Below are 62,382 nucleotides of genomic sequence, written 5' to 3' on the forward strand. Positions count from 1 at the left end.
ACCAGTTCACAGTTGTTGAAAATACTTTCCTCGGGGGTTATATATTATGCTATTTACATTGTTTGAGTTTTTGTAACAGTATTTTTTTAAGGCATCCTTTTTAGGCATTACGGTCAGTTCATGGTTGGACAGAAGTCTCAGCATGTCTATTCATTTGGCTCAAGCTGGAAGGAGAAAGGAAGAAAGCCAACAAGTTTTCTTGTTTTTCTTGTTTGTTTTTTTGTAGCACTCTGACAGCAGCACAGGATAAGATTCCCTAGATTGTCTCTTTGGATCACATCTGCTTTGTAGATAGAACAGATAGAATAAGAAGGCAGCAGAGAAAGAAGAGAGAGGTCACACGGAGAAGCTTTGTGCCTATGTGTGTGTTCATTTCCATTAAGTAAACTAATATGCAACCAACAGCAACAACCTTAATACAGGCCCAAGAGGAAATGTCTAGACGGCGTATGCACATTGGAAGAACTGCTGCACACTGAAGGAGGGCGTCTAGTCCAAAATGAATATGTAGACAGTGTATGGCTTAGAATTTAAAAACTCACTGACTGATGTATGTATGGAGGTAGGTCTATATGAACGGAGCAATTAGTTTTGTTAAACTGACAAGGAGAAAGAAATCAATTTTAATGATGATTCTGAAATATATTGATTTCTGCGGAAATGAGTGCTACTCTGTGTGGTCACTTTTAGACAGGGTTGATGGATGGCTGTTTAAGTAAGATGGAGATAGTTGATCTTTCAGCGTATGGATGACAATATCTTTTCATCATCATATCAGACAAATATCTACACGAAGACACAGGGGACATGGCCGGTTGCAGCTGCACACACACATGTGAATACATAGATCTGTGTATATATGGAGTACTAAACACAAGACAGAAGTGTCTCCAATCAATACACTGATAAAATATAACATGCCTCTGATCAGATTTTGGTGTTCATATATAAATTATTAGTGAAACAGTTCCAAGTGAACTGAATACATCTGACAATAGCTCCCATGGCTCCGCACACTTGCAGCTAAAATCACATTATCCTTCAATACTACTCGTGATCACCACAGTGACATTTCAACGGCAGTCGAGAAAATGTGCAGCATATCACGCAAGAGGGAAAATCGTGAAGCCTTCGTCGCTGATCACACGTGACTCGAGGGAAATAAATCGCCTTGTCCCCTTTAATTTCAATTTCCGTGCGTGATATATATTGTGATCACCTGTCAGATGCGGCGCATGCGCACTAGAGCGGGAGGCGGAGTGATGCTGATCGCTCTCAGTCTGCTGCCCTGTGCCCTCCATCCCTCGGCGAACAGACAGACACGGATAGAGGATATCCGAGGAGGTTTGGACGAAGACAAGAGACACAGATCTGCTGCTGATGGAGGTACAACGTCCCTCCGGTTTCACTGGAATACCGCGCTTCAGTGTTTGACATTGTGACCGTGGAGGGTGAAGGATGCTCGGCTGCAGGATGGGAGGAGATGAGTGAGGGGGACACGGAGCGGATAACAGATGGTATTTCGAGAGATGACAGGGCTTTTGCTGGGTTTCCTCGCAGATTTAGGATGGTTTCAAATAATTCATCATTGCAATAAAACATTTAGACTTTATAAAATCTGAACAGGCTTATGGTCAAGGGCACACAAATAGGTGATAATGTGTTTTTTTTGTTGGTTTGTTGGGTTTAAATCCCCGCTCAGTCGTACGCACGGGGCTGTCATCACCTCTTCTGCAGACTAACATTTTATCGGGTTTAGAGTGTAGTACATACTGCTTTTTCATTACGATTAAACGATGTGCCTACATCAGATCCACTTAAGCGCCTCTGGGTGAACCATTGCTGTTAGTGGGCTGAGCGTAGTAATGTGGATGTGACAAATGCTCGTGGCAGACCTGTCCTGCCCTTGGTGATGGTTTTCGTATAGGAGTTGTATTAGAGATCAGTATTCACTTCCCATGCATGATTTGACTGGCCCTTACCCGGATGTGCCTGCAGTTTCTCCAGAGAGAGCGCTAGATGTCCTGTGTTTACTCGTCTCGCTGCTGTATAACATGTCCTGCATGAGATTTATCAATTACTCGGTGCCGTTTGTGTGATGCAGGAGTGAAGGATGAAGATTTCTTTGACGGTGACAGAAAAAAATAAAATAAAATAGTAATCTGGACCTGTGAGTCCACCTGGAATTTTCATTTGAAATGTGTTTGTAGTAGCCGGGTATATTGCGAGCGGTGGTCTGTATTGTGCAGCTGCCCGAGAGGGATCTCTGAGGTTTGTATAGGCTGTGATCAACAGAGCGACTCCGACCCTGTCCATGGTGCTGAAAGCAACAGTGGGCGCGGAGTAAATCAAAGTGAGGTTGAATCATTAATGGCTTTCTCTATATAGAGAGGCGACGATTGCTATGCAAATGATAATCATTTCAGCCGCGATGGAAGTCAATTTTATTTGTCAAGCACTGTGGTGTGTCACAGCCCGCAGCTTCTTCACAATTACAGTGTATTCAAATGTAAATCCCTCTTCTTGGAAGATGTGCAGTTTACGGATTTAGATAAAGATGCACCCTGTAAACGGGAGAGTCAACCACATGGTATTATGTAACACATGGAAGCTCTTCGAAGAGGAGTTATTAGAGATAACTTGATTACAAATCTGTCTCGGTATGTAAAAAGCAGATCAAAAAAACACCTTAGACAACGATTCAATGGATGAATCATATTAGGTTTGTATGTTTGTTGTTGCAGCAGGTTTTGTTTACCAGACAACATATTGCCTCAGACAATACTGTGAAGGTGGTTTCGCACATTCTCACACTCTTTCATTATCCCTCCCTCCTGTCTTGTTTCCTGTCATCTCACACTTCCTTTCTGTCTGTTTATTATGCATTTAGGAAGTCGGATTCTGATGCAGAGCCAGAGGAGAGCCCAGGGAGCAGCAGCAGCAGCAGCAGCAGCAGCAGTGGGGCTGTAGATGCCCTCTCCACAGCTCCAGCCCCAGCCCCCCCTCAGGCCTCTGCAGGAGAGCCAGGACAGAGAGGAGACAGCTCCTGCACTGACTCCGACAGTCCTGTAGATTCCAGCTCCAGCGAGGAGGAGGAGGAGGACGAGGACGAGGAAGAGGAGGGGGAGGAGGAAGACCCCGCTATGTTCTCCTCCAAATTCCTTAGTGGGGCCAACCCCCTCAATGCTGTGTCCTCTGCTGTGAATAAGTTTGGCCTATTCGGTGATGATGGGGAGGGGAATAAAAATCAAAAAGCACCTTCACAGGAGGTGAAGCCACCTGGAGAGTCAGGAGCTGGTCCTCGAAAGGGCCCTCAACAGCAGCAGGGACCCCAAAAATCAGACCAGGCCCCCCCTATGCAAAAAAGTAAGCCTCAGTCTAAACAAGGATCACCACAGCTGCATGGGAATGGGAAGACTGGACCCCCAAACAAGCCTGGTGGGCAACAAGCTGCTCTGAAGGCAGGGACTCAACCTGAAGACCTTAAAGGAGAACCACAAAAAAGTCAACCTCATGGTTCACCTAAGCCTGGAGCTCAACAACAGATTCCACCAAAGACAGGGATGCAAAAACAAGAACCTGCAAAGACTGGGGTACAAGAGTCTACAAAAGCTGGATCACAAAAAACTGTCTCGCAGCAAGGGTCACCTAAAGTAGGACAACAACAGCAGGGGTCACCAAGAATTGGACAGCAACAGCAGGGGTCACCAAGAATTGGACAGCAACAACAGGGTTCGCCTAAACTTTCACAGCAACAACAACAAGGCTCCAGGACTACACCCCAGCAGCAGTCCTCTGATAAGCCTGGCCTTCAGCAACAAGGCCCAAAGGGACTTGGTTCACCTAGTCTGTCCCAGGCAGGGTCTTCATCACCGAGAGCAACCAAAGCTGGACCTCAGTCAAAAGCAGTAGCTAAGTCCCTTTGCCCAGTGTGTAAAACAACAGAACTTAATATCAACAGCAAGGAACCACCTAACCATAAAACCTGTACACAGTGTAAAACTGAGGTATGCAGCTTGTGTGGATTCAGCCCTCCAGACTCTGATGTAAGTAGTGGATCACTGAAGCTTGCCATATATGATTTTGTATTTACGACTGAACCAATATCTAAACTATAATACAAATTATTATACAACATTTTTAAAACTTTTCATTTGAATTTAGATCAAATTAATGAGGAATTAATTTATTTTGAGAGTTTGTTTAGTTATAAAAGTTATTTGTGATGCCATTTAACTACTACTACTACTACTGTATTTATATTATAGAAATATTTACGGTGTGTTTTCCTTGTACCTTGTGTGCTTTAATATTCCATCATTGTTAAAAGCTATGTATATTTTTTATATGTTGTATAGGGGCGTGAGTGGCTTTGTCTTACCTGCCAAGTACAGAGAGCTCAAGGAAGTTCTGAACAACCGGGACCGCCCATGAAAAAACCCACACCCACCAAAGTCTCTGCTACTCAAAACCAGACACCGCCTCCTGCTGCAGCTGTCAAAAAAGAGATGTCAGCACCAGGTTCACCTCAGAAAATGCAGACTACATCAGCAAAAGTGCCAGTCAAGGGCGAAACTGCTAAAGGACCAGAAAGTCAAAAACAGGCAAGCCCAGCGTCTGTTCATAAAATGACACCTGAGACCCAGAGAACAGGGTCTCAAAAACCGGACCAGACTAGTCAAATTGCACACAAGCAAAGCAGTGCCACCCCAGCTCCCCAGCAGGAGTCAGGAGGTTTATTTGGCTTTGGTAGTGCAAAAACTGAAGCTGCAAAGCCTGAAGACTCAGTGAAAGGGAAGATGTTTGGTTTTGGTTCCTCCATTTTCAGTTCTGCATCTACTTTGATAGCCTCAGCTGTTCAAGATGAGCCTAAAACACCACCAGTTTCTCCTAAAATGCAGTCTACAAAGGCTCATCCAGCAGGCCAGGCCAAAGTGGACAAAGCAGACAGTCCAAAGGCAGCAGCACCCTCCCACAATGTTCCTAAAGCAGGCCAATCCACGTGTCCAATCTGTAAGATGGTGCTCAACATGGGCTCGAAGAATCCTCCCAACTACAGTACCTGCACTGAATGCAAAAGCACTGTGTGCAACCAATGTGGATTTAACCCCATGCCAAATGTTAAAGAGGTAAGATACATACTGTTTACACTAACGAATGAATGAACAAATTAAAGAAAGATTAATTTCTAAATTTTTATCTCAAAAACAGTTTTCATATAGAAATTTAGAATTTATCAGGCAAACTCTTTCTGTTTCCTGCATGGTCTGATTGGTCTTACAGAATGTGTCTGCTGGTTCAATCCAAGAGATCCAATCCAGTTACATTAGTGCCTAATCTCTTAACATGTTCGTTCCTTAGATTGTGAATTAAGCTTTTTTAAGATGTTAACTTCCCAATCCTTGGGCTGAAGTTGCAAAGTTTTTCATTTTCATTCCACCCTCACACCCAAGAGCAAGTCCATACACCCCTGGTGTTACTGTCTTTCTCATTTAACTTACAGCTCTTTGAAGTAAAAGCTGATTATTGCATGTTTACATATATACTTTTTATATATAATATAATTGATCCATAATTATTTTATTACTTGTTGATTGTTCACACTGTTAACTAATGTTGTTGTTGTTGGAGTTTAGTCAAAGACATTTTAAAAGCGATATGCAAAAATGCAAACACACACTCTCACACACTGCTCATAGGGTTCATTTTATGTAGGGAATACCACATACAGGGTAAATAGGCATGGCGTCTTCCAGACTATCTAAAGCACAAAGGACTTGACACTTGACTCTGTAATTCAATGCACAATTAGTAGGCTACCTTGCCAAGGACAGTCCAAGGCTACATGATCTTGTGATACTGCTGGGATACTAATGGCTAAAACAGCGGTAAACCAAAATCAGGATGAAGAAAGTGCATTTTGTGAAAGTGGATCACTGAAAACAATACAATCATTTTAACACTCTCACTTGGCTCACAACTTTATACACTTTTGTACTTTTATGATGATAGAATTAGTTGATTAAAAAGCTTAATTAAATACAAGTAAATTCCAATTAAACTAAATACAAACATCTGAATTGTATTAAATATGGTGATAAATAGTGGCTGTTAACAAAACTACAAATAAGAACTAATCTGGTTTGTGTGTCTCTCATCATAGTCCTGTCTCCAACTCCATTGATGTAGCCATCTAGAAAGACTCTTTACTGTATTCTATTGGTTCTTTGTATGTGTGTCTGTTGGTGTGTTTTTAACTTTAAAGCTTTCATTATGATCTGTTTTGGTTAAAACATGTACATGTTATTTGTTTTGATTTTAAGGAAAAGGAGTGGCTCTGTCTAAATTGCCAGGTGAAACGAGCTGCTGGTGGAATTGAACCTCAAAAAGACACATTGAGTAATTCATCATTTAAAAAAAATACTACAGACCCCGCACTCCAAAAGACCTCTGCACCAGGCTCTCCACAACAAAAAGTATCCACACCAGCAGCACAACCAGCCAAGGGTGAAGCTGCTAAAGGACCAGACAGTTCTAAACAGGCCAGCCCAGCCCGGGGTCAGAAAACACCTCAGGAGAGTCGAAAGACAGGGCCCCAGAAACAACCGGACCAGACAAGCCAAACTGTACAAAAACAGGGAAATGCCACAGCAGCTACACAGCAAGAATCCGGAGGATTCTTTGGTTTTGGTGGTCCCAAAAGTCAGACTGATGCTGCAAAGCCTGCAGAGTCAGTGACTGGGAAGATGTTTGGTTTTGGTTCCTCCATCTTCAGTTCTGCATCCACCTTGATTTCCTCTGTTCAAGATGAGCCCAAATCTACACCACCAGTTTCTCCCAAAATGCCCGCTGCAAAGGACTCCAAATCTCCCACTGCCAAAAAAAGAGAACAGGAGAAGAAACCAGAACAACTCCAGCAGACCAAGGGTCCTCCATCTGAACACCCGAAAGAAGACAAAGTTTCATCAGAGCTTCTAAAAAAAGCATCAGCTCTCCCAGTCATATCCAAAGCTGACCAATCTACTTGTCCTCTCTGCAAACTGGAACTCAATAAGGGCTCTAAAGATCCTCCCAACTACAACACCTGTACAATGTGCAAAAACACTGTCTGTAACCAATGTGGATTTAATCCCATGCCAAATGTTACGGAGGTAAGATAATTAGACTGCTGTAGATTACAAAGTTACTTGAACAATGATAAGTAAATGATGTCTTTTTTTTAATTCATAATGCTATATATGTATTGTTAAGGGGAAGATGCATTCCACTGATCTACATTTTACTCATTAACTGTTTGCTGTATTATAGGTGAAGGAGTGGTTATGCCTCAATTGCCAGATGCAGAGAGCATTAGGAGCAGCTGAGCCTCCAGGAACTCCCATGATGAAACTCCAGGCCTCACCAAATAAAGTCCCTGCACCTGCCAACACCATAAATAAGGAAACTTCTCTACTAGATAAACTTCAAAAGAAAGACATTCCACCACCCACTGAATCTGAAATAAAGAAGACCTCTGCACCGGGGTCACCTCAGAGGAAACCACCAACAACAGCAGAACAGTCAGAAAATGCTGAAGTTGTGAAAAGACCAGAAAATGAAAAGCTAGTCAGCTCAGCCACTGGTCAGAAAACTCCACAGGAGAGCCGGAAGACAGGCCCTCAAAAACCACCAGACCAGACAAGTCAAAATGGACATAAGCAGAGTAATACTACCTCAACTACACAAGAAAAATCTGGAGGGTTCTTTGGATTTGGCAGCCCTAAACCTGAAGCGGATTCTGCAAAGCCTACAGAATCACTTGGTGGAAAAATGTTTGGATTTGGTTCCTCCATCTTCAGTTCTGCATCCACTATGATAAACTCGGAACTCAAAACAACACCACCAGTTTCTCCCAAGATGTCTGCCACAAAGGCAACCAAATCACCTCCTGCTCAGAAAGTAGAGCAGGAGAAGAAACCAGTGCAAGTACAACAGCCCAAGACCTCTCCATTGCTACAAGCCAAAGCAGAAAAAACTACACCAGAGCCTCTAAAGGATGCAGCTGCTTCCCCAGCTGTTCCCAAGGCAGGCCAATCTACCTGTCCGCTCTGTAAGGTGGGACTCAACGTTGGCTCCAAGGAACCTCCCAACTACAGCAACTGCACTGAATGCAAGAATACTGTCTGCAACCAATGTGGATTTAATCCAATGCCAAATGTATCAGAGGTAATAAAAACTAAGGTTACAAAATTCTTAAATTTACAATACAAAAATACAAGCGTAAAGGTAACATATGATGGCACATAATTGAACAGGAATACATTATGAATTCTATGAAGTACCCATTTTGACATTGTAAAATAATTACATAGAGATGATGTAAATGTTTCATATTTTAATTTGACATTTTTCCTTTTTCAGAAAAAAGAATGGTTATGCCTGAACTGTCAGATGCAGAGAGCTCTTAGCGCATCTGAACTCATTGCACCTCCTATGAAACCTCACAATGAAGCAAACAAAATGGACACTCCAGTGGCTCACACCCTTCAAAAGAAGGACATTTCAACACCAGCTTCTCCTCAGAAGACACTTACTACAGCAGCAACTGTGGCAACTAAGACAGCTAAAGGACCACAAAGTGACACACAGGCTAGCCCAACTCCTGGTCAGAAAACTCCTCTGGATAAAACTGGAGCACCAGCTTCTCAGAAATCAGCTGTGGAGGCAAGTCAGCCTGGTCCTAAAATTAAGCCTGATGCTTCAAAAACAACAGAGTCTGTGACTGGGAAGATGTTTGGCTTTGGTTCATCCATGTTCAGCTCTGCATCCACCTTGATATCATCTGCTGTTCAGGAAGAATCCCGTACTACACCACCAGGCTCTCGTAAGATGTCTGCACCAGCACAAGTCTCTCCTAAGATGTCTGCTGTGCCCAAGATTTCTCCAAAAAGTACACCGACAGTTTCTCCCAAAATGTCACCAGCAAGGGAGCCAAAAACTATTTCTCAAAAGCCAGAGCAGGAGAAGAAACCAGAAGAATCCCACAAGAACAAAGACGAAAAGGCTCCATCACAGGCGCCAAAGGAAGCAACAGTATCCAATGATGCAGGCAAGGCCAATTGTCCACTGTGTAAGGTTGAGCTGAACATTGGTTCCAAGGACCCTCCGAACTACAATGCCTGCACTGAGTGCAAGACCACTGTCTGTAACCAGTGTGGATTCAACTCAATGCCTATAGGAGAGGTAAGTGAAGGGATACACGCAATTCTGCTCTAAAAAACATTTCTTTCTTTATATACTGTATGCATTTAGACTATATTTGCTCATTGATCTATCTATCTATAACTTGTGATCCTTTTATTGCATTGATCTGTAGTGCAGTTTTGAGGAGTCTGTTTTTATTCACTTCTATTCTAAATACCTTGTTGTTTTGAATCACTGCAATTCCCAACTCGATTGCAACACATAACCACATGTCTACTGTATTTTAGGTAAAAGAGTGGCTATGTCTTAACTGTCAGATGAAACGAGCAGTTGGAGCATCTGAGCCCCGAGGGCCTCCCATGATGAAGTCCCAGACATCACCCAGTAAAGTTCCTGCACCTGCTCCAGTCCAGTTGAAGGATTCTTCCAAACCAACTACACCCCAAAAGAAGGACAGTCCAGTCTCTGCTGTACAAAAGAATGAGTCTGGGCAGTCAGGCAAATCTGAAGCTCATACTGCACCATTAAAACAGGCCAGCCCTACACCTGATCATAAAGCACCACAGGAAAGACCAAACACAGTTTCAAATAAGCCACCAGATCATGCAAGCCAACCTGGATCTAAACAAAGTGATGGCACTGCAGCTACACAGCAAGAGTCAGGAGGCTTCTTTGGCTTTGGTGGTCCTAAATCTCAACCTGATGCTGCAAAGCCTGCAGTGACTGGGAAAATGTTTGGCTTTGGTTCTTCTATCTTCAGCTCTGCATCTACTTTAATAACCTCAGCTGTTCAGGACCAGCCCAAAACTCCACCAATTTCTCCCAAGATGTCTCCTGCAAAAGAGATCAAGTCCACTGGTGCCCAGAAACTGGAGCAGCAGAAGAAGACAGAGCTTCCCCACCAGACAAAGACACCGCCACCAGGACAGGTCAAAGTGGACAAAGCCCATTCGGAGCCTCCAAAGGCTACAGGAGCTTCCCAAGTAGCTGTCAAACCAGGCCAGTCTACCTGTCCACTCTGTAAGGTCAACCTTAACATTGGTTCCAAAGATCTACCCAACTACAACACTTGCACTGAATGCAAGAACACTGTTTGTAACCAGTGTGGATTTAACCCTATGCCAAATGAAACATCGGTAAGATTAATGAAAGCAAATATATGTTTTATTACAATTTTATTCTATATTTGACAGCTGGCAGATTGTAAAGAGTTAAACCACTTTTTTTAAGTGTCTTTTACTGAGTCTTGTTTGTATTAAAACCTTGCATGCCTTTTTTATTTTCTAGGTATATCAAACATTGAAATCTCCAATTATTCTATATTGCTAGATTTATATGAGGTGTTGAGATATAACAGGAAAAAAATCCTCATTGCCTTACATAAATATAAGTGAGTTGACTAATTATAATAGATTACCAATAGTTCATGATGCAACCTTTTTTCCCATTTTTTAATTTTTTTTTTAGGTGAAGGAGTGGTTGTGTCTCACCTGCCAGATGCAGCGGGCTCTTGGAGAAACAAACCCCTCTGCAGTTAAACCTCAGAAGAAAGATGTCATCAGCCCAGCTGAACCTGAAAAGAAAGAGTCATCGGCACCACACTCTCCTCAGAGGAATCTCTCTGCAACAGCACAGCCAGCTACAACCAATGCTGCTAACAAGCCAACTGGTCAAAAACAGCCCAGCCCAGTTCCTTCACAGAAAAGGCCACAGGAGTCCCAAAAACCATTGGGTCCAAACAAAACACCTGAGCAGATAAGGCAAACTGAACAGAAGCTGAGTAATGCCACTGCAGCGATACAGCAAGAGTCAGGAGGCTTCTTCGGTTTTGGCAGTGGTAAAACTCAACCTGATGTTGCAAAGCCGGCAGAGTCAGTTACTGGGAAAATGTTTGGCTTTGGGTCTTCTATCTTTGGTTCTGCGTCCACTTTGATAACTTCAGCTGTTCAGGACCAGCCCAAGACCACTCCACCAGTTTCTCCTAAAATGGCTCAAGCAAAACAGATAAAATCCCCTGCTAGCCAGAAGAAGGACCAAGAGAAGAAGCCAGAACAACCTCAGCAGATGAAGACACCTCCACTGGTACAGGCCAAAGTGGATAAAGCAGACTCCCAAGCCCCTGTAAAAACAGGCCAGTCCACCTGTCCACTCTGTAAGGTTGAACTCAACACAGGATCCAAGGATCCCCCTAATTACAATACCTGCACCGAATGCAAGAACACTGTCTGTAACCAGTGTGGATTTATCCCCATGCCTAATATGTCAGAAGTAAGTCAGATTAACTCACTGTATGTATATTGGTGATATATATTCCGTATAATATACATAATATACATAATATAATATACTCAAAATGTTTATTGCCAGCATCCTATAATGTTATTGTACAAATGTTTCCGTTTTTACTTACGTGACTCAAAATAATATGGTTTACCCCACAGATGAAGGAGTGGTTGTGTCTGACTTGTCAGATGGAAAGAGCTCTCAGAGCATCTGAATCAGTAGAGCCTCCACTGATGAAACCCCAGGCATCACCCAACAAAGTGTCCGCTGCTGCCAATCAAAAGAAAGATATTATTTCTACACAAAAAGCAGAAATGCCAGACAAAAATGAGAAGGACAGTCCAACACCAGGTGCAACACAAAAGAAAGAAGAAATTAAACCCCCATTACAAATGGATAAGACCCAGACAAAAGAGGAAAAAATTGGTTCGCCACCTACTAATAAAGTTCCAGCCTCAGCTGCATCGCTCACCAAAGAATCGACAACTGTAGTTACAGACCTCAATAAACAACTGCCTGCTCAAGTTCCTCCTGTTAACACAGACAGTGAAATCTCCCTGCAGAAGAAAAAGGATGTCATTGCACCAAGTTCTCCTGAAACTAAAGATGTTTTAGAAGATAAAGAGAAGAATGCTGGAAAAGTTCAGAAATCAAGTTCAGTCACTCCTCTACCAGCACAGCCAGCAAATCAAGATTCAGGAGATTTCCCCAGCTTTGGTAGTCCTAAATCTCAGCGTGCTGCCTCACAAACAACTGAAGTGGTGACTGGGAAGATGTTGGGATTTGGTTCATCCCTCTTTAGCTCGGCATCTAACTTGATAACATCTGCAGTTCAGGAGGCGCGCACAACACCACCAAGTTCACGCAAAATGTCTGCCCCAGCGCAAGTCTCTGACAAGATGTCAGCTACGCAGATATCTCCAAAGTCCAGCCCTCCAGTTTCTCCAAGGATAGCTTCAGCAAAGGACGCCAAACTGCCTGCTACTCAGGAAAAGATACAAGACCAACCTCAGCAGTCCAAGGCCTCTCCATCAGAACAGGCCAAAGTTGACAGTGGTCCATCAGAGCCTGTAAAGCCAGAAGCCTCAAAAGCTGCTCCCAAAGTAGGCCAGTCTACTTGTCCACTCTGTAAGGCAGAACTTAACATGGGCTCCAACGATCCTCCCAACTACAACACCTGCACTGAATGCAGAACCTGTGTCTGCAACAAATGTGGATTTAACCCTATGCCAAATGCCACAGAGGTAAATAACTAAATGCATAACTTACTGTTGAATTTATTTTCTCACTCAGCATTTTTGGTGAGCAGAGAATTTAATACGTTGTTCTGGTTTATCTCTTTATATTATATATTATATATAAGTCAGTGTTTTATTATATGAGTATACAATATGAGTTTTTGGTTGGAATTTTGAATTGGCAAGTACTGTAAAATTGATTAATGGTAAATTGATTTTCCATGTTCCAATGTCCTTTTAATCTCCAATCACTGTTGTCACATCCAGTTAAACAAAGCTTTTATTTGGACAAATATACCAAAGTACTGTTCATTATTTATGAATGCAAAGAATGTTACTCATGCTTTGTGTTTGTTTTTTAGGTAAAGGAATGGCTTTGTCTCAACTGCCAGATGCAGAGAGCACTAGGAGCTTCTGAACCCCCAGGCCTTCCCATGATAAAGCCCCAAACTTCACCAAGCAAAGAGGTCCTTGCCACCACAAAGAAGCGAGAGAGCCTAAAGTCAAGTTCTCAGGATGACATCCCTAAACCAGTCTCACCCAAAACTGAGCTTGTAGCTGATTCATTGCATGACAAAACCGTTCCATCCACTATTTCAAAGACTGATATTTCACTGGCTTCACAAAAGCTTTCTGGAGAGACACTCAAAGAACAATCTGATGCACCTAAGCAGCTGTCTCCAAAGGCTGTGACATCCACTACTATGTCTGTTCCTCCAGCAGATTCAGAGGCTGAAAAGCTGCCCCCACAAGAGCCTCCAAAAGTTATGACATCTATTGCTAGTCCATGTCCTCCATCAGATCCAGAGGTGGAAAAGCCACCCTCACAACAGCCTCCAAAAGCTGTGACTTCTATTGCTAAATCTGCTCCCCCACCAGATCAAGAAGTGAGAAAGATGCCCCCACAAGAATCTCTAAAATCCGTGACTTCTATTGCTAAGTCATCTCCTCTATCAGATCCAGAGGTGGAAAAGCCACCCTCGCAACAGCCTCCGAAAGCTGTGACTTCTATTGCTAAATCTGCTCCCCCACTAGACCAAGAAGTGGGAAAGATGCCCCCACAAGAACCTCTTAAATCTGTGACTTCTGTTGCTAGGTCATCTCCTCCATCAGGTCCAGCGGTGGAAAAGCGACCCCCACAAGAGCCTCCAAAGGCTGGTACCTCTCCAGCCAAATCTGCACCACCTCCAGCTCAGCCTGCTAAACAGGAGTCTGGAGGCTTCTTTGGCTTTGGTGCTCCAAAAACACAACCTGCAGCTGCAAAGTCTACTGAGTCAGTGACCGGGAAGATGTTTGGATTTGGGTCATCTTTTTTAAGCTCTGCATCCACTTTGATAACGTCAGCTGTCCAGGATGAATCTAAAACTACACCACCAACTCCACGTAAGATGTCCACAACAGCCCAAGTCTCTCCTAAAGCAACACCGCCAGCATCTCCTAAAATAATACCTGCAAAGGACAACAAGCAAACTGCTGTCCAGAAAACTGAGAAGAAACCAGAGAAACCACAGCCGGAAAGGACTCCTTCAACAGTACAAGACAAAGTGGACAAAGGTCCATCACAAACTCCCAAGGCACCAACAGACACCCAACATGCTCCAAAAGCAGATCTGTCCACCTGTCCTCTTTGTAAAGTCAACCTCAACATAGGCTCCAAAGATCCTCCCAACTACAGCACTTGCACAGAATGCAAGACTACTGTCTGCAACCAATGTGGATTTAATCCAATGCCAAATGTGACTGAGGTAAATCATTTCATTTTCATTAATGTATATTCACCTGAAAATAAGAAATCATATACTTTTAATTACCTTACATTAGAATGAGCCCTTTTTATCTACAAAGGGAGTGGGCCTTACACATTTTCACAAATTTTGTGGCAACCATAGATTCTCCCACATACATTGGAAGGTGATGGAGAGGCAAGTGTTGTTCAGTTAGTTGCTACCTCTACTAGGTGGCATTTCATCTTATAAACTGGACCTTTAAGAAGCAACAGATTTTATCCTTCCAGTAGGCCCAATTGTAGTGTACTGATGTATAATACAATGCAAATGTTGTTATACTTCAGCTCTGAATGATTTGTGAATAAATACATGTGACACAAGGATGCCAAATGTTGTTGAATAGCCCCTGTTTTTAAAATTTTAATTCAATATGTCCTCCTGTGTTTGTCTATCAAAACACTGTGTTGTTGGTTGTTTTTCATCAATGACTTATACATTCCATTGTACCTTTTTCAGGTAAAAGAATGGCTTTGTCTAAACTGCCAGATGCAGAGAGCCCTAGGAGCGCCTGCGCCCACTGGACCTCCCGCAGTGAAACCACAGCCCTTTGCCCCAAGCAAGGTTCCTGCCTCTGAAAAGAAGGATATACTGACAGCCCAGAAGGAGAAGTCTACAGAATCTTCAGCAGTCAAAACAGAGGTCACTCAAGTACCTCTACACAAAAAAGAACCCCCCAAAGCTGAGGCTTCATTGCCAACTGGAGTCCAAAAGACAGACACATTACAACAAGGTTCTATGCAAAAGACAGAGGTCCTTTTAAGTTCAGAAAAAGGACAAGGCCAGGGTGTCACAGGCCAGCAACAGCCTGTTGGAAAATCCCTACAAGAACAGCTTTCTCAAACTACAAAGCCAGAAGTCAAGGCAGGTGTTGCAAAACAAGCAGCCGAGAAAACACCACAACAGCCCCTAAAATCTGCAACTCCTGCTGCCAAATCTGTACCACCTCCAGCTCAGCCTGCTAAACAAGAGTCTGGTGGCTTTTTTGGCTTTGGTGGTCCTAAAACACAACCTGCAGCAGTGACCGGGAAGATGTTTGGATTTGGGTCATCTTTCTTAAGTTCTGCATCAACTTTGATAACGTCAGCTGTCCAGGATGAATCTAAAACTACACCACCAACTCCACGTAAGATGTCCACAACAGCCTCTCCTAAAGCAACACCTCCAGTTTCTCCTAAGTTATCCCCTGCAAAGGAGACCAAACCCCCTGCTGCACAGAAATCAGAGCCACCTCAACAGGCCAAGCCTGCTTTGGCAGCACAGGCCAAAGTAGAGAAAGCTCCCGAGCCTCCAAAATCCACAGAAGTGACTCATGTTGCATCTAAAACAGGTCTGTCTACCTGTCCACTGTGTAAAGTCGAACTCAACATGGGCTCCAAGGATCCTCCCAATTACAACACCTGCACTGAATGCAAAAACACTGTCTGCAATCTTTGTGGATTTAACCCCATGCCTCATTCAGCAGTGGTAAGTGCAAGTACATTACATTTCATGTCCATGTCATCTCACATTTTACTCTTATGATTACTGTTATTTGTTTTACTGGACTGTAATGGGGAACCAGTTTTTAGTATCCATGTCCAATACATGAGCAGCAAAATTCACTAAGACCACTTCAGAATGACAGAGAAGCAATACACTTTTTTAATCTATTAGAACAAGTATAACAACATTTGCACTGCATTATACATCAGTCATATGTAACAAACAAATTCACTTGACACTGCAATCAAATATATGTATATGTATAATACAAACACAGAAAGCATACAGTACTAATTTCAATGTAAAAGGTTTGAAGATTTAAAGACTGGAGACATAATACATTTACACAAATGGATTGAGAAAATACACTTTATCTATAAAGAATAAATCACATTGTCACAATCATTTCATGAGAAGAGGTAAATATATTTTATTCCAACTTTTTATGGGCAATAGTGTATTTGTTCCTGATTATTAAAACGTTTGTAAACCTTTAAGAAATTGCATTGTATGAATTTGTAAAACAGCTATAAACTTTACATAGATAGATGGACCATATATTTGTGACACTTTGTTAATGATTAATAATTAGTGTGCAAATATTTAGATGGTGATTATAAAGTAGTACCTGATGATAACCTGGTTATTTTAAGTGTTATGGTGTCACAGGAAAATCACCATTATGATCTTTAGGTTTTATAGTGTCTAATGTCTAATACGCTACTCAGTGCTTTTGTCTAGCAGTAAGTAAAACATATTATAACTAGCTGCCTTGCATATGATACATGTCAGGGCTCGCTTTGCCAGGGCTCTCTTTGTTGTCCCAATAAGCCATGCAACAAAACACCTGAGCATATAAAAGACTGTCTTTGATGTTTATTCTCAAATCTTGTGTAGTTTGTTGTAGTTGGAGTTTGCAAGTAATGCAGTTGATTTTTAGTACTTTTGTGGAATATTCTTCTACAGGGCAACCTAGGCAATAGCCTCTTAGTTCTATTGAAAATGTAGCACACGATTTTCCTCCATTGTTGATTTGATTGTCTTCATAAAGACCATGAATCTCAAATGTGGTGAAAAATATAGGTGAAGGTCCCACAGCAGAGGCAATATATAAAGAGTTACAGTGAATTGGTTTTCAGACTGACATTAAACATAGATCTGTGTGTTGTCAATTAACCTGTGAATTATTGACCTACTTTGAGAGGTCCTCGAACTAAGTTTAAAACATACTTAAATGCAGGTTACGTGTTGACCGCTATCCCTCCACTATAGAGTGACCAGAGTTATTACATAACAACTCATGAGAGGAGTGCTTCAGCAGACTGGCTCGCTAAAAATGTATCAAAGTAATTCAGGGTTGTGCAACAGCATTAGTGAGATGGGATCTGCTGCCATAGCAGACCAGGAAATCTTTATCCCCCATGAGAGATCTGAGATGGCAAAGCCCTGTGATATGCCAATAAGCAGAGGTGAAATGGATTACGTCCAACACAACACAGTGAAGTACATTAGAGTAGAAGACATTTCCTTTCAGGCCATCTGTTTACTCACAGATCAGTGCCTCCATGTAATTCAGCAATTTCCCCTGCAATTCATGTGGGTGCAGTGTTACCTGTGTGTACCTGTACATGTGCTTTATGACGTACCCACGCATGCAGGTCACTGTTAAGTCTTAGGCTGTGTACCCTCGTCTTTTCATATCCTATATGTTTGCTGCAGTAATACGTTCCTCTCTGAACAGCTCACATTTCCCTGTGGGGTTGGTCTGTTTCTGGCAAACGGCATTAACAGTTAATGCCTTAAATAATTTGTAAATGGGTTTTGTCAGACCCAACTAGAGCGATTTGGCAAGCTTTTTATTTTTCTCTCATTGTTATTCCAATGGTCAGTTTTAAAGAGTTCACATGATGAAGTGCTTAAAATGTTTAATTCAATAATGTCCCCTGTCAGTCATTTGTCACTTTACTGGAGGCTTTCAAATAAGATCACCTCTGACTCTACTACTCATAAAGTGATGTCCCATTACATTAAACAGGAGACAAAGTTGGATACATTTAAAAAATATGCAACTTTTATTCATTCATTATTCATGTTTTTTTTTCTTATTTTTTATGTCTGGCTGGCAGTTTTTATAGGATGACATTTGTATGATGATGGGGACAATGTTCTTGCATTCTACTGACTCTTAGCAAACAACAAAAGCCATAACTGGATAAATGTGAGCTTCATTTTTCCCCTTTCCTTTATTTCTGCCTTAAGTTTGGTTTGCCTGAGAGAGACACACACACCCAAATGGCACATTATTATGTAGAACTATCACTCAAAGATATGTGCCTCTTATGTAATTTACACGTCTCACGTTTCTCGTGGACACCAGAGAGGGGGAAGATCCTATGGGGAGAGATTGGATGGGGGAAGGGACAAGCATGGATGACTGCTGCTGTGTGCACAACATGGATTTATTTCTCTTAATAGCAGAGGGAAACAGAAATACATTGGCCTTAACACAGCTGAATAGGATGAGCCGTCATACTTATCGCTGTCCTATGCCCAGTTTTATCCAAAAGGGTTATGACTGCCAGTTCTCTGTCATAAATGTGACTTTTTAGTAGAAGGGCAGAAATACCTCCTTTTAAAATATGAAAAAGACCTGTGAGGTTCAAAAGAAGACGATGCCTCTTCGGGCAAAGTGAGTGCTAGTAGCGAGTCTGTCCATTTTTTCTTTTGCCTGTTCTGCCTCAGTTGATACAATCAAAAGCCTTTGAGTGACTGTTGTCTGATAAGTAGGACACACGTGTGTCGTGCTTTGCCAGTTCAAGCTTTCTCTTTGACAGATGAGAGAGTATGACTGATAGCTTCTCAGTATTGTTTTAAATGTTACCATGCCACTAATACTCTTAAAATGTGGCATATTGTTTTCTTTTTCCAGTACAAAGAAGTCTTCACTCTATATTTTGTTTTAAAATATAGCTACTGACAAATGTCTTTCCATGAGAGACTGATTCATGACTAGATGCATTATCTCTGACACACAGAGCAGCAGAGATTACCCTTAAACCTGCAATCTAACACTTTTTAAGTGTTTTCGTTTGCCACAAAGTTTGTTATATTCTTTGCACACACATACACATACACACATACACACACAAGGTCTATGTGAGATGTTTACAGACTGCTGGCCCCAAGATAAGGAGCAGCACCTAGTGACAGTGTTAAAAATAGTCACTCTGAGGAGAGACCAAGCACAGCCTACCTGCCACATCCCCGTTCACAGCCTCTTTTAGAATGTACAAAGAGGCATACAGTACTCAAACTGACTCCAGACTCTGGACATGATGCTGCATTGTAACTTTCTTGAAATAGTCCCATATCAATGTCATTGACATATCAAAATCATAGTTGTATTTATTGCCACTGCTCTTAGTTGTTTGTCAGGACAGATTCTTGTATTACTCTATTTGCTTTTGAGTGAACAAAGTATGTTATGACTTTTTATGACATTTCAAAGGCTGTGACACAATCCATCAAACTGCACTGATTTTCCTGGATGTGAGAAAAAGATGCATATTGCTATTTTAATACATGCTCTGGCTTTCTGGTGTGAGATGAAGGAACAGGACCTCATCTACTGTAAGAGGTCTGGATTTGTTAATGCAAGTCCTAGTGTTTTTGCTTGTTTATGCCACACCCTCTCAAATTCTCTTCAACCCCAATCTTCACCACATTGCACTTTGCCATCAAAGGCAGGTTTGCTGATGCACCATTTGACAGACTGCAAAAAAACAGGGGGTGTATTTCCTTGTCTTTCGAATGAAGCACTCTGCTTATTACAGATTAGTAGGTCAACATTCTCTATCATCAGAGGACTTGATTTATGTGGAGTTCTGCTCTGTGGGGGCTGCTGAAAGCCAAGTATATTAGCCAGCTACAGCTTGTGCCAAGGGCATCTGCCAGAAAATCAATAAGAAACTTACCAGCTCCAGTATCAACAGCAAGAAAGCACTGATGAGAGGCAGGGAAATAATGGTGTAGTCCACAACCCAAAGGCCATCACTTCAGTATAGCTATTATAAAATGCAAATTACATGAGCACTTTTAGGACACAGTGAATAGTGTCATATAAGAAGTTGTGTGAGTTTGTACAAATGATAGAAACTCAAATTCCTGGGTTGGTTCATCAGTGTGAAAATGGGAGTCACAGGCTTTCCCTGTACGAGCAGTTTGATAGCGGTTTGTGCATCCAAATTTTCCTTTTGATTTACGATGTCTTTGTTAAACCACACACCTGTTATACCTAATGCTGATAGTGAACAAGATTTATTTCCCCTGTCAGTTATCCATAACGCATGGTGGAATGTGCCAAATGCACAAGTAGGATATGAATACCAATTAAATATTAAGGTATTTAGGTATCTTATAGAGTCAGTATTTGAAGGTGAATTTGTGCTGAATGTGAATAGGTTTTTAACATGGTTAACATGTTACATAAATGCAGAATGTCTTTTGCTGTGAATAACGTGAACTGGGCACTTCTTTATACAGCTTTGCAGATCCAGCCTAATTCAGCACGACTGCGTGTCAAGAGCATAATTTCCTGACTGCTGTCATTGTGAAGCTCTGGTAATCCAGCTCACAGGCTAATCGTGGGGAGCAGCCTCTCCCACAGATCCCTACTTGGGGCTCCTGCTCTTTACTTATAAAACAGATTTAATTAGACAAAAGGATAATGGCAGCTTTCCAAACCCTGTGGCTATGATGCATGGCTCTGAGACTGAGGCTGTGAGGCAATGACTGGCGCTGGAGGGGAATGTGATGGGATTAGGTCTTTCTGTTGACTGAGAAGTTCTCTTTCAATCTGATTTAGAATTAGCCGGCCAAATGAGTTATCATATGCAAGGTTGGTGCAATGGTGTTGTGTAAATGTTTATCTTTGCTGATGTGTTTAGCATTAATTTGGCATTTAATACACAATTCAGAAGTGCAACCCTTCGTCTGCATACTGCAATTGCTCTGTTCATCTGTTCTTCACTTGAGTCGAAAAAGGTCAATTACCATGCTGAGACTTGGGCCTGTGTGATATCAGCACACAGGTGTGAAGAGGTGTGAGGGGCAGTGCCATATTTAGATTGCAGGAGACAGGAAGAATACAGTAGACCAGACGAAACACTCAGGAATGCGAGGCCATGGCTCAGCCATCTGTGAACAATGTTGTTTGATCCCTCTCTGTCAGTCATAGTTCATAGCTCCTTTCAAGTTTGTCCTGTTAAAGGGAGTCAGAAGCTGAATGGGGAATAGACCACAATGTCGAATTTTAATGACTTATGCAAATGTGTTTTTTTGACATTCCTATACCTTTTTAACAGCCTGCGTATTGTTAATTTGTGTTCATTTCAGTGTAATTTCTTCAGTGGCTGAAAACAAATGTATGTTACCCTGTTATGATGCAACTGATTGGTGGAATGGCAATGACACACATTAAGAATGGTAAAACCTGCTGTAAATTCGTTAATAATCTTTCCACCAAACTGGCAATTATATACAAGTATAATTCAATTCATTTTCATAGCTGTAAAGATAGCATCAGTGCACATGATCTGGCTTTCATAAAGCCATTGTGCTGGGTCTATAAGATGATCAGTATAGGAGGAAGAGCTGGAGAATTTATAACTTGAATGACCTTGGTACTGACATAATTTTGCTGATTAGCATATGTATGCGACAGAGGCATGTTCCTCGTTATCTGTGATTACATCCTGCAAGGATGACTGAGGAGGAAAGGGGGGAGGAGTAGTATGTGAGCGTGGGATTATATCGTTGCCAGATGTTTAAAACAGAGTACTGGGATATACAGGTTTGTCATTTAACCAAAGAAAAAAAAATCCCCTTAATAATTAACTCTGTTATTTACTCAAGAGACAGTTTTATGAACTATTATATTTTGGGTGATCTAGGTACAATGCATGGCATAGTTATCCTAAGATTGAACTTTTTACTTATGCCCATACAACATGTAGCTGTTTGTTTAACTTCAGAGGTAATCATTAGTGAGGCTGAGCTTGCTTTAGATCAAACTGAGGTTTTGAGAAGATCTGTTGGTTTACAGTACATGTATCATCCAGTATGCTGATGAGGCTGTATTTGTCACTCTTGGAAGCCAACGGGATTATCATATTCCTGAGTGAACCACAACTGACTGAACAAAAGTATCTCAGTATCAATCAAATTAGATACATCAGTATCAGTTCTCATTAGCTGTATGAATCTTTCTTAGTCAGCGAAAGCATTTTACAGCAATGCAGCTAATGATTCCTTTCTTGCAGTGTTGCTGCTGCCCACAGTTTCAGGGTATATAAGCATTTATATTTTCAGCCATGCTGTATTTGCAGTAGATGTGTATGTATGCCAACATGTGTTTATTCCCAAATATCCAATCTCAGTTAACACCATTTGGAAACTCAGAGTTTGAACAAAAAAAATACTATTTACTTCAAGTGATGATATTTCACCAGTTTGCTTTAAATGTTCCCTCTAGCCCTGTATTTCTGTTTAGGAGTGTGATCACAACATGTCTGAGCAGTGTGATATTTTGGGCTTGTTTCTGGGAACAAAAATGAAATGTCTAGCACAGCTGGATTGTAAAAGCAGGCCTAAGCCTGAGTATGACAGAGGGTAGATTACATCACTTACCAAAGCTCAACTTAGCACAAGTTCATAAACTGTGTTATTCATTTACGTCACTGCATCCTGAATTAGAGCTAATCTCCGAGCTGAAATGTCTGTATTTAGAGACACATCGAGATACTTCTCCTTTTTGTAAAGTGCATGAACATTAATGTGCACATGTGGCCATTCTGGTTCCTTAATTAAGATGATTAAGTATGTGTAGGTTCTAAATCATATCTCACAGTTAACACAATTAAAACATAATGGTTTCACAAACAGGATATGTGTGCGGTGTAATCTCCTCCTCTGTCCTGTGTATCAGAACTGCTCTCGCTGGCTCTGCAGAGGCAAGCGCATTGCTGTGATTTGGTCTGCTAGGATGCTACAGACACACTTTTTTTTCTATTGACAGCTCATGCCTTCCTCTCCTCTTTAACTGTTCATTAATGGAGCTTAGATGTGATAAATGTGTCTCCAGAGGATTATTTTTTAAGTCATAGCATTGCTTATAAAATGTGATTAGCTCTTGCAAGGTAAGCATTTTTATTGCTGTCTTACAAGTGTCGTAAGTTATAGTATAATAGCAGTAAGCATGTTAATGCCAGGGACCACAAGCTTCTATTGGAAATGTTATTTATGGTTCAAATTCCTTTCTAAATGTTTTGGTTGCTTGTATTGTCCAGTAATGATAGTGCAGGGTGCAGATTGAATTTATATTACTTTGAGTGCTATGGTATTACTCAGCATAAGAGACTGTGTTGTATTGTAGCATGTTCTTATCTTTAAGTCTGTAGTAGCTCAAAATATGAAAACTATTAAAAGGTACTATCCACTGCAACACACAATACCTCATTGCCACAGCACATCTGACATTATGCAGTTTGAGTGTTTTTTTTTAATTTTTTATAACTAACATTTCACATCATTTCAACTTTAAAGTTGCAGTCTAAGACAAGACAACATATTTGGAACCTGCTATCACTTACAAATTCAATACATATTGAGACACTAAGACAAGAAAACAAAATTGTTTCAAAATTGTGCTTTAGTTATTTCACTCTCTCACATATATTACTGTATTAAGTCTGAATAAAATACAAAGTAAAATAATATAAATTTGTAGATTACATTTCTTTATTATCATTTTAAAAGCATTAATGTAATGTCTCTACAGACCACACACAATAAATGCACTGGATAACATACACTTTATTCTTTTTTATGCATATCAATTAAAAATAAAACCTACCTCCAAGTCTCATGCAACAATCACACATCTAGATGAGTTTATTAGTACAAACTGAATAGCATACAGGCTTGCATTTGTTGTTTTGAAAATCCTAATTTAGTCAGAGATGTTAGATCAGAGATTTTACCATTACCATTATGCATTTTCCAATTGGGTTTGGCAAATGGATTGTAAATGGATTCTCAAAGAACGCAAGTGGGAACAAGAATTTTGCAGGGAGAACTAAGTCACTCTTGACAAGGATATACCAGAATATTATTGTTAAGTCAACAACACTAAAATCCCACTATGAGCAGGAGGTTGTAATGGTAAACAGAGCTGCAGGAGCAAACAGGACTTGGATGAGTGTATTAGTTTAATACAATAGTGAAAAACAGCAGTATACAAACGCCATGGCTGTGGTTAACCCACATTAATATGATTGTGTGTTACTAGTCAGTTGGTAGCCAAGCAGGTGATGAATGAACCACTAATGATGAAGCATGAATAAAGCAGTTGAGCAGCTAATGCAAGCATGGCTTTTGTGCACTGCTTCAGTTATCGTGATAAATAACTTTGATTTAGGCTACAATTAGCAGTAGGACATCAGCTCTTGGTAGCTTAAGTTTGTGGAATAGCTTAATTCTGGATCAGTTAAGTTAGACTTGCTCTAGGCAGGAATTCCCCAAAATGCTATTTTTGTTGTGTAGTGTTAAAAGTTTATTTTTTATTTTTTGGTGCAGTGTGTTTCCTAATTATATTCTTTTGTTTGTTTGGTCACAGAACGAATGGTTGTGTCTGAACTGCCAGACTCAAAGAGCTTTGTTGGGACAGTTGGGAGACTCAGGAAAAATGCCTCAGCCTTCACCTACTTCTGCCAAGCCAGAGACCAAGACCACACTTGTCACCAAAAAGGCAGAGTCCAAAACTGCCCCTACAAAGGCAGAGCCCAACACTACTCCTGCAATGGCAGAAGCCACACCTGTGGTCCCAAAATCACAGCCCACACCTACCCCCATCGAGGCTGCACCAACAGTTTCAACTCTAAATGCAAAGATGGAACCTACATCTTTCAAGATGGAAACTACAGTCACAGCAGCTTCTGCACAAATCGAGACTGAGACCACAATAAAACCCACAACATTAAAGGTTTCACCTGTTACAGCAGAAAAACAGCCTCTGGCAGCATCCACAGGTGAAAGCAGTATACCCACTATGGACCCTATGCAACAGACAGTAGTAACAGAAAAGGTTGAAGTGCCAAACACAGATGTTCCCAACACTGTAACAGTGGGAGAGAAAGAAGAGGTAGCAAAAATGGAGCTCAGTGTAACAGAATTACCCAAAACTGAAGATACTAAGCCTGACTTTTCAAAAGTTGAAGCAGATGCAGCTTCCTCTGAGGCTACAGTTGTACCCGGCCCCCCGAAGGGTGCTATGGCTGGGGTTATTCCAGGGACAGAAACACAACCAGAATTGTCTGCTCCAAACAGGATTATTAAGGAAGTACAGCCTGATGAAAATAAACTGACAGAGCCAACAAAATCTTTACAAAAAATTGAGGTGCAGCCAAAGTCACAAGAACCACAGCTGGTATTGGAAGTAGAGCCAGTCATAGCAGCTGACAGCAAGGAGTTGGCTGATAAGCTGCCTGAAAAGACGGTTGACATCACCTCAACTCTAGAGACACAACCAGTATCTACAGAGAACATCATCATAAAAGTAAGTCCAAAAGTGAGTGCTCTTGATAATTATTATTGTTGCACTGATAAATGTTCAATTTAATATTATAAAATCAAACCATATAAAATAATTCTCCTATATTGATTAAAATGAACTTGAAGATTATATGCCAATGTTGTCTTCAACCTGTAGACATGTAATTCTTAGCTGTGCACCAAGCATTCATTTCCATATGTATATTTGTTTGTTGGATTTATTAATTATTTTTTTGCATTTCAGGAGAAAGATGAAACCAAAAAAGAACCAATGAAAGAAAGAAAAGTCTTACTACCGACTGGCCAGGTTGAACTGGAAAACATAGTTGCCCCTGAGGCAGCTACTAAGCCTAATTCCAAAGCAGAGGAGCATGATGATGATCAACCTCAGATTTTACCCATATCACAGAAACTAGATAAAGAGCAGGTGGTTGTTGATACAACTAAAAATGATATAACTCCATCTATGCCAGTAAAGGATGAGGTCAAAGCTCAGAGAAGACGTCTAAGTTTCCAAGCAATGGATGAGAGCAGTGAAAGTGAGCTCACACCTTCACCCTCACCGAAAGTTCAGAGGAGAACTCTGAAGGTGAGCAATCTTTCATCCAGCAGTGAAGACATGAAAACTGAAAGTGCTGACTCCTATATCGAAGATGAAGAGTTTATACGCAAGCAGATAATGGGTATGGGTGATGACAGAGACATGTCTCTTTCAGAAGATGAAAAAGAAAAGAATTTGGCAAATGAAGAAGCTATCAAAGAAACTGAACTTGATAATGCTTCAGTGACACCCAAATTACAGTCTAGAAAAAGTAGCACAGATACGGAAGACGGCCTCGCCGGGAAAAAATCCATCCCAAAGACTGACACCGAATCTACTCAAGATGTTCCTCAAACAATGCCCAGCACTACATTCAAGAAAGCTATTCCAGTCATAAGACAGAGACAAAGCACAGATGAAGAAGTAGAGAGCATCACAGAATCCCTGTCAAAGGGATCATCGAGTGTTCAGGCATCTAGCTTTACTCCAGGATCTTCACCTACGTCAGCCTCATCTCTGGAGGAGGACAGTGATAGCAGCCCCAGTCACAGGAAAACCAGTGGGGACAAACAACATCGCAAAGGTAAACACAGGCAACCAACCCAGCCTCTCCCTACCATTGAAGACTCCTCTGAGGATGAAAAGATGAGGGAGGAAGAAAAGTCTAGGAAAGACAAAGATGAACTTAGGACCAGTGGCCAGTCACTGTCTCCAACTGAAGATGTTTCCTCAACAGAGGATCTGAGACAGGCTACATCTGGCTCTGAGTACTCTGCCAGTATAGAATCAGAACCAGAGGCTAGGCGGGCTGTACAGAGAGGAAGTAAGCCTTCACCAACAGTGATGCCATACTTTTCTTCGGATCCTTTCGAAGAGAAAGACACCATAACAAAATCATTAAGGAGTGCTGAAGAAGCATATGAGGAAATTATTCAGAAGACAAAAGCTATTCCAGGGGAGAGTCCTGATATTGAGCCCCTCTATGGAGGAATGTCAATAGAGGACTATCTTTATGAATCCTTAGTTGAGGAGCCTGAAATTCAGATGAGTAACTTTCAAGAAGAACTGAAACAAGATATTGGCTCTGAATCTCTCAAAAAACTCAGGTCTCCAGAGGAGGTGTATGAGGAGATGATGCAGAAAAAGAGAGAACTGATGATGATAGAGCAAGAGTTTCAACAGGCTCAGACAGCCATGGAATCTTCCTCATTAGGAGCTTCTGTTACTGAGCCTCCGTCAGTTACTGAGACGTGCATGGTGACCATACCCACAGAAGAGACATCCCTCACTGGACAAAGCGATATGCTTCTTACAAGTACTGAAAATTCCAGTGAAGTTGCAGTGAAGAAAAAGAAACGGCCAGCTCCACCACGCCCCTCTGAACCCCCTAAGCGCTCTGAGGTCACTGTTGGTCCCAGTATTCCTAGTGGATCTATAGGTTTTGTTAGGCCTATGGTTCCCCAAGACCCTGCATTCAGGAAGGCACTGTTTCCCATACCAGACCTCAAGATTACCCAGTGTTCATCTGGGGAGGAAGAGGATGACAGTCTTGCAGACGAGTATGGTGTTGGTATTTCCTCTGACATTACACCCAGTGATGACTCTGAGACCAAAGAGGATCCATCTATAAGCCCACCTTTGTCTGAAATTGCTGAAATGGAACCTATCTGTGTTGTCTGTGAAATTCCAGAGCCAAAACCTATTCCAACTCCAATATCAGCCCCAGAACTAACCACCACACCATCCCCTGTATCACCAATGTCACCTCTAACTTCACCAGCAATTTCAGATTCCAGTTTGGCATCTAATGCTACATCTTCACCATCATTCCAGGCTCAAACTCCTCTTTCATCTGATTCAACTCCAATGTCTACACCAACACCCCCAACTTCATTTATAACCCAATCACCCCCAGAGATCTTGCCACCATCACCAGTCCTAACTGCAATACCATCAAGTCCCACTCCAGCCACAGTTATAGTTACAATACCAGATGTGGTATCTGATCCACCCAAAGCACCAACAACTGCTTTAGTTCAAGTTAAGGCTTCTACACCGGAAGCACCAACTCCAGCCCAGGTGGAGATGGCTACCCCTGTACCTATTGTTCAAATGCCAGACTTGGTTTCATCTCCATCTCAAGTGCCTATTGAGGCTCCAGCTGTTGCACAGGTCACAGTACCGAGTCTAGCACCTGTTGTTGTTTCAGCTCAAGCTACAGCACTAGTTGCAGCTACACCTATTGTTGTCTCCTCTCCAGCTTCAGCCCTTGTTTCTGCTCCTGTCACTCTGGCTTCATGTCCTGGGCCAGTTATAGTCAAGATGCCTGACCTAGTTTCAGCAACATCACCAATCTCTGCACAAACCCCATTACCAGTCTCAGCACTCATAACTACTCCGGCTCAAGTCCAAACTAAAGTACAACCAACTGTTCCATCTATGGGTCCAGTGGTGGTCCCGGCTTTGGCTCAAACAGCCCAGATGCCTGCACCAATTTCAGCATCAACTACTGTAGTCAAAAAGAGGGTCCCACCCCCTCCTCCCCCTCGGTCTACGTCAGTTTCATTACCTGAACCTACTCCAGAGCTGCCACTTCTAAGGACTGTTCAGCATGCCCCCCCTACTGTGACTACTGCCGTAACTATGGGAACCGCAGTGGCTGGCCAGCCAATCCTGCAGTCTGTGGTTGTGGATATACAGCCAGGAATGGAAGACATTCAACCAAATAGTGTGGCTATACCTCAAGTAGTGACCCCAACCAGACAAGGGCATGTAGTCATTATAGTGCCCAGTGTGGAAAACATACCTATGCTTGGACAAAGTCCACAAGATATTGCTAACACAGGGCCAATTGTTTCCACTGCCTCTCTAGCACAACACAGTGAAGTAGCCACGCACCCTGCTTCAAATATTCCCAGCACAGATACAGCTTCACTATCCACTAAAGTGTCAGCAGTGCCAGTGGCTTCAGCTCCACCACTTCCACCTAAACCTCTGACAGGGCCAAAAGTTATAGACACAGTAGAAATACCTGTAGCAGATACACCTCCACCACCTCCTACTACTGCTGAACCCAAGCCACTTGTTTATCCAAAGCCACTGGTTCCCACTGCAGTGACAACTGCTACAGTAACAGTAGCACAAGCTTTTGTTACAGCAATTGGACCTACTCAAATCGCTAAGCCTCCTCCACCCATACCACCTAAGCCCATATCAATTCCAGCAGGACTTGTTTTCAGCCACAAGCCAGGAGAGAGTGTCAAGCCACCTCCTCCTATGGTTCCCAAAGCTGCAACACTGCCCAGGACCAAAGAACCTCCAAATGCTTTGTCACTTAGCTTGACAAGACCTGTGGAGTCTAGGTTGGGAGCAACATCACCAAAGTCCCCTTTGTCCCCAAGATATGCCAAATGTTTGCAAACATATGTGGTTATAACCCTTCCATCTGAGCCTGGGTCACCAACAGAAGGCATAACAGTCCAGGCACCTGTAAGACGAGGCTCCATTCCATCTACCAAAGTGTCAGGGGTACGGACCACACCTTTAGAGCAGAAAACACCCACTGAGGCATTCTCAGCACAGGCTACAATTAGGAGAGCCTCTGTCCCCACTGTAAGACATCCACCTCCAGTAGCCCCCATTGTGGTAGAAGAGCAAGTGACACCCTCTGAGGTAGTGACTACTAACGTGCAAGCCAGGAGAGAGTCTGTGCCTTCTGTAGTGCAGCCACCACCACCTGTAGCTGATGTCATTGCAATGTCATCAGTTCAGGACACATATATTCAGGTACATAGTGTACCTCTTCCAATTAAAAAACCATATGTACAACAACAACCAATTACTCAGCCACTGCCCCCACCTAAGACCATGTCTGAGATTATCACAATGCCCCCAGAGCCAGAGGTTCTTATGCATCCCCTAATAGTCCAAGCCACAGCAAGAGGACAGTCTATACCATATGTTTCTCAGCATCCAAACATAGCCACTGAGGTCACAACAGTTGCACCAGAGGTTTCAAATGCAACACTAGTTCCTCAGGTTCCAATACCAATGGTACCTTTGCAGCCACAGCCTCTGACAGACATTGTTGCTATACAACTGCAAACAGAGGTACCTTTAGATGTACTAGTTCCCCAAGATAGACCAGCTGCAGTCCCCTCAGCTACTCTTTACCCACAAGTTGCAGATGAAATTGAAACACCACAAAAAGAACAGGATATGCCTACTGATGTCATTGTCACTGAGGCAGTTATGATAAGATCGCCAATACCAGGAGTAAGTCAGCAAATACCTGTTCAACAGCAACCGACAATTGTTGAAGCAATGGCTCAGTCTACAGAGCAAAAATTGCCAACAAGTTTTACCAGTATTCATACCATTGCTGAACTCCCATCAGTACCACAAACTGTTCAACCATTAGAAGTCCTGCCTTTAGTGACAGAGCAACTATCTACAAAGCAACCACTTCTTGTAACTGAGGTGGTGACCCTCCCAACAAAGTTTGGATTGCCTACAGAGATTGTTAAAACTGGCGTTGCTGATAGACTACCAGAAGTGTCAACAGTATCTCCAGTACCTCATCCTCTACCTGTAGTAGCTGACGTTACTCCAACACTTCAGTTAATGCCAGTAACTACAGTTGCTACAATGATAACACCTACAACTGGTGTACTATCACCATCGCCTCTTGTGATGGTCCAACAAATGGCAGTACAGCCAGAAGTACCTGGTGCCACTTATGTACCACAGATCTATGGACCAATTACACCCTCAGTCATGTCACAATCAACACCACCACTGGCGGTCATAGCATTGCAGCCTGAATGTGAAACACCTACAGCGATTATAACAAGGGATGTTGATGTCAGAAGAACTTCAATACCATCATCAGTGATGCAGCCGGAGGCAGTGCCTGAAATGCCAGTTGGAGTTATTACAACTGAGGAAATCACCAGTAGGAGGAGGACGTCTATATCATCCATAGTACAGCCACCATACACGACGAGTGAGATATTTACTTATCCTGTAGAATATGAGAAGCCCACACAGGTGGTAACAACTGAGGCCTTTGCTGCCACCAGGAGAGAGTCCATAACCATGCAGCAACCATTACCATTGGCACAGGTAGTAAACATTCCAGCTGAAAGAGATGTTCCTATTGATGGCCATAATATCCAGGTTCCCTACAGAAGAGTATCTATTTCGTCAACAGAACAACCACCACAGGTATTAACTTATTCATCAGAATATGACAAACCTCTGGAGATAATCACTACTGAGGCATACAGCAGGAAAACCTCAATTCCTACTGTACCGGACATTCCCCAGGGTGTATCTGTGGCTCCAGTCACTATCACTAAAATTCAGTCTATTGAGAGCCAAGAGATTCGAGGACCAGAGAAGGTGGTCTCCAGCATGAGTCACATGTATTCTTCTTCAATTTCCACTTCAGGCCAGCCTCCTGAAAGCCTACCTAGCCTGGTCACTCAGGTGGTCACCACTGAAGTCCAGAGGACCACTGTTTCTGTTGTCCATGAAAGACTTCCACAGATCCCTCCACCCAGTGTAGCAATCACTATACAACCAGATGTAGCTAAAGTCCAGCATTTGCCAAAACAGAATGGGAAGATAATCTACTCTGGTGATGTCATTGATTTACGTACCATGAAGGCCGGCGTAAAGATGACTGAACAAGGCATGGACCTGACCCCACCTGAGTCAGGTCGACAGTCTATTTCAAGTGACTCTAGTGGGCGTCAAATCACTGCTGTGCAACCTAAGATAGTAAATCTTAGTACAGAGATCACCCCTTCAACCACACTGTCTGTTGTCACTGACAGCATCACAATAGTCACATGTACAGCCACCATTGCGTCATATAACAACACTCCAGCAGAGAAACCACTTGATTTGCAGGGCCCTGTTACAACATTACCTTTGCCTCTCACCACATACAAACCATTTGAACCGCTAGCACAGATTGTATACAGACCTGTGAGCTCCCAGGCTTTAGTCAGGGCTGTAGCACCCACAGCTCAAGACATACCCATTAATCTTTCCTTTGGAGTCACCTCAGGAGGCAACCAGCCAATTACTTCAGCCCCAGAAGCTATCAGCAATGGAGGTCCTGTCCTTTCTCTAGAGGCCACAGGGGCCATGGATTTGTCAAACTACAGACCAGTAAGAGCTATGGTAGCTTTGTCTGCCACAAGCCCAGGAGTAGTGACTACTGTTGTAGAGGATGATGGGACTCCAGTTGACCTTACAGCTGGAAGGAGGAGTGTGTGTTGTGATGTCATTTACAAGCTACCATTTACAGGAAGCTGCAGAACACAGCCCCCTGTTACAACCCAACCTGACAACCGTTTTGGATATAGAGATGACCACTACCAATATGATAATGCTGGACTGTATGGCATCAAAGGCATGAACGGTATAAAAGCCTCAATGTCAGAGACCAACCTGACAGAAGCAGGACTGTTTTCCTATGATCCAAAGAATGACTATGATTATCTCAGTGGATCTTCAGATGGTGCTATAGACCTCACTGCTGCTAAACTTTCTAATGGTGAGTATTTCTCCATGCTTGCAAATTTAACATTACTATCGTCTATGCTTGTTTTATAGTTTTGCACTTGATTGATTTAATAGATGTGAAACATAAAAAATTCCTTCACTCTTTAAGTTGTATTGTTAAAGAAAAATTATTTGCGTTGTTGTTTCCCTTTAAATGTATTAACTGATGCTTTCCTTTAATTATTTTATTTGCTTTGCTGTTTAACATGCATGCTTTATTAAATATTAACACCTGCATGTTCTTATTGTTTTTTTCTTTTGTCTTCATACAGATGCATGTGTGTGCCTGCGTGTGCTCCCTCAATATTTTGGTTTTGCATCTTGCTAGCCAAAATGACTATAGATATGCATGTGCAAAGGGAGTCTTTTTGAATCCTTTTCTTATTTTAAATTCTTCAACTCATATACAACACGGCATGTTTGTTTTTTAAAATTAAAATATATTTGATAAAGTAAAATATATCTTTGATTATGGCAGGTAAAGCTCTAGACTACACTAGCAAAGCTACTGGAGGCTACCCTGGAATGACGACTGCACAATACTCCCAAGTCCCTGCAGCTGGGTTTGGAGTAAATAGTGTTCTGAGAACCTCAGATGGAATAGTTTATTCCTCTGTTGCTGCCCCAGTTCCATCCACATATGCAATTACAACTCAACCAGGCTCTGTCTTTAGCACTACCTTAACACCTACATCAACAGTCCAGAACCAATCAGTGCCACATCCATATGGTTTCATCCAAAGTACAGACGCAGGACAGATAATCCCTTTTGACACAGGGCTACCTAAGGAACTTCTACCCACTGCTTTGGCTGACATAATAACAGGCTATCCGGACATGTACTCAGACACCACCCTGGAAGCAATTGCTGCCTCTCTGGATGCCTTAGCCTCCTCCCCAATATTCCCTGGTTTAGACAACACCAAGATGGCCCAGTATCAAATGGAAAGGGAGTTTCTAGAGCTTGAGAAGCTTAAGCAGCTTTGTCTTGCCGAGGAGCTGGAATGGGAGAGGCAGGAGATCCAGCGATACCGTGAACAGGAGCAACTTATGGTCCAGAGGGAGCTTGAGGAGCTTCAGGCTCTGAAACAACAGCTTCTCCTACAGCAAGAGGAAGAACACCATGCCCACATGGTGGCCCAGCAAGAGACATATGCCCAGCAGAAAGAACAGTTGCAGCAAATCCAACTACTCCAACTGCAACTCCAGCGACAGCTAGACGAGCATTATGGTAGCACTGGTACCACAGGAAACCTTCTAGAAGCTAAATATGCAGGGGTAGGTGACAGTGGCCAGTACTGGCCTGTCAAAGACGAGTCTGCAGTTCCATTGACACAGTGTGAGGAAAGTCAGGACCAGCTTAATGTAGTTAAAAAGCTTCAAGCTGATCAGGACACAGGGAAAAAAATAATTGATAGTGGAGTGCAGACAGATGATGAAGACTCAGCAGAGAAGCAGCATGTAGGAAGGAGAAAAAAGAATAAGAAAAATATTGATAGCTCAGCTCAGACTGATGATGAGGACCAAGATGAATGGGATGCTCCCACAAAAGCTCGACGACGCTCTCGAAAACATAGCAGTGAAGGGAAACATAGCTCCAAGGTCTCAAGCATTGCAATCCAGACAGTGGCAGAGATATCTGTCCAGACTGACCACTCTGGAACTATCAAACGACCCAATGTCCAGATGGACACTAAAGTGGAAATCATCAAGCATATCTCAGCTCCAGAGAACTCTCAGAGAGGTGGCAGTCTCAGCTGTCAGACAGACTCAGAGAGAAGACATCCACCCATTGAGGTGGGCTACAGTACACACCTAACAGCAGATGTCCCCTCTAGGTCTAAAGTCTTCTACAACCCGGTCTCCCCCCTCTCCCCGGAAAAGTCACTTGGAGGGCAGAGAATGTTGACTGCTGACCCAACAAGATTTTCCTCTGGTCCTCGGATATTAAAGGCTGGTCAAAAGTCTTTATCTGATCCTAAATCCCTTAGTCCTTCCACAGAAGACAGGATGGGTGGATATTATGCAGACAGCTATTCTGTAAGTAATAGCAAAATATAACTAGAACTCTCTTATCATCTTATCATAATTTATAAGGATAGATTCTGTTTTAATCCTCACTTAATGATTTACAGATGTTGATTTTGTTTTTGTGTTCTAGGGCCGAGGCTCTCCCTCTGGTACAGGTAAGAAGGTAAAACGGACACTACCAGACCCCCCTCCCGAGGATGACTCTCTGACTGGACGGTCAGGCTACAGCACCAACTCTGCTCGTCGCCGTCTTGCCCGCAGTACAACAATGGCCCGTGCAAAGATCCTGCAGGACATTGACAAGGAGCTTGATCTGGTGGAGAGAGAATCTTCAAAACTTCGCAAGAAACAGGCTGAGCTAGATGAAGAGGAAAAGGAAATTGACGCCAAGCTACGGTGAGATGCTGCAGATTGAGCCTTAAAAGAATTCAGGATATAGAGTTTTTGTTCACTCCCTGTGACATTTATTAATTAAGTAACAAATGTCAATAATATGTCATACATTGCGAATGATGAATCAAAAAAGATTCATTGCATTCGTCCATGTCATGCAATCATTATTCCTAATTCATCTGCATGATTCCCCTCTTACCTTAATAGCTTATGGGCTAAAAGGCTGCCTTGACATCACTCAGTGAGACCTCTCCACACTCACACATAGTAAAAGGTACTATTGTGTGAGAACCCAGAACATTGTTTGCCTCTTTGGTTGTAACGTTCATAGACTTGTTAGTGCTAAAATTGTAAAACAATGTCTACACTATTTTATTATTATTGTAGGTACCTGGAGATGGGTATCAACCGGCGTAAGGAAGCCTTGCTGAAGGAGAGAGAGAAGAGAGAGAGAGCCTATCTCCAAGGGGTGGCAGAAGAAAGAGACTACATGTCAGACAGTGAGGTTAGCAACATCAGAGAAGCCAGGGGTGATGGCCTGGAGAGACCACGGACAGCTCCCCAGTCAGAGTTTGACCAATTCATCCCTCCACAGACAGAAGCTGATTCCCAGTACAACACACTAACTAGTCCCTACTCTCATTATGCCCAGTACGTTCCCCAGACCCAAACCACCAGCCACTACACCCAACAAAACCTATATCAGCAGCAGTCCCTTTACCACCAACAGGTGTCTCCTTACCCAACCCTATCCCTCTCCCATGCCCAGACTCAGCCTAGCACCTACCAACATGCTTTGCTCTTGCAGCAAGGAAAGCAGCGACAAACCACCCTTTCCGATTTAGAGCCCAAGATCACCACAAACTATGAAGTGATGCGCAACCAGCCTCTGCTCATTGTGCCAACTTCCACAGAAAGTGGCTATGGGGTGGCTCACTTGGGGGGAAAGTATGGCAACTTGGACTTGAGGTTAGGGCTAGAGGAGAGGAGCATGGCATCTAGTCCCATGTCTAGCATTTCTGCTGATTCCTTTTATGCCGATATTGACCACCACAATGCCAGGAACTACGTGCTGATAGAGGACATAGGGGAGCTCACCAAGGCCTCAACAGGGCTGAGCAACACTGGCTTGGGTTCTGGATTCAACCTGCCTAATAAGGAGTTGTCCAAAGCAGACAGACTACTCAGGGCAGCAGAAGTCAGGCGCACAGCAGAGGTAAATACTGTACTGTTATATTATCCTCTATTTTAACCTTCCTCATCTCTTTGTGTGTATAGCCTGTTTGGAATGTAGCAAAATGGATGCCAGGAAAACAGAACTGTTGTATTGGCCAAACAGATAAACAGATGACAATGTCTATAGAGATATCCGTTCTTAGAGGTTAAGCCTTTATAGTACACACTTCAGTTATTGCTCACTTACTCTTGAGATATATATAACCCACATGAAATGTGTTATTATGTAGGTTTAAGTCAGGTTACTGAAAACAGAAAATCACTAAATCTGTGGCATATTATTTTTCCTTTTTAGGTGGCAGATTTTTTAGGCACATCTCGGCTTCAGGGTTATAGTAAAGGAGAAGATGACACTATGGAGGAGCCTTATGAGCTGAAGCTACTGAAGCAGCAGATCAAGCAGGAGTTCAGGCGAGGAACTGAGGGACTAGAACACTTAACAGGTCTGGGCCTGCCCCAGTATCTCCCTAGTGATAGCAGTTTTCGCCACTTCCCTAAAGGAGAAAAATATAGCATCGGCAGGCTTACCCTTGAAAAGCAAGCTGCAAAGCAGCTACCTGCAGCTGTGCTTTACCAGAAACAGATGAAGAACAAAAAGGCCCTAATAGATCCGAAAGCCATCACGAAATTTTCCCCAATTCAGGAGAGTAGGGACGTGGAGCCTGACTTTGGCAGCTATATGGGATCTGGGGCCTCCTCTGTGACCAATCTGGCTGCCACAGCTAGGTTGCTTCAGGACGAGATTACATTTGGGCTTAGAAAGAATTTGTCGGAGCAGCAGAAATATTTGGGCTCTTCCCTGGGGGCCAACCTAGCTGGCTCTCTTAATCTTGGGCAGTCCCTTGGACTGGGACCCACTATCAGGGCCACTGCCCAGGATGATGGCACCTACCCAAGTGGCACTCGTTCCCGACCCTCATCACGCCCCTCTTCCCGCCCCTCTTCTGTCTACGGCTTGGATCTATCTATCAAACGGGACCTATCCAGTTCCTCACTTAGACTTAAAACAGAAGGAGAGGTTCTGGATGCAGCATTTGCCCCTGGGGTGGCCAGAGCAAAACCCACAAGTTTACCTATCAGCCAAAGCCGGGGCCGTATCCCCATTGTGGCTCAGAACTCTGAGGAGGAGAGCCCTCTGAGCCCAGTGGGGCAGCCTATGGGTATGGCTAGAGCCTCAGCTGGACCTCTCCCTCCCATTTCTGCTGACTCCAGGGACCAATTTGGCTCTAGCCATTCCCTACCAGAAGTACAGCAACATATGAGGGAGGAATCTCGGACACGTGGCTATGATCGAGACATCGCATTCATCATGGATGACTTGCAAGGTGCCATGTCTGACAGCGAAGGTAAATGGAGGCTGAGACTGTTGCAGAAACTCGACTGTGTGGACCTGCTTGTCACGCATGCTAATGCTGAGTGGTCTTACTGACTTTGTGCATTAACTGTTTTTTTCTCAATGGTCAGTTCTTCAGATAAGTGTTGTTGGTTGTTTGTTTCTATCTTTCTCTATGTCATAGTAGATGTCACATTAGATGTTTGCATGCTATTTCCTTTGTTTTGAATATCTTAATCACCTATACATAATACTCTTGGCCTGAGTTTATGTATGTCACTAATCAGTTCTATCCATGTTTGTTCTGTGATTTCATAAGCATGCTTTGTCTTTTTCTTTTATGTTTTTAATTTTTTTTAATTTTTACTTCACAGTTAAATAATCACATTTTTTTCTTAAAACTAAGTGGGAACACAATTGGTATGCACAAAATCTATGGGCTTAAAATTCATTAATTATTGTCCATATTACGGCTGCCTTATTCTTAGTGAGAGCCCTTATTGATGTGAGCAATACATATTTTAAATATAAACTATCTGCACTGGGCACATTCAGTGAATGCATGGTACATATAACATAGTCTTTGAGAATTCACTCCTGCATATATTTATGTTAAGAGATGTTGTACTACACATTAGTGGTATATTATTTTTTAATCTTAAAAAGTGAGGTACCCAGAAAAGGTTTTGGCACAAAATATACAAAATAAAAGTTGTGCAATAATAGAACAATGCAATATTTATTCGTCATCTCATATGTGCCTCATAAACATTAATCACTCAAACTTATACTGTATATAAAATATATTGTACATGTTTCAAAATGTTTGGTTAATTGTATTCAGTGTTTTGAGATGCTGTATAGACCATCTTTCTGCAGAAACCTGTAGTAAAGGACTTTTATATGAAGGTATGACAAGGAGTGTCTAGGGATTCTCTTTTTCTTTTTTCAGTCGTCCCCCACCAATCCACAGAGTAGAATAGTGCCTGTAAGAAGTAGGCCATTGCCTCAAAAAGAAATATATTTACTTTTCTAAGGCACCCTTTCAGCTATTTTTGAGAACTAGTACCCATAAGTTTAAAGAAATACTGCTGAATCATGGTTTCTGGATGTACCGCAGGTGCAGTCAAGGCATTCACTTTGTTTAGTTACTTCTTACTCTAATTCTGGCAAGTCAGCGTAATGTACCATTTTAAAAGTTACAGGAGATTTTGTACATGTCAACCCATACTACAATGCAATGACTAAAAGTTATGTGTACTGTTTAAAATTACATTTAGCTTCATACTATTGTGTCTCATTTGTGTTGTGTTAACAGTATGTCTTTGTTTTTATATATCTTTAATTTTCTATCTGTATCTGGTTTTGCATCCTTGCATGTTGTGCAATACATACGTTTTCCATTTCCATCTTAATAAAGTGAATGTTTTCTGCTTGTTGGTTGTTGCTGTGGATGTCCCATTACTATGTGAGATGTCTATGTCCCCTAGTGATTGACAGCAAATATTGATTCACTATCCCCATCTCTGTAAGTGTGGGATTGGTAGTGTTCCATTAGGTTAGGTAAATCAATTTAGGTGGATATCAATATGCCATATGAAAAGTTAGTTAATTATTTTTATTATTTAATTAGATAAATTATTGTTATTGCATTTAGTAGTAACAAGTACACATGGCAAAAAATAAAATGCAACACAAATGGCCAAAGTCTCTTGCGAAACACTTGAATGCCTGATGAAATGGGTTTCATGTCATCCACATCAACAGATAAGTATCACAATGCATAACAGTAAGGAATATGTTTTGCAACTTTAACTGCTTCTGGACCATTTACAAAGGAGTAGTTAATTAGTATAATTACATTCTTGGTAAGAAACTGATATTTGTCCTGACCCCATGTAAAAAGTGTCCATTTGCCTTGATTACAGCACTAAGTGAGTCCATGCTGGCTTTGAACAGAGATGATGCCAGAATCTTTCATGAAAGTATCAGACACGGTAGAGTATCTTACAGTACTAGTTAAAAACCCTCACTTTGGTACTACTATGGCTCATTCTGCCATTAATTCATAGATAGTATTTTTCCCTCAAATGTATTGTTTTCATAATGCATCTGCTTAAATTTGTAAACTGTCAGATGGTCTAGTAATGTCAGACTTGCAGTAATTTCAAGCATGAATCTTACATTGACTACTGCTTTCAGTGCATGTGCTGAAGTATTCTCACAATACAAATCTAGTCTTACACTTTATGTAGTTTGTTAGATTAATGAACATATGTTGATCACATTTCTGAAAAAAACATATAACTTTGTACCCCAGCTGGAGGCCCAAACTGGAATATAGAAGGTGAGACAGCATCTGAATTTCCATGTAGTTACAGTAGAGACTGTATGCCTCCATGCCGTACATCATGGTTCTGAATGATCCACTTCTCTGAATGATTTTGTAAACATCCCAGACTCATTCTGGAATGACCTACATCTCAGCAATATATAATACATGTCATTTAGCAGCTCTCTAGTAGTTGACATGTCGGATCCATTCTGGAATGAACCCCATCTCAATGACACTAAATATATTTTTATGCATCATATACTGTAGTGACTTTAGTTCTACATCATTCTGGAATGAATGCACATCCCAGTGGTTCTGTAAGCATATCAGACCCATTTCCAGTATCCATGTTCATGCACTTCTGCAAAAAATCACGTGTATATTGTGTGATCATGCATAAGTGTTACCACAAAAAGGCGTTTGAATTATTATACAGTGCTATTATTATACAAAGGCTTTTTTTTTTCTTTTTTCTTTGCAATTTTTTTTCTGAAGGTCGATGTTGCCAATGTTTACTGTTTCCATTTTCAGAAAACTAATACTGATAAGTGCTTTTTAATCCAAGAAATGTAGATATCAGGCAACATTTACCTTCAGCATAAATGGTCATCAGGCCTTTTCTTTTCATCATTACTTGTGCATCTCCTTGGTGGAATTAGTTTACTGATAATACAAAGAGACATTTGGCAGACCTGTGCACATTCTATCCTTTGTGAAAATCTGTTGCACTGAACACCAAAGTGATGACATTTATAATGTAGAACATTCCCCACCTAACCTGCCTTGTTACCATGGCTTTAAATTATTTTTTAATTATAGTTATTTAAAGTTTTCTGAGCTTTGCAATCATGAGGCTAAATGTGGTACAAGACATCCAATATCTTTCAAATGTTGCATTATCGTGCTTAAAAGGTATTAGATGTCTGATGAGCTTTGGGGCTTTCACAGCACGCTGCACTTACAGCACTTCATACAAACATTAACATAGTACAGTACTATTCCAAAAGCTACAGTGGAAGGTAAGAATTTATAAACGGTGTAGATATGTCTCCCCCATCACTCCTCAATTTATATTCATAAATAAAAACTATAGTACAAACAATTGTTTGGAAAATGACTATATAAATAAGGTGTATAATTCTTATTGTTATTATTATTAGAATAAAAAAACACACAATGGGACATCTCCAACCCACATTGTTTGACTGAAATATTTGATATATGAAAATGTGAACAAACACTCACACTCAGACGGGGAGAATTGCATGCTATCAAAAGCATGCCAAACCTAAAATGCTCTTGAAATGTATTCATCCTTCATTCAGTGTTTGCGGTGATTATTTGATCTCACAGATGGTTTGTATAGGGTGGAACAGAGTTTATACTGTTTTGCTTTCACCTATCCAGTCAGGACAGATCTCCCTGCACAAATGCAGGGAGATCTCACGATGGATGGGTGATAAACATTGTGATACATACTAGAAACCTTTTTCAAAACTTGATTGCAAGATTGATCTCTGCTCAAATTCAGCTTAAGCTGATCTCAAGTTGTCATTGACATATGTAAAGCAGAGATTTATTAAGCTATCGGGGGTACATGTTTTTTTAACCACAACTTTTTCCTGTCTAGCCTACCACCTGAGGAGAGAGGATACGGATTGGTTTGATAAACCAAGAGAAGGGCATCCGCAGAGTGGAAATATGATAGACAGAAGACAGGTGAGGTCCAAGTCAACATTCAACTTCTGTAAAAAAACAATCTAGGAAAAATAAATAGGAAAACCATTTTTTTTCATGCTGTATATTTCTTACAATCTCTCCCAGATGAAACTGGTTCCTTATGCCTTCCCTAACACTCGTATCAAGCTTAAGAGAGACCTGAAGGACACCAGTGTGTCAGGTAAGGCAAACACAGAATACACACAGGCATATCATACAGTGATTATGCACACAATAATTTTCTTTCACAGCTTTTCTAATTAGGATTTGTATGTTTACTTTTTCCTCAGGAAATGGACTTGGGATCCGTGTGGTCGGTGGGAAGGAGATTCCAGGGAGTCGAGGAGAGATTGGAGCCTATATTGCCAAGGTTATCCCTGGTGGTGTGGCAGAGCAAACAGGAAAAGTTGTTGAAGGTAAGAGGAGAATGAGAAAAGAGTGTTGGTATTCATTAGTGTTTATGTCCCAGTAGGTTTTAAAATTTTTAGCTTTTGTTATAATTTTATTAACAAATACAATATTCATTTATTCCATTGGAATGGAAAGAAAAGTACAATACAAATATTGGAATAGGAATAGTGAGGAAAAAATCTACAATTTTCATCATCATTTACGTTCATCATTTACAAGAAAACATGCAGCATGTAGACCTTTTGAGGTCTACACCCTTGCTGACCTATCACAGCCTTTATCCACTAGCAGAGGGAGCATGTAGGGCCAGAAGGGTTGATTAGTTGAATGTGTTAGTCAAGTCTGCCTGACTCATTGATCCTTTATCTATCTGAGGTTTCTCTATGGACCCAACCACAGTTCTGAAATATCAGTAGCCTGTGCTATTGGTAAATCTGTGTCTGTGGTGCAATGGTAGCAAACAGATTTGTAACTGCAACCTTTTCTGTTCTACCCTTTTGTCTTGGATCTAAAATATTCTCTAAACTTTATACTACGAACACTCAATAGTAGTATGCAGTATTTTTATAATATGCTGCTGAAAATACACGTCCAGACCAAGCCACCACTGTAATAAAATATTTCAGAGAAGCCAAGAGAACTGATATAGTTGTTACTATAATGGTTGGGGTAGTATTAGAGCCATCCTTCCACTAACTGAGTATTGGAGGTGCATTCATTTGACTTTGCTTGAAGATACTTTACATGATAGGAAATATGACTTCTGAGGCCTGGGAGAATAATGGTGTAAATGGAAATCTTTAAACTATTATTAACATTAGAGCAGTGTATGCCTTCAGCAGAATCCTTGCATGAATCACTAAATCCCAGATGGAGATGTGAGAGGCTGCTGAAGCCTTCTGTGTTGTGGTCTGTCAAGTCTCATTCCCCAACACATCACATCCAAACACAGAAAAAGCCTGCTAACTCTCGCCACTGTTAGTCATTAGGCTATATTTAGCATCATTATAGACACACAAAACTGTCAAGGCAGGCATAGTCAAACACACATACACAATAATTAGTTTTATAAATATTTAAAAATCACTACTCCATTAGCACATTTACAATTATTGATTCTATAATTTTAGAAAATGCTATTGATTCCAATGCTTATTGTTTCTACAAAGAAGAGTCTGATTATTAATGGTAATTCTCTCAGTTTGTGGATATTTTTAGAACGAAATTGGTTCTAGTTTCTCTCTTCAATGGGAACTTCACTATAGGGACTACCATGACTTTGCTATTGCACAAGGGAAGGGTTGAAGGACAGATCATCTAATGTATTTCTTCTTCTATATCTGGTCTGATGTATTTCATTCATTTTTTCATAATTATTTATTGGAAATAATATGTTCAAATAGATTAAATTGGGTTCTCTTTTTTTATGGCATTGCTAGTTAATAATAAAGAAATAGGAATAGTGGCCAGGCTGGCAGTTTATTTTTTCGCATACATGCTGAACCGTAGCTCTGCAAATGTGATGTTTACGTCTCACTGAAAGAGAACGGCAGCAGAACATGCCTTCAGGTGTAATGAGAGATAAAGTGGGGGAGGATACAGTGAATTATATAGAGTGAGCATGAGCACTGCCTCATGCAGAAGCATTTGGAGTTATTAATTCAAGCCTTTATTGTCACAGCAGCTGATGAGTTGCTTCGTAAGCAGAAGTCTAATCTGAAGACCAGTTGTCAGTTGTGTAAGTGAGGCCTCATACATCTCTGGCCTTGGCTTGGAAGTTTGCGTTTGCTGTGCACTTTTTATATATTATACAATTACTATATACATTACATAAATGTGTTGTTTTGTCTTTTACTTCTGACATGCCATTCTTTGTTTGATTAAAAACAATTAAGATTGTGTGCAAAACTCTAGTTTGATGTTGTTGTGCTGTGTGTGTAAAGCTATATGCAATATTAAAGTTTAAAAAAAAGTGAATATATATATATATATATTTTTTTCCTTTTTTTAAAAACTTTTTTTAACTTTTAATATTGCATATAACATTTAGAATTATTAAGGTTATTAAAATGTTCCACTGGGTCTACTACAAATAAAAATCTTAATTAAATTATGCTATGTGAGCATAGGCTGCGTTATCCAAGTCATGTTTCATATGTAGATGGGGCAAAATTAATTTTTTACACGTAAAATAAAGTATTGTCTAGCAATTAATAACACCCTTTTCCTCTGGCTCTGCTTGCTTGCCTTTATCACACCACAGGAATGCAGGTGTTAGAGTGGAATGGAGTTCCTCTGACAGCAAAGACTTATGAAGAAGTCCAGTGCATCATGGGCCAGCCATGTGCAGAGGCGGAGCTCTGTGTGAGACTGTGAGTTACATCTGTCATTTACCCCTCTATCCCACCAAAAGTCCTACATGTTTAGTCCCTGTATGGTAACTCCACACCCATGTACACCTTCTCTTCCCCCTCCTTTCTCTTATCTTTATTCCGCACCCCTTAATCTGATAAATATCACTGTGTGACTGATTACTGCTAAGATACACTGGTTAATATTCCATCATAAATTTCCTGTATGGATCCAAACAGCGACCTTAATATGCTGTCTGACCCTGAGCACCCACAAGCCCTGGAGCACCATGTCCAGCTTAAGGCTGGTATGTACAAGGATTTGTTTATATGTCTGCATGCATGCATGTAACTGTGTACCTATTTTACATAATACAATGTTCATTACTAAACAAACTTGTCTTAGTAGGTGGGCAGCGTTCCCCTGGTGTGGACCCTAAGCAATTGGCTGCAGAGCTGCAGAAAGTGTCCCAGCAGCAGGCTCCTGGTGTAGCTGGCACAGGGGTTGTGCCAGGGGGTTTGGGGGTACTCTCTGCACTTGAGCGCTCTGCCCTCCTTCACTCTGGTACTGGATCAGCTGCCTCCAGTGGTGTGCCAAGCCCTGGCCAGCCTGCATCCCCAGCCATAAACAAGAAACAACGACACAAGGTAGTGGATCTGACTTGTTAGCATGCTTAGGGCTTGCTCTCACACACACTCTTTAGCTAGAAAGAGTTCAGTTAACAATGTAATGACCAGGGGAACTATAAATAGACAACAACCAGTCAGAAATTGCTATTTTCTGTATAATATAATTTGTATGAATAATACTGTCAACCTGCTTTAAGCTGCAGTCTGTAAAACCCTTTGTGGTATGCACCACCATTAGTATTACATCATACACTACAAAGGGGAGGTTGCATGTGAAGGTCAAATGGCGTGACTGTGTCCATCATAAAGTGACAGGCCAATTATAATGGAACAAGAAAACTGTGTGGTGCAGTGCATGACCCTGGGAGTGGGTTCCTTTACATGTGAAAGGAGCGATATACAGAAGTGCTTCATTATACACAAATGTGTAAATGCTTGATCCTTAAAAGGCACGTCACACTGAAAAAAAGAGTAATCATTCTGTAACACAAATGATATAAAATATGAAACCTGACTACTGTCAAATATATTTATATATTCTTTGAATTATCTAAAATAAAATATACAATTTTTATTAATGATGTAGCATCTCAAATAATTGATTTTCCTTCTTAAACTTCACCGGAGGACTTTTGCAGTCAATAACACGGCTCAGATAGTCAAATCTCTCCTGAGGCTCGTAGATCCAGTGAGAAATCTTTACTCTGCATCTTCTCTACAAGGAGAGCCCATTCATCTGTAAGCTGACAATATATATTTTAAGAGTGAAGTTAGAGCACCATTTACTGCAATCTAATCACAGGGTAATGGTTGAAGTCTTATATGAACTTTTCTTTGTGGGCCAGGTCTGTCAACCTTTGTATGCTTTTCCCCACTTTTTTCGTAGCCAACAGAAGTAATGAAGATTCCTCATCCCATCACTGGAGAAATTCAGGTAAAACACAAACAAGTAGGAGATATTTTTTTTTCAGCTGTCATCTAATCATTCTCACACAGCCTTCTTCCACTCTTTTTTTTTCTCTCAGCTCCAGATCAACTATGACAGGAACCTAGGAAACCTGATCGTCCATGTCCTGCAGGCTAGAAACCTGGCCCAGAGGGACAACGACGGCTACTCTGACCCTTTTGTCAAGGTCTACCTCTTACCTGGGAGAGGGTGAGCTCTGCATTTGTTTGAGTCTTTACAAATGTCTGGTCTGTGTCTCCCTTTCTGCTTCTGTGTCTGTCTTGTTTTCTCTCCTTGTATTTCTTTCTTTCTTTGTATTGACTGTGCTATATGGAACTGACTAACAGTTTGTATGAGAGAATGAGACTGGACATGATGACATGAGGCAGTCATTTGTAGTGTAATTTGATTCAGTCTCTATGAATCAATTCACGGGTGTTTTAGATGTTATACAAAGCTGTGAGAAGAGATCCCTTACCATACTGCAGCATTACAATAACCTAATTTTAGACAGCATACTCTACAGTATGCTGAATTCACAAGCTATGCCCACCTTTGACTGAAGCAAGTATTTTAGGTTTGTCCCTGAGTATTACGTCCTTAGGCTTATCCTGTCTGCTCCGCCATCTTTCCAAGACCCAGTGAATAGCTCGAGAAAGGATCAATACAGCCTTTATCTACTCTGTAACAGTATCTGCTTTTTGATAATGACCCCATCAGACCTGTTTATGAGATTATAAAGCCTCAACCGGCTGTATAGGTTAGAAAGGAAGGCTCCATAAGGGAGTATTTTTGTTCTCCTGCTGTTTCATTTGAGGAGCATTTCGAAATGTATTTGTCTGACATTAGTCGTAGAGGGCAGAGCCACAGTATCTCAACAATAGCTCAGAATAATGAATTAGTCATTCACCCATGAGCTAGTTGTAATCATCGTGAGGTTTTTGCGTCTTGCGTCACATACATTGCTTGGGCACAAAAACAGTGATACACCCTGCAGAAAATATTGATTGCCTCAGCTCTCTATCCTTTACTGCCTTTTATTTAAGCTCTCTGGGCTTCTCTGACTGTTTTTTGTGTTTTTGCTTTTCTTGTTTGTGATATCTGCCCTCCTCTTCCTCTTCTGGACTCCCTCAGCCAAGTCATGGTTGTCCAGAATGCAAGGTAGTGTGGTGCTGATCTTTGCTTTTAGTTGGTGTTACGTTTTTTTTCCTTTATGTAAATTATGTCTGGTGGTTTTCCATCCTTTTGTTGTGGCCTTTGTTGTTTGTCCAATTTTCTGCTCTATTTCATGGTGTTTAAAAAAAAAACTCCTGTCATTGCTTTCTCTCCCCATGCCTCACACTTTTAACTCTCTTCAGCTTATATGAAGTAATTTGTGATTTTGTCAAAGCACTTTAGTCAAAGTAGAAAGAATTTAAAAGGAATACGTATGTTTGGATTTCTTTCTGACGTCTCTACAACAGGAGATTGACTATTTTATAAACATCTATTCTGTCTACAGTTAATGACTATGTCACAGTTTGATGAATGTTTGCAGGGAAGAGAAATTTGAATTTATTACTGACAACCAATCATTCTTAATATCATGACTTATCAGTGCTGATAACAAGAGAAGAACCAGGTATGCCCAGAAGACCATGAACCCAGAATGGAACCAGACTGTCATCTACAAGAACATTCACTTGGAGCAGGTACTGTACTGTAGAATGACACTGACACACACGTATACACGCAAACTTTCACTCTGTCTTGCTTGTGCAGTTACTGTATGTGCTGTGGGTACTTTGGGTGAAGTGGATGTCTTATTAGGATTCTGTCCTCATGTCTTGTCCCCAAGGCTGTTTTCACCATCCCTGTGCAACCTCTTATCAGCACTCCCAAGACTCAAGTTAACAACCATCATTTCCGCTCTCACACAGTCTGAACACAGACAGCCTAACTGCGTGTCATTTTAACAAAAGGAGTGATAGAAACTTGGTTATCGTGTGCCAGTGTGCTTGTCTGTCACTCTGTTACTGTGTATATGGGCGTGTGTGTTCTTGGGTGTCTGTGTTTGTTCAGAGCATGTGTTGTTTAGAAGAGACACTACCCAGACAGTAATTACAACTGTGAGAGATGAGTGCAGATGCGGTAGCTTTAGTGGTCAGAGAATAGAGGCCTTCTGTGAAGGCAGAGGATTCATTGGCTCCTCTGAGGCTGCCTTCTGTTAATCACGTCTCATTGCTGCCTTAGAATTGCTGCAGCATCGCTCATTCGCCCACTCCCCCCCTGAGATATATCTCCTCCCACATGTCCCTATACATACATAGACTTTCGCAGATACATGCACACATGCATGACGATATATTGGAACAAACCAGACTATCTAATCTAACTCCCCATTTCCTTCCTTGTTGATTACAATAAATGACCTTCTGAGTACTGTGGGTTTTGCGTTCATTCATGCATTGCACATGCAGTGTGCTGCCTGAGCTGCTATATTTCATGCTTCCTCCAGGCGCATTCACACATACACATTTTCTCCCACATACATACATATGAACACAAGATCTGTCATTCTAATCTGTGCCCCTCTTTCCACTCTTTCACTCTTTCCATCCAGTTAAAGAAAAAGACGCTGGAGGTCACAGTGTGGGACTATGACAGATCCTCTTCCAATGACTTCCTTGGAGAAGTGAGTGCTTTTGGAATCTGAGTCCAATGTCTGAAAATGTCAACTGCATTTAGTATTTCCTAATACTAAAGGTTTCTGCTGTTTTTTTTTCTGATGGGACAGCTTTTCTGAAAACAACCTAATGACATTACTCTTATCTCTCCTCTCATGAAGTCTGAAGCTTAATGCCTACACATTTGTAGAGTGAACTTTGTTATTTATCTTCCAAATGCAGCATGTGTTACATCTCTTTAGAAAAACAGATAAATTTTTATTCTTATTCTTATCTACCTTGATACATTCCTCTCTTTGTTCAGTGAGTCTTTTTCTTGGTTTTAGGGTTTTCTTTCTTTCTCTCAATATCACTGTTAATTGTGTCTCAGGTGCTGATTGACTTATCAAACACAGCCCAGCTAGACAACACTCCTCGCTGGCTGCCTTTGAAGGAACAGAGTGAGAGCATTGAGCACAGCAGAGCCCACCATGCTGCTCAAGGCCCACCAGGGTCCGGGTCAGGTCTGGGTCATAGTCAGATACATGGCCAAGGCTATATGTCAGTGCCCGGGATGGGGCCTGGGCATGGTATGGGACAGGGTCAAATGTCAGGACAGGGAGATGGGAGTCATGATTCACCTAAAAACTCTGTAATCAAGAGCAGAAGCCACGGAATCTTCCCTGATCCGGCCAAAGGTAAAAGAACATACTGTACACATACTCAGTTTACATAATTTCTATGAATCACTTCTTTCTATATCACTATTATTCTAATCATGACCTTGATTATTATTATTATTAGCAGGTTTTTTGTTTTTTGTAGTTTGCGACAAGGTGGCCCCTCGTTTTTTATAGAACTAGAGGCTGTTATTACAGGAGCATAAATTAATACTGTTGGATACTGTGTGAATTATTTCAATTTACATCTCATGTCTCTTGTTCCACCTTAACCCTCTTGTACCACCTTCCTCCAGACATGCAGATGTTGCCTTTGGAAAAGTCACACAGCAGCCCAGGCAGCTCCAAATCTTCCTCTGATGGTCAACTGCGCTCCCATGGCCCCTCCAGAAGCCAAAGCAAGAGCAGCGTCACTCAGGCCCACCTTGAGGATGCTGGGATAGCCATTGCTGCCGCTGAGGCTGCCGTGCAACAATCCCGCCTGCAACCAAGTAAATCCCACCCCTTCCCATGATACATTTCCTGTGACATGCTTCCTTTTTCCTGTGCATGTGAGGTTTGTTGAGATTGTTTAAAGAAATCCTGAATTGCTTTGTGTTTACCTCCTTTACATTTAACCTTAATCGTCTGCTCTCCTCGTCTTAATTTAAATCTTAAAGGGCAAAGTCATTTGTTTTGATTAATAATCCTGGTTAAATTTCTGCCTCCTCCAAGCAAGATCAATCTTATTAATACAGTCACAAAATAAAATATGAGGCAGATGAAAGAGACAAACACCTGAGATATATCAATATACATCGCATTCAGTACACTAAATATTTTAATATAGTATTTCACATTTTCTGTTGTCTGTTTAAATGTTTTTGCTGCCATTTGGGTATCTTAAGTAGGACATAAAGTCGATGTTACTATGAGTTATTAAAGCAGAACAGTTTAACAACTTAAAACAAAACTAAGCAATAAATATATTTCATAATCTCCAAAATAAGAGCCCCAGATCCTTCTGTTTCTACATGAATTTTGCATGTGCCAATCCCAAGCATATGGTTTCTACAGAACTAGTGTGGAGATCCAACCCCAATATAGAAACCAAACCGGGATGGCAATCCCACACGTCTGTCATACTAACATGATATAAACACTATCCATTCATGTTTATGCCTAATTTTTAGTGTGATGTCCTCAAAATGAAGAACTATGTTGTCATCCCTTCCTGAGATAAGTTAGCTCAGTGTCAGAGCTATTTAAGCATGCAGTTGCAGCTTCCTTGGCTACTGTTCCCCAGCCACCGAGGACTTTGTGATGCTGCACTCTGTTGCTCTCTGTGCATGTGTATGCCATATGAATGAACCCTAAAAAAAGTCACAAAAAACACACACAGACACACACACATTTATGGCACAAAGACTCCCCTCCCTACCCAATCCTCTCCCAAACCCACCACCTAAAACAAAGGGGACACAAAGGCTGTGAGGCTCAACCAGTCAAACCAGGAAACACAGACACATCAAGATGTTCAAAAGTCACCAGGAGGCTCACTCTGCACTCATCGGCCAATGAGAGTAAAGCGGTCACCTAACCGTGAGAGGAAGTGTCAAGGGAAGGTGAGGCAACATAGGAAAAATGTACTGATAAATATGATTAACTACAATACAATTTAACTAAAAAAAAAGAAGAAGAAAAATAGATAAACAAATTAAGTCATATAACTAAATGTGTGAATAACTGAAGCAAATTAATTCTGATTAAATTTTCATGATTGTAAGTCTGAATATATGCAAGTATGCATGTGTGTTTTTTTATTAGTTTGTTTGTTTGTTTTTTTTTTGTTTTTTTTGTTTTGATATAATTGTAATTATGGTGGAACTCCCAGCCATTGACCTTAAATCATAAATTTTGTTTCACATATTATCTAACTCAACCATGAAGGCAAAAAAATAAAAAATATCCACCATTATTCTAGACAAAAACACACTCTGAACTAAGTTCCCCTTTCATAAAGTATGAGTATAACTCAACAGCAGCCAGGAGACAAGAACAAATTATTAAATATATGAAAGTACATATTGCCTCATACTCAATTAATTTTCATGTGTGAATTAAACTTATTTTCTAGTGAAGGGATTTGCTGTGGCCTTTATGAGTTAACTGAGGTTACACACTGCACAACTAAATGCAAGGACAGGATATCATCTTCATTAATCTGTTCCTCCCCTGATATGCCGTTATGTGATGCTCAGTCAATCTTATGTGTTATATGAGAGACAGCGACACTGTCAGTGATTGATAGCTGGGGATGTGAAGTAATTCACCGTATCTGTTGGACATGCATGCATGATAAAAGCTGAGTTAGTGAAGACTGTCTGTGTTTGTTGAAGCATATATATAATTTCTGCAAAGATAGATAGATAGATAGATAGATAGATAGACAGATAGATAGATAGATAGATAGATAGATAGATAGATAGATAGATAGATAGATAGATAGATAGATAGATAGATAGATAGATAGATAGATAGATAGATAGATAGATAGATAGATAGATAATGCTCAACATCACCATCACGTTTATTCTTGCCACCCTCAGGACCAGGACACCGACTGGGTGATGTCTCAGGGTCAGTGGTTCTGTCTGCCCCGAGTCTTGTAGGAGACGCCTATGGAGGTCTGGATGGGGAAGAGGGGGCGGGCACTGGAGTGGACAGTGCCATTTTTCAAGTGCCACGCATGTAAGACCATTAGTGGAATTTTTATTTTTTAGAACAGTGTGCATCTGCTGAGTATTGCACTGTCATTCAATATGTCTAATGATGTCACATGGTCTTGTGAATAAAGCAGCGCTCATTATGTTGTTGTTGTTTTCTCACAGTGGTAAGACTGTTCCCAACGGCACTGACAAAAACCAACTAGGGACTCCGGAAAATGAAGGCAAGTTCCAGAAATGTCTTCAGTTTACAGTAAAAGCAAATCTTGAGTCTGTGGACGTAAGACACATGATTTCTGATGGGTTTTTTTATTGTAGGTCTCCATCTGCTGGATATTTTGTATAATAACACTATTTATTTTCGTTTACACATTTAACCACCTTTTAAACTGTTTTCATAATGGCCAATGAATTGTGGTGTCAAATGTTTCAGTCAAGTGCTTATTGTCAATTAATGACCAAACCTAATGACTTAATGCATGGCTTGGGATGGTGGAAGAGAAGTGGATGTTACACAATCCTACCCACTGTCATAACTATATCTACGCTTCATGTAGCTCAGGTGTCATGATGCCTCCCTTCCATCTCTAGTTTCAATTTGTAACAAAGAGCCCAAGGTCATCTTAGGCTGTAGCCTAGCAGCTGTTACACAAATGAGGGTCAGGGGGTCATTTCCATGGTGCCTGACGACTCATTTAACACATTTAACTCAGCCTGTCCAAACCATTACACTTCAGTAAGACACGCGACAGTTGACAAGACATGCGCAAAACTGCAGAGATGTTCCCTGACCTGGTTTCATTCTGCTATTAGCTATATATTATTGTCAAAAGTAGATAATCTTTTGTGACACTCGGTGAAAACACTGTACTTAAAGCAATATACCTGCGGTACTTAGAGCAGGGTTCAGTCAGAGCTATCCAAATATAGAAACATAGACATATTTATTCTAAAACGTACTTCTAAAAATACACCTCTCTGTCATTGTTGTGTTTAGGTGGTAAAACACAAGTAATGGGGGAGATCAAGGTCGCTCTCAAGAAGGAGGTGAAGACAGAAGGGGACCAACTGGTCTTGGAGATCCTTCAATGCAGGAACATCACTTACAAGTTCAAGAGCCCAGACCACCTACCAGGTCTGGAAGTACTTTGTATTTGTGAACATGCATGAGTATATAGGTGTGTGTTTTTATTAACTTTGAAATAGTTTGCTAATCCATGTCCATCATGTATCAAATTTGCCTTCAGACCTGTATGTGAAGTTGTATGTGGTGAATGTAGCCACTCAGAAGAGGATCATCAAGAAGAAAACCAGAATTTGTCGACATGACAGAGAACCCTCTTTCAATGAGACCTTCAGATTCCCCCTCAACCCAACTGGACATTCCATTCAGGTACAGTACGACAGGCACCCAAATAAGACAGTTAGCTGGATAGCTATGGATCTGGTTCTATCCACCTGTCAAACATGATGTTCTTGGGTGTCGATTAGCTCAGTTGGTAGAGCATCTGCCCCATGTACGAAGGCTGAGCAGTGGTTCAAATCCGACCTGTGACCTGTCCAAAATAATGCTTGAAAAGGCCATAAGAATAAAAAAAAGAAAAAAACATGCATGTGTTAAACAATACTACTTCACATTTAATACACTTTTTACATATTTAATTGGCCTGATAATCATACAAAATAAATTCCATGTATAGTTTTGTAGAAATCTGTGGCGAGTTCTTTCAAATATTCCAATTCAGTTCATATCTCTATTTAGCTTTATATATATATATTTTTTTGACAGACACAGAAACTCCCATAAATCTCTAGAATGATCCATTACTGCTAATTAAAACACAAGGCTTATAATGTCTGGCAAAACAAGTCCTAAAACTTATTTTGGGTTTTATAAACTGCTTTTCTGCATCATGTAGCAGCTGGGAGATTAAGCCACCTTCTGGAAGGTTGCAGGATATGAACATCTAAAAGTCTGGTCGTATCTATAAAAGGTTAATTCTACACAAACAGTTGTAGCTTAATAAATACTGACAAATCTTACAATCCCATGCACACTGACTCCTGTTTTAGCCAAAAGCCTAAAGAAAAATGAATGGAAACAATGTAACAGATATTAAAACATGTATTTATAGTCTTATTTTTATTTTAGGATAATAATATGTCTATATTCAGTCCCGATTTAAAGGGTAGACTTTCTTATGTATTCCTAGATACATATGCGTCGATCAATAGATCAGACTTGTTGTCTTCTAACCACTTTGCTAAATGGCCTTTGCATTATTCATGCTTGATAACATGCTTTTACCCATGCAGTTTTCCATCTGGAACTGGTGCATGAGCTAAACACTAACACTCAACAACAGAATAAGCCATGACACAGCTGTTTTCTCTCTCCAATGTATTTCTAGTTGTTCCTGGTGTCTAATGGAGGCAAGTTCATGAAGAAGACCCTGATAGGGGAAGCCTACATCTGGCTGGATAAAGTGGACATGAGGAAGAGAGTGGTCAGCTGGCACAAGTTGTTTGTCAGCTCCACTCAAACCAACCCGTGAGCACCACACCAAAAAGAGATGGCGATGCGATAGATCAACAAAAGGTGAAGCTAGAATGTACTAGTTCATAGATCTGATTTGGAAAAAAAAAATGAATAAGAGAAAAAAAAATCAAGAAGAGGAAGAAAAAAAAAAGATCCATTTCCAATTCCTCCATTCATTTTTTACTTCCTCAGTTCATAAGTTAAAAAGAAGGGGGGAATTATGTGCTAATACCATAACAACTGTATCAGTCCAACACTGCCAGCACACATGTCCACCTCCTCCCATGTCGAGTCTCCGCTGGCTGTGGACTTTGCTTGTAGGATGCAAACATGCAAACACCACAGCAGACACTGAAACAGACTTAGCAGCAATATGGCTTTGAGAGCAGCGACGTCTTTCTTACCATAGATCCAATTCCATGATCAACATGAGACTTTGTTGTTTTTGGTGCTGTGCAACTAATCTAACATATCTATCAGAGTGAAAGATGAAAAAAATAAAAAAATAAAAAATAAGGTGAATCTGACTTTGATCACAGAATCCTCAGCTGAATTAGCATTGTGTTTTCTTCATATGGGAGTCATCATTGTAATGCCCAAATGATGGTTGTGATGTGTGTGGACATCAGTGGTCTTGAAATATCTAATGAAGGAATGCGTAATGTTTTTTTTTTTTTTGTATGATAACCTTTTCAGTTTCATGTATAAAGAAAAAAACTAAAACAAAGCCTATGAAGAAGAAAGTCAGACAGTTGACTTTTGCTATGAGATGAAGATAAATTGTACAGCACTTCAGATTGTAGATATCACACATGAAGATTACAGAGCATATCAGAAAATCACATTATACAGTGTGATATTTATATAATATACAAAGATATCAGATGCAGAATATATCTAAATACAATATACAGTATAAGAGTTCTCTTGTCACTATATATGAAATCAAATATAGACATATGATCTCTGTTAGATTGAGACTGTGGGTGGTGCACTGACAATCCAGTAAGCTTATTTGGTCTATGGTGTAGGCAGTCTAAATAGCTGTTATGTGAATGTGGACCTATGTGAGCTCTAGGATGTTCATGAAAAATAGCTCCTTTGGTCCTCTGAATACACTGATGCACCACTAGATATTCAACAGGGCTGTGATAGATTTATTGAACGTCAACATCCAGTGACAGATTGCTATTTCACTGGCATGCTGATGAGTAGGGCAGGTTAGAATGACAATAAAATGCATAAACAGCATCTTGTGTTCTGAAGTCCAAAACACATGCTGTGTTGAATGTTACAAGCCAACTGAAGAGGATTGCAAGAGTTTATCATATCTGTGTCATGTGTACAACATTTTACTTCAAGGCTGTTGTAGTTGCTCGGAGTATGCTAATATTTCTTTTTTTGTGTGTGTGTGTAGCCCATCATGTAATTACACTGTTGGAATGGACATGTAATTCACACAAGCTGTGTCAAAACCATACGTAGATCTGCAACTGTCATTACTTCCATATGACAGATCTGCTTTCTGTGTATTAGTAAAGCACCCCTGGCCTGAGTTTTACCTAAAAATAATGTCAAAATGGAAATAACAACAATAACAATAACAATAATTCTTACCAGTCAAATGTCAAGGTTCCTCTGTGTGTCTGGCTGTGCTGTAAAACTAACTATGCTGTTTTGTGTCAGTGACTCCTGTTGCAACACAGTGAACCAGCCTTTCACTGCCTGTGACCAAAACACTCACTCAGGCCCACTCAGTCATATTTAAGGCAGAAGAACACATGGGGGCCAAGTCTTGGTACTAATGTGGAGCAGGTGAACCCATATACTCATCTATGTTTTGCCACCATATCTGCAGAATAAAAAAAAAGCACTATTGAGTAACAGTCAGAACTACTGTCAGTGTGTTTAGGCATATCACAGGGCTGATGCAATTTTTGTAAGAATTAAATATGACAAAGGAAACGACAAACACACTTAGAACAAGATGTCATTTAAATCTTATAGCAAAGGATAACAAAAAGAGAATATAAATGAGGAAAGGAACATGGTTGACTTTTCAGATAATTATTTTGCTGTGCCAATCTTGATTTTTTATTTTATTTTCAGACCCATTGGTTCTTAATTCTATGCAACATAGATGTGTTTGAATGCATTTGTTATTTTGGAACTAAATGTTATTTATGTGAACACATGGTCTAAAATTATGTCTTATAGTAAATATAACTTTAATTTGTATATCATTGAGATAAAATATTAACTATATTGATTTTTTAAAAATGATTTTAATATAAATTGATGTTAACGGCTGTTAACATCTACATGGAGCTTGTGCACTTTATTATTGCATTGTTAATTTCCTTGTCTCGTTTTAACTGTCATAACATGCAAGATTATGTGTTTTGTGTTTCTGCACTGAAATGAACTGAATCATGGTGTATGTGGTGGCAGAAAATATTGTGGTGTACATTTTGTATTTATGTGGCAAAAGAAAAACATGCAGACACGTTGGGGTTCCTAAACAAAATGCACAATCTAGGGAGAAATTACCTTATTACATCATGGTCATAGTCTTCTTAACAGTCTGTGTACAAAGTACAGTAAATAAGACATATTCCCTCAATGCTCAGTCATGACTGTTTAACCCCTCGTGTTTCATTAGACTTCCCTCAAGCTAAATACTGTCTGTTCATATCAGCTGTTGCCTGTAATTGTGAAACCATCCATTTGTTGTTGTTATGAGGGGTGTGAATGTGACTCAAGTCGTTTGACATGTGTACATAAAGTGTTTATTTTCTACAAAGATTGAATGTTTATATTGTCCGAAGTTTGAGCATGTGAGTGTTGAAAAAAAAATGGAAAAAAAAAATCACAAAAGACTTATTGTACAGCACTGCGTGTCTATAGTTGTATAAGGGGAGTTGACTGTGTAATCAAAACATGTGCTGTCAACCAATGACTATCTGTGCAACAACGTCCCGTATACGGCTGAAACAACACAAAGGGAAAAAAAATCTATTCAACTTCAATAGTTGTCTGAGACTTTATGTTTTGGATGTTGCATGTTTTGTTGATGGTTTGTCAGTATATTTTGCCTACAGATTATGTTTAAAAAGAGACAATATGTATAGATTTATCTGTATGCTGACTGTAAAGAAATATGCTTGTAAAATTGTCTTGTTTTTCACTCTGTGTAAAAACAAAGAAACTAATGTTATGGTTTTGTGGTTGTACACAGGATGTGTTGAGATATTATGCAAATTGTGCTGTAAAAAATCAGCTGTTTCCCCTCAGTCTAAAGAATAAATATTAAGAAGAGCTATATTGCACATGCAGAGTTGAGCATTGTTTCTTCCTACACAAGGACTAAGTTGCTTGTTCAGTGATTATAGGTGACAGTTGAACAGACGATATGATTTATCATAGTAGGAAAAATATCAAAGCAGTCTGGACTGTTTGCTCCAGTGTAATTCTTGATGCTGCCACTAGATGGTGCCAAAGCAATGCGCATAGTGACTTTTTTTTTTTTTTTTACATTTTAATCATCATTTATTTATTAGGCCTGGTCAAGGGTGAGTATATTTAAATCTTCATTGACTCTGCCCTCTTACATTTACATTTAGTCATTTAGCAGATACTTTTATCCAAAGCTTACCAACGGGTGGCAAAGCCATGCGTCGTCCATTGGAGGTAGCATATGCCTGTATAAGGGCCTTCAAGTAGGTAGGTACAGTACCGGAGACAACTTTGTAGGCAAGCATTAGCGATTTGAATTTAATGCAACAGGTAGCCAGTGGAGGTAGATGAGCAGCCGGGTGACATGTGATCTTCTGATCATCTGAAGGGGTTTCACTGTGCAATTCACTGTGTAATCTAGTCTTGAGATGATCACAATTTCTCACCACCCTGGTGGGGGCAAGATACAGGGAGTCAATTTTGATGTTGATGTCATGGTGTATTGTAGGTTTAGCTGGGAGGACCAGACGTTCAGTTTTTGTCACTCACCTGAGGTGTACACAATATTAAAAATCGAAATATTAATATGTGGCAGACCTAGCCTAGTTGCTAGTTATGCTTGATTTGTTCTGATTTATTCTCAGTAATATGGTATGGGAATTGTTTGTCTTTGTAATTATGACCAATTTTCTCTTCATCAACATATCTGTCAGCTTTAGCTAAGAGGTTCAAAGATGAAAAGACTAAAGATTCTGTGTCTAGCATACTTTGCCTTTACTTTTATTGCGTTTGAAGTCAGAGCTTTTACTGCTGTTAAGTAGAACCTGAAACAAAGTTGTCAGACTTCATTTTACAGCCACATACCGAGGCTTGGTCCTGCCTTTGATGCTTTGAAATGTAACAACATAGCCAAACTGCGACTGGGCTGCTGGACTGTTGTACAGAGAAGCTTATAAAAGACGTGGATGGTTTCAGAGCAAATAAAATAACATTAATGATATTATTTATTTAATTTTATTTTACTGAGGAATATCAACAAAACTTTCGAATTGTTTTCACACATCAATGACGTCTTTGTGATGTGCATAAAACAGCATGAAATACCTCAATGGATTGTTCAGCAACATGTACAAACCACAATTGGGTTTATGCAAGCCCACTTTAAAATCCTTGAATAATCCCTTATATAACAATCCCAATTCCCTAAATATGATCAAATATATCAACCTGTTAAACATAAAGTTGCATGCTGGTAGGATGCCAATGGGAATTTGTTTGCATTGCAGTACAAAGTTCTTTAGTGACCTTTGTCAGTACTGAAGCTCCTGTCCATGTATAAGTCAATCTAAAATATTGGATTTCATTAAGGGCTGGCTAGAAATAAATAATAAATTGAATTGGAATAGGAACATAATTCATAATACATAGCATCTTAAAAACATCACAAAATGTATTTATAATCCCTTCATGAGTCAACCAGAAGAGCAGCACATTGCACAGAAAAAGGGACCCTTGCAGGAGCCAGATCTGGGAGGGAAGCATGGCAGTGAGCATCTAGTGGCCTGGCACTGGGGCTTAGCCAGGTGAAGCCCAAAAATAGTACAGAGGTCACTGACGTAGTCAAAAATCTCTGCTATGACAAGGGGCTAGGTGTGGATGAGATTTACCCTGAGATGGTGAAGTCGAGGACATTGTTGCCTCTTCAGTATTCTGTGGACATGGAGTATAGTACCCATGGAGTGGAAGACCAGGGTCTCGGAGTATCACTCTGCTTACCCTCATTGAAAGTTTATTCCAGGGTGCTGAAAAGTAAGCTCTGACCAGGTGCCAAACTTCAGTTTCAGGAGGAGCATTGCAAATTACAGCCTGGCCATGGAACAGTGGACCAGTTCTTTAACCTTGGTAGTTGAGTTACTGGGGGAGTCTGACCATATAACCTACATGAGTTTACTCTTACAACCGTGTCCCCAGTGAGATCCTGTGGGAGCATGGGGTGCTGGAGCCACTGCTATAGGCCATTCAGTACTTGTAAAAGCAAAGTGAGAGCTGTGTCCATATTCTCTGCACAAAGTCAAACACATTTTAAGGGACACTGCCAAGGTTGACCCTTGTCTCCAATCCTGTTAATAATATTCATGGACAGGATCTCAAGGCACAGCTGGGTTGAAGATAATGGTCGTGGATTGCTCACTCTGGGTTGGGAGTGAGTTGCTACCACAAACGAAGGAATTTAAATATATCTTAGAATCTAATTCACACGTTATGGTAAAATGGTGCATGTGATGGGAGTACAGTAGAGCCACTGTACCTTTGCGTCAAAAGGAGACAGCTGAGGTGATAAGGATGCCTTCTGTGTGCCCTCTTGGCTTCCTTTAGTAAATGCTCTACTCGTTGGTTTTAATAATTTAAACCAGCTGAATCAGCCAAAAAATCCTCCAAAGGAAGGCGCCCAGTGGGCATCCTTATCACATGTCTAAACCACCTCAACTGGCTCCTTTCAAAACGAAAGTGCAACAACTCTACTCTGAGCTCCCCCCAGATGTATGAGCACCTGGTTTATGGCCAGGATGGACTCTGTATTGCTCCCCTGGATCTGAGGCAGAGCTCCTCCAGGTCCTCCGAGTGCTTGGAGTAAGGAGATCTGAAATCCTTTTTTAATAGCTTTATCAAAATAAACATTTAGTTTATTGAATTGATGTAATTAATTCTACCTAACCAACAATGATGAAGTTTATAGTAACAGTCATGCCTACAGTTTTATTAATTTTATTTTATTGCTTGTTTTACTATTATTATGCCCCAGTATATGTAACTGGTTTAATCAATTGATTCTTGCGATTTTATTGAATTACCTCCAGATGGCAGTATCCTCTTTCAAATAAACTCAACTATCACAGTATAACTGATGTTTACCCAGCAGTGCTTTTACAAATTATTACGTTAACATTATTACCAAAGATGCCGATGTCTACAGGTGGTTCAATCTCCTGAAGCCGGGATTAGCCTGTTAGGCTGATGTTTAAAAGGGGTTGGTGCTTATTCATTCTATATTCTTAAAATATAGTTATGTTTATATTACTTGGGAATAACCATTGGAGTAAAATCTTTACATAAGTGAAATTAATATCATAATAGTTGGTAATCTGAGTCGGGTAACCATGCGGGCTATGGATTATATTGGTGTTGTCAGGTGTCTCAGGCATTAGACAGAAATACACTGTCTTCACAGGTCTGTCTGACAGATGCTATTAGTTTTTATTGTGGTCTTTTACTAATATCCATTTCTCTATCACACTATATGTAAGGAGATTTGTAGCAGCCCAGGCATTAGTCTGACACCTCTTCCTCTTTGGGATGCTGTGTGAGATGTTCCCAATTAATTGAAAGAAAAGTACTGAATGGGGATGTCTGCAAAGGAAGCCTCCACCATTCCATCCTCTCTATGCTGCTCTCTGCTATTATGCTATCATGTTCCTCCACCCCACACAACCTCTCCAGTTCTCACCATTCACTTACTTTTCTCTATCCCATGAGCAGGTGAATCAGTTCCTCTGCTGGGGGAAATGAGTATGAGAAACGTATACTGAGAGAGAATGCAGAGAGGCTGATGTGTCAGGGGGTGGAAGGGGGGGCAAAGGGATGAGGATTGTGGAGAAACTGAGGAGGGAAGAGCAACAGTGCAGTAGAGTGAGAGCAGGGGGAGAGTTGTGGATGGGAGAGACAAAGATAGAGAGGGAGGGTGGGGGGGCGGGGGGGGGGGGGAAGAGGGGAGGGTGAGAGGACACTAGAGATGGTGTGTGGTTGCCAAGCAACGATTGATAACCAAATCCCCAAGCATCCTGCTTGTGCTGCCCTGCCCTCCCTCCAGGCCTGAATTAAACACACACACACACACACACACACACACACACACACACACACACACACACACACACACACACACACACACACACTAACAGAGGGCTTATGTTCTTGCGTTGTTATTCAATTATTCAATAAATTCAAAAAAAGTGTTGATGCTCTCTTAATTTAAACTGATGACACAAACTGATTTTTGACACTGCAATGACACAGACAACTGTATATACTTAATGTATTCTATAATTTATACATTAATGTTAGGAGGCGAAGCACATAGCTGCAAATTCAATCTCATGACACCGGTATGATTGATGGCACTGAGATTTATTGGGCTTTTACTGTTACTTTGCTCATAAGGTTTTTCACTATATGTGTGGAATCAATAGGTCTGTCACTCTACCGTCGCACTGAT

The 62,382-nt window shown here is 40.9% G+C and overlaps 1 protein-coding gene across 5 annotated transcripts; it reads left to right on the plus strand.

Moving 5' to 3' along the window:
- The first annotated feature begins 1,276 nt into the window (after positions 1 to 1,276).
- Positions 1,277 to 57,509, plus strand: pclob (piccolo presynaptic cytomatrix protein b). Of its 5 annotated transcripts, none has more exons than XM_027272812.1 (37): positions 1,277 to 1,517; positions 2,891 to 4,046; positions 4,359 to 5,129; positions 6,324 to 7,151; positions 7,309 to 8,205; positions 8,401 to 9,222; positions 9,471 to 10,319; positions 10,651 to 11,451; positions 11,625 to 12,710; positions 13,067 to 14,449; positions 14,948 to 15,955; positions 24,648 to 25,598; positions 25,827 to 32,691; positions 33,178 to 34,739; positions 34,861 to 35,126; positions 35,511 to 36,339; positions 36,655 to 37,705; positions 39,621 to 39,689; positions 40,013 to 40,039; positions 41,658 to 41,746; positions 41,852 to 41,927; positions 42,037 to 42,162; positions 44,421 to 44,529; positions 44,749 to 44,816; positions 44,915 to 45,156; positions 46,025 to 46,072; positions 46,164 to 46,294; positions 47,219 to 47,245; positions 47,682 to 47,775; positions 48,687 to 48,758; positions 49,121 to 49,427; positions 49,706 to 49,900; positions 51,998 to 52,139; positions 52,280 to 52,338; positions 53,112 to 53,249; positions 53,362 to 53,507; positions 54,526 to 57,509. In XM_027272812.1, exons 2-37 carry the CDS (start codon positions 3,144 to 3,146, stop codon positions 54,667 to 54,669), a joined length of 23,181 nt encoding a protein of 7,726 aa, XP_027128613.1. In that variant the 5' UTR covers positions 1,277 to 1,517; positions 2,891 to 3,143; the 3' UTR covers positions 54,670 to 57,509. The 5 variants fall into 5 exon arrangements, with proteins under 5 accessions (XP_027128613.1, XP_027128614.1, XP_027128615.1 ...); XM_027272813.1 differs by having other exon boundaries at positions 44,918 to 45,156; XM_027272814.1 differs by lacking the exon at positions 47,219 to 47,245.
- Positions 57,510 to 62,382: the final 4,873 nt, after the last annotated feature.

The sequence above is a fragment of the Larimichthys crocea genome, chromosome XXI (assembly GCF_000972845.2).
Source record: "Larimichthys crocea isolate SSNF chromosome XXI, L_crocea_2.0, whole genome shotgun sequence".
Lineage (NCBI taxonomy): Eukaryota > Metazoa > Chordata > Actinopteri > Sciaenidae > Larimichthys > Larimichthys crocea.

What these genes read in the sequence shown, in the direction of transcription:
- pclob (XM_027272812.1), top strand. Translation starts at nt 3,144, where the DNA reads ATGTTCTCCTCCAAATTCCTTAGTGGGGCCAACCCCCTCAATGCTGTG. An exon ending in CAATGCCAAATGTATCAGAG is followed by an intron (nt 8,206 to 8,400) that starts GTAATAAAAACT and finishes TTCCTTTTTCAG; the next exon opens with AAAAAAGAATGGTTATGCCT. An exon ending in CCATGTCCAGCTTAAGGCTG is followed by an intron (nt 44,817 to 44,914) that starts GTATGTACAAGG and finishes AACTTGTCTTAG; the next exon opens with TAGGTGGGCAGCGTTCCCCT.